Source organism: Mesocricetus auratus, unplaced genomic scaffold (assembly GCF_017639785.1).
Source record: "Mesocricetus auratus isolate SY011 unplaced genomic scaffold, BCM_Maur_2.0 Super-Scaffold_100676, whole genome shotgun sequence".
Classification (NCBI taxonomy): Eukaryota; Metazoa; Chordata; class Mammalia; order Rodentia; family Cricetidae; genus Mesocricetus; species Mesocricetus auratus.
The window spans coordinates 99717670-99789386 of NW_024429266.1; the positions used below are offsets into that span (position 1 = coordinate 99717670).

The window sequence follows — 71717 nt, forward strand, 5'->3', positions numbered from 1 at the left end:
AGGAAATAGAAGCAATCATCAAAAGCCAGGTCCAGATGGCCTCAATGCAGAATTTTACCAGAAATTCAAAGAACAGCTTATACCAATTCTCCTCAAAGTTTTTCACACAATAGAAACAGAAGGGTCTTTGCCAAACTCTTTTTATGAGGCTCCAATTATCTTGATACCCAAACAACACAAAGACACAACTAAGAAAGAGAGCTTCAGACCAATATCACTCATGAACATTAATGCAAAAATACTCAATAAGATACTGGCAAATCGGATCTAAGAACACATCAGAAAACGCATCCACCATGATCAAGTAGGCTTCATTCCAGGGATGCAGGGATGGTTCAACATACAAAAATCCATCATTGTAATCCACCATATAAACAAGCTGAGAAACAAAAATCACATGATCATCTCACTAGATTCTGAAAAAACCTTTGACAAAATCCAGCACCCTTTGATGACAAAGGTCTTAGAGAGATCCAGAATAACAGGAATTTACTTAAACATAATAAAAGCTATATACAGCAAACCAACAGCCAACATCAAACTAAATGGACAGAAACTCAACGTGATTCCTCTAAAATAAGGAACAAGACAAGGCTGTCCACTGTCTCCATATCTTTTCAGTATTGTCCTTGAAGTTCTTGCTAGAGCAATAAGACAACAAAAGGAGATCAAGGGGGATGCAAATTGGAAAGGAAGAGTTCAAACTTTCACTATTTGCAGATGATATGATAGTTTACATAAGTGACCCAAAAACTCCACCAGGGAACTCCTACAGCTGATAAATACCTTCAGCAAAGTTGCAGGACACAAAATCAACTCCAGAAAATCAGTAGCTCTATTATATACAGATGATAAAAGGGCTGAGAAAGAAATCAGAGAAATATCACCCTTTACAATAGCCACAAACAACATAAAGCACCTTGAGATAATGCTAACCAAATAAATCACAAGAACTTTGAGTCTTAACAGACAGAAATTAAAGAAGACACGAGAAAATGGAAAGATCTCCCATGCTCTTGGATAGGTAAGATCAACATAGTAAAAATGGCAATTTTACCGAAAGTAATATACACATTTAACGCAATCCCCATTAAAATCCCAGCACAATTCTTCACAGACTTTGAAAGAACAATTCTCAACTTTATATGGAAAACCAAAAGACCCAGGATAGCCAAAACCACCCTGTTTAAAAAGGCAATGTATGGAGGCATCACCATCCCTGACCTCCAGCTGTATTACAGAACTATAGTCATAAAAAACAGTTTGCTATTGGCACAAAAAAAGAGAGATAGACCAATGGAATTGAATTGAACATCGCGACATTAACCCATACACATATGAACACCTGATCTTTGACAAAGAAGCTAAAATTATACAATGGAAAAAAGAAATCATCTTCAATAAATGGTGCTGACATAACTGGAGGCTGACATGTAGAAGACTGCACATAGATTCATGTCTATTTCCATGCACAAAACTTAAGTCCAAATGGATCAAATAACTCAACATCAATCCAGCCACACTGAACTTCTTAGAAGAGAAAGTGGGAGATACCCTTGAACAAATTGGTACAGAAGACCCCTTCCTGAACATAAGTCCAGTAGCACAGACACTAAGATCAACAATTAATAAATGGGACCTCCTGAAACTGAGAAGCTTCTGTAAGGCAAAGGACACAGTCAGCAAGACAAAAAGGCAATGCACAGAATGGGAAAATGTATTCACTAACCCCACATCTGACAGAGAATTGATCTCTAAAATTTACAAAGAACTCAAGAAGCAAGTCTCCAAAACACCAACGATCCAATTAAAAAGTGGGCTACAGAATTAAATAGAGAATTATCAGAGGAGTCTAAAATGGCTGAGAGACACTTAAGAAAGTTCTCGACATCCCTAGCCATCCGGGAAATACAAATCAAAACAACTCTGAGATTCCATCTCACTCCTGTCAGAATGGCTAAAATCAAAAACACCAATGACAGTTTATGCTGGAGAGGATGTGGTGAAAGGGGGATACTCCTCCATTGCTGGTGGGAGTGCCAACTTGTGCAGCCACTTTGGAAATCAGTATGGAGATTCCTCAGGAAAATGGGAATCAGTCTACCACAAGACCCAGCAATTCCACTCTTAGGCATATATCCAAAAGATGCACATTCATACAATAAAGATGTCTGTTCCACTATGTTCATAGCAGCATTATTAGTAATAGCCAGAACCTGGAAGCAACCTAGATGCCCCACAACTGAAGAGTGGATAGAGAAAATGTGGTACATTGCACAATGGAGTACTAATCAGCAGAAAAAAAAACAATGGAATCTTGAAATTCACAGGCAAATGGATGGCACTAGAAGAAACCATCCTGAGTGAGGTAACCCAGTCACAAAAAGAGAAACATGGTATGTATTCACTCATATATGTATTTTAGACATGAATCAAGGGAGTGCCAGCATACAATCCCACTGCCAGAGAGTCTGGAAAACAGAACCTTCATCCAGCGATTTATGGAAGCAGAGGCAGACACCCACAGCTAAACACTGAACTGAACCCCTGGAATCCAGTGACAGAAAGGAAAAAAACTGATGAGCAAAGGGATTAAGACTGGGCTGGCTTAACCCACAGAAACAGTTGACCTGAACAAGCTCTTGGACACCTGACTAATGGCTGGGTGGACAGCATGGGACTGATCCAGACCCCCTGAATGTGAGTGTCAATGAGAAGGCCTACATAATCTATGGGACCTTGTGTAGTATTTATCTCTGGCATACAAATGGACTTTGGCTGCCCATCTCATAATGAAGGATGCTCTCTCAGCCTGGACTCTTGTGGGAGGGCCTAGGCCCTGCCCTGCATGAAATGACAGACTCTGGAGCTCCTCCATGGGGGGTCTCACCCTTGCTGGGGATTGGAGTGCATATTGGGTGGGTGACTGGGGAGCCTGGTGGGGGTGGCAGGGGAGGAGGGGAGGGAGAGGGAGCTGGGATTGACATGTGAAACAAGCTTGTTTTTAACTTAAATAAAAAAAAAGAAAAAAGAGATATTCAATGGGGAAAAAATCAAATAACATATGAGGGAAGACCTATTAGACTAAGAACTGACTTCTCAATTGAGGCTGTAATAGCCAGAGGGCCTGAACAATTGTTTCTCAGAATCAAAAAGACTAGGGATGCTTTCCAAGACTAGTATCCTTAGGAAAATTTTGAATCACAATAAATGGAGAAAATAACACCTTCAATAATGAACACATCAGAGTTCTCTAGATTAGCAGAATTTGGGAAATGTATCTAAGTTCAACAATGGTGGTTTGAGAAGAAGTATTACATTCAGGAAATGAAAATCCATAAGCAGAATAAATATTTATTCCAGTAAGGACAAAGCATTGTCCTTTCCATGTGTGGTCCTATGTAGTGAAAGTGCCTTGAGTCCCCTGGCTGGTCACCTTAGGTAATGGCACTATATCCATAACTCAGTGTCTATCTTGGCATCTCTGGCACTCAGAAACAGCTATATCAAGGAGAGCATTGATGCGTAGGAGTCTGTGCTGTCAAATCAATGTTTCATCCACATCTCTGCCACCTTGGCCACTTTTTTTTTCATGACCCGTTGGAAAATTACACAAATGGCTAGGGAAAGAGGTTGACTCTTCATATAATGGGCCATCCTGTCTACTTGCCTACTGAACTCTTTCTCAACTTAAGTCATCTACTAAAGAGCATTTATGTAGGACATAATTATCTTCACAGCCTTTGACCATTTGGATATATGTATCCACATAGTTCTTCCCTAAATATCCTTCTTACCAATATTCCAATCATGCTCTTTCCAAGTTTCTGACCATCTAACTAATCCATTGGCTATAGTCAATGAATCATTGAACAAGCTCACACCCAACCATTTCTACTTTCAAACAAAATGGTTATAGATTGGTTTAATATAGCAGATTTTATAATAAATCCAGTGTCTCTTATAAGCCAAAAAATGTAAAGAAGACAAAAACATACAGGGTCCAGACTTGTGTGTATGTCCCATTTTGCATGACTTTTTTTCTTTTGTATCACTTTTATCTCATTTAAGGACTATGGTATTTTAAAACTATATTTTCCTTTTATATAACTATGCTTTTCCGTCCCCCAAAGCCTTGTACATTTTTAAACATCCTGTATCCTTTCTAGATGTTTTGTTCCGTCTGAATCTCTTTCCTGCATATCTGTAATCTTTTTTCTGGTTTCAGCAACCTTTAAACTGTTAAGTGGTGTGGCTGCCGTGTGAACCTGCTTTGCCAGTTGACTCCACTCTGGTTCCCCGAGAGCCTTGCTTCATGATCACAGATACGTGTGATAGTCACATTTACCACCCCGATTCTGGGAATTCCTCGGGTTCAAATTGCACCAAGTAGCATGCTGTCCACTGCTCATAACCCCATTTAAGTGTTCAGTGGCAAGACCTCTTAAAAGAGCCATGCCCATGCTCCTACAACAAACCAGGAATCTGCCCAGTGGTGATGGTGCACACCTTTAATCGCAGCACTCAGGGGGCAGAGGCAGGCCTACCTCCATGAGTTCGAGGCCAGTCTGTTCCTTAAGGGTGAGTTCCAAGACAGGCCTCAAAGTTGCACAGAGAAACCCTGACTACAAAAACAAACAAAAACAAAAACAAAACAAAACAAAACAAAACCAGGAATCCACCTTTTAAAGGAGCTATGCCTCTGCAGCTAGCAAACATCCTATCCCAGAAAAGGCAGTTACCAAGAACTCATGGTTTTTTTTCTGCAGTTTTAGAACCTCCCCCCCAGTTTGTTTTTTATGTTTTTATTTAAATTAGAAACATGCATGCTTCAAATGTCAATCCCAGCTCTCCCCTCCCTTATCCCTCCACCAGCCCCTCCCACCCCCAGCCCAATCCCCACATCTTTCCCCAGGGAGGGTGAGGCCCTCCTTGGGGGATCTCCAGAGTTTGTCATTTCATCCAAGGCAGGAACTAGGCCCTTCCCCATGTGTCCAGGCTGAGAGAGCATCCCTCCATGTGGAATGGGCTCCCAAAGTTCATTTGTATGCCATGGTGAACACTAATCTACTACCCAAGGCCCCAGAGATTTCTGAGGCCTCCTCACTGACACTACATTCATGGAGTCTGTATCAGTCCCCTGTTGGCCTCTGAGCCATCAGTCTGGGGTTCAAGAGCTCCCCCCTTGTCCAGTCAGCTGTCTTTGTGGGTTTCACCAGCATGGTCTTGACCCCTTTGCTCATTTGTCCTCCATCTCTGTCACTGGATTCCAGGGAGTCAGTTCAGTGTTTAGCTGTGGATATCTGTCTCTGCTTCCATCAGTCACTGGATGAAGGTTCTAGGATGTCATATAAGGTAATCATCAACCTTATCATAAGGTAGGGGCTATTAATATAGTCTCTCCGCTATTAGTTTTCCAGTTGGTGTTATCCTTGTACATCTCTGGAAATCTCACTAGTGTCAGCTCTCTCCTCAAAGCTATAATGACTCCAACTATTATGGTATCTCTCATCCTGGTCTCCTCTATTCTTACCCCGACTCAACCTTCCTGCTCCCCCATGTCTTCTTCTACCCTCCTCTTATCCCCCTCTCTTTTTCCTGGTTCCCTCTTCCCTCCCCCCATGTTCCCAATCTGAACAGGAAATCTTGCCTCATTCCACTTCTCTGGGGCATAACGCATATCTCTTGGGAACCTCCCTGTTTCCCATACTTACAGGCTCTGGGATTTAGACACTCCCCTGATCCATGTCTAAAATCCAAATATGAGTGAGTACATACCATGTTTGTCTTTTTGTGGCTGGGTTACCTCACTCAGGATGGTTTCTTCTAGTGCCATCCATTTGCCTGCAAATTTCAAGATTCCATTTTTTTCTGCTGAGTAGTACTCCATTGTTTAAATGTACTACATTTTCTCTATCCACTCTTCAGTTGTGGGGCATCTAGGTTGATCCCAGGATCTAGCTATTACAAATAATGCTGCTATGAACACAGTGGAACAGATGTCCTTGTATGAATGAGCATCTTTTGGGTTATATGCCTAAGAATGAAATTGCTGGGTCGTGTGGTAGACTGTTTCCCATTTTCCTGAGGAATCTCCATACTGATTTCCTAAGTGGCTGTACAAGTTGGGCGAGTGTTCCCCTTTCTCCACATCCTCTCCAGCACAAACTGTCATTGGTATCACTTTTGGTTTTTTGAGGCAGGGTTTCTCCATATAACTTGGAGCCTGTCCTGGAACTCTTCCATAGACCAGGCTGGCCTCTAATACACAGGCTCTACCTCCTGAGTGCTGGGATTAAAGGCGTGTACCAAAACCAGCTGGCACAACTACCTCCCTTTCTTATAGCTTTCTCAGGTTTTAAGTGGAATTTATGGCCCCATGTTGGAATGCCATTTGTAGATGTAATTTTCCTGTATTGCAGACACAGTCCCAAATAACCACAGAGACTTATAAATTTTAAATGTTTTTCTTTGTTGTACTTTGTGTGGTTGGGGTATCAGGGTAACTGTAGCCTCATAAGAAGAACGTGGCATTGTTCTTTCTGTTTCTATTGTGTGAACCAATTTCAGGAGTATTGGTATTAGCTCTTGTTTGAAATCTGGTAGACTACTGTGCTGAAAACATCTGGCCCTGGGCTTTTTGTGTTTGGAAATTTTTAATGACTGCTCCTATTTCCTTCAGAGTAATATGTCTATTTAAATTGTTGGTCTGGTCTTGATTCAATTTTGATATGTGGTGCTTATCCAAAAATTTGTTCATTTCTTTAAGATTTTTCCAGTTTTGTGAAGTACAGGTTTTTGAGGTATGGCCTGATGATTCTATGGACTTCCTCTCTGTCTGAGGTTATGTCCCACTTTTCATTTCTGATACTAATTTGGATATTCTCTCTTTGCCTTTTGATTAGTTTGGATAAGGTATTTATATCTTGTTGCTTTTCTTGAAGAACCAATTCTTTGTTTCATTGATTCTTTATATTTTCTCTTTGTTTCTGTTTTATTGATTTCAGTCCCCACTTTGATTATTTCTTGGCATCTACTCCTTCTGGGTTAGTTTGCTTCTTTTTGTTTTAGATCTTTCAAGTGTGCTTTTAAGTTGATAGTGTGAGGTGTTTCCAACTTTCTTATGTAGGCATTTAGTACCATAGTACTAACTTTACTCTTAGTACTGCTTTCAAAGTATCCCTTACCTTTGGGTATGTTGTACCTTCATTTTCATTGAATTCTAGGAAGTCTTTAATTTCTTTCTTTTTTCCTTGAGCCAATGAGATACAGTTGAGTATTATTCACTTTCCATAACTTTATAGACTTTCTGTAGTTTGTGTTGTTGAATTCTAACTTTAGCTCATGATGATCTGATAAGATACATAGGGTTATTCTGATATTTTTGTATCTGTTGAGATTTGTGATTGAGTATGTGATCAGTTTTAGAGAAGGGTCCATTGGGGTGCTAAGAAAGTACATTCCTTTGTGATTGAGAGAAATGTTCTGTAGATGTTTGTTAAGTCCATTTGAAACATGACATCTGTTACTTTCCTTATTTCTCTTAAGTTTCTGTCTGGCAAACCTGTCATTGGTGAGAGTGGGATGTTGAAGTCTCCCATTATTGATATGTGGGGTTTGATGTGTGATTTAAGCTTTAGCAAAGTTTCTTTTACAAATGTGCATACCCTTGCATTTGGGGCATAAATGTTCATAACTGAGACTTCAACTTGATGAATTTTTACTATGATGAATATGAAATATCCTTCTTAATCTCTTGATTAATTTTGGTTTGAAGCCCATTTTGTTAGATATAAGGATAGCTACTCCATCTTGTTTCTTAGGTCCATTTGATCGGAGGATCTTTTGCCAACTCTTTACTCTCAGGTAATGCTTGTCTGTGAAATTGAGGTGAGTTTCTTGTATGCAACAGAAGAATGGATCCTGTTTTCATATCCATTCTGTTAGCCTATGTCTTTTTTTTTTTTTTTTGGTTTTACGAGACAGGGTTTCTCAGTATTGGTTTGGAGGCTGTCGGTCCAGCCAGGCCTCGAACTCACAGAGATCTGCCTGCCTCTGCCTCCTGAGTGCTGGGATTAAAGGCGTGTGCCACCAACGCCCGGCGCCCATGTCTTTTTATAGGTGCATTGAGCCCATTGATATTGAGAAACATTAAATATCTTGGATATTATGTGTTAGGAATTTATTGGATTTAACATTTTCTCTGAACGATGAATATATTTCCTCTATAATAGCTTCAATGCCTTAAATTCTGTCTTCCATCTTTTGTATTCTGTTGGTGATGCTTGCATCCATAGTTCATGTTCATTTCCCCATATTTTCCATTTTTCCATTACCTGAATTCCCTCAGTTTGTGGTTTCTTAACCGCTGTGACATTTTTCCAGCCCTCGTTTGTGGTTTCCTTATTCCCTCTGTCTCAATATTTCAAGCCTTGAACTGTTTCCATCACTTGTTTGTTCTTGTCTTGGCTTTCATTAAGTGATTTATTGGTTTCTCCCATTTTTTTTATCTTTTCCTCAGTTTCTATAAGGGGACTTTTCATTTCCTCTTTAAAGACTTCTATCTTCATGAAGTTCTTTTTAAGGTAGTTTTCTTTGGCTTCATCTGCGTCATGATGATCAGGTCCTGTTGTCAGACTGGCAGGTTCTGGTGGTGCTATATTGCTCTTTATATTGTTGCGTGTATTCTTACACTGCTATTTACACATCTGTTCTTCCAGCAAATGTAGGTGGGGCTTGTGCCTACAGAGGCTGCTGTTCTTGCAGCTGGAGTTGTGTAGGGGCTGCTGTGGATCTTTGGCCAATGGGAGAATGTTGTGGTTGGTCTGAGTGGCAGGGTTGGTTGTAGAGATTATAGAGTCCAGTGGGTGTGGGGGTGGTCATGCAGCTTTCCCATGGGTCTCACACTGGTCTGCTTCTGGGGACTGCTCTGGAGTGCTGGTGACCCACAACCAAGCACTGGGATGAACTCCAGGATTCTTGCTGAAGAAGAGGAGCGATTCTATGAGCCAGTGGGATCATGATGGGAAACTCACAGAGACAGCTGACCTAAGTTCATGGGAGCTCATAGATTCCAGGCCAACATTTAGGGAGCCTCTATGGGACAGACCTAGGCCCTCTGCAAGTGTGTGACAGTTGTGTAGGTTGGTCTCTTTGTTAAGCTCCTAGCAGTGAGATCAGAACCTGTTCCTGGTGCTTAGCTGGCTTTTGAGAAGCTTCCCCATGCTGTATTACCTCACACAGCCTTTATGCAGGGAGAGCAGCTCAGTCCTACCTCAACCTGATGTGCCATGCTTTGTTCAAGCCCATGGGAGGCTCTTTCTGAATAGAGATGGAGGAGGAGTGGAATGGGGCAGAAGGGGCAGAAGGGAAGCAGGTGGGAACCAGCAGGAGAGGAAGAAGAGGGAAGTGTGGTTGGTATGTAAAAATAAATGAAAAAGGTTATTTAAATAAAAAATAGTAAAAAAAATTGTAAGTGCTCAGCCAACACCTCAGGATTACTATTAACCAGCTCTTAAAACTTAAATTAAGCCGTTATTCTGTGTATTGCCACATGACTCATGCTTTACCTGTCCTCCAGCATGTCATGCTCCCTCTGCATTTCCTGGTGACTCTGATTCTTCCCTTCTTCCCAGTGTCTTTAGTTTGGTTTCCCCAACTGCACTTCCTGCCTGGCTTTTGGTCAATTGGCTTTTCATTAAACGAGTTTGAGTGACAAATCTTCACAGTGTACAAAAGTATTATTTCATGGCATTATAATATATGTAATACTAGATATTATATACATCAATGACAGTATGCATGGTATAAAATTTTTGGTATTTACACAATAGCCACTTCTTAACCATTACCCAACAGCACTGGTATTTTTTCTTCCTTCCTCTCTGGTATAGAGTGTCTTCATTTCATCACAAATTAGAAATCTCTTCTTCCACAGTTTCCTCATCCCCTGCCTTTCAATTCCACTCAGCTATTCTATCTAGCTTCTTCCCCACTTACGAATGGAATACTATTCAGGTACAAATAAATCTATGGTTTGGTTGATGGAATCAGCTAGAAAACAAGTGTGTTAACCCAGACTCAGAAAGTTAAATGTCTTCTCTCTCATTAATGTTCCTAACTCCAAATCATCACTTGTGAGATGATAACCTAGAGTAAACACAGAAACCACATCTTGCCTTCCTAATAAAAATTCTCAAAAGTTCAATAACTTTTTTCAAGCTGTTCATTTTTTACATTTTTGGAATAACTTCAAGAAAGTATTTAATTCATTTTTGAGACAAAATTAAAGTACACGAAAAAGTTTCACAACATTAGTGTCATTTAAAAATCACAACCATTCCTAAAATTTTTGAAAGAACTTCTAGAAAGTATTTAATTTATTTCTGATATAAGACTCAAGTTTATGGAAAGCTTTCACAACAATTGTATCATTCAAAATCACATCCAGAGTTTTCTTAGTCTCACAATGAAAATTTATTTTGACTATATTTGGTTCTTATTAAAGCCCCAAGTTGGTTGTCTGAGTTTATTTTCTATATCTGTGACACAACACGACTTGTAAAGCATCTTTTACAGGTAAGTGTCATATGGGGTTTGGAGTTGCAGAGGGTTGGAGTCTGTGATGGTGGAGCAAAGGCTTGGTGGCAGCAACAACTGAGAACTCACATGATAATCTATAATCAAGAAACAGAGAGAATACTCTAGGAGTGTCAGTGTCTTTGGAAGTCTCAGGCTTAGAATGATAGTCACCAACAGACAATAGCTCTTTTTTTGTTTTTTAATGGCACTTTTTAAATTTATATTAGAAACAAGCTTGTTTTTCATGTTAATCCCAGCTCCCTCCCCCTCACCTCCTCCCCCGCCCCCACCAACATCCCCAATCCACCACCCAATACCCGCTCCACTCTCCAGGGAGGGTGAGGCCCTTCATGAGGATCTCCAAAGTCTGTCATATCATCCGGGACAGGGCATAGGCCCTCCCCCATGTGTCAAGGCTGAGAGAGCATCCCTCAATGTAAACGGGCTCCCAAAGTCCATTTGGATGCCAGGGATACCCAAGGCCGCAAAGATTGCTGAGCCTCCTCACTGACACCCACATTCATGGGGTCTGGATCACTCCCATGCTGGTCTCTCAGCCATTAGTCTTGGGTCCATGAGCTCCCCCTTGTTCAGGTCAGCTGTTTCTGTGGGTTTCTCCCACCCAGTCATGACCCCTACGCTCATCACTCCTCCCTCTCTGCAGCTGGTTTCCTGGAGTTCAGTTCAGTCTTTAGCTGTGGGTGTCTGTCCCTGCTTCCATCAGTCACTGGATGAAGGCTCTAGGATGGCATATAAGGTAGTCGTCAAACTCATTATCAGGGAAGGGTATTTAAGATACCCTCTTCACTATTGCTTAGTTTGCTTATTGGTGTCATCTTTGTAGACCTCTGGAAATCTCACTAGTGCTAGATCTCCCCTCAAACCCATAATGATTCCCTCTATTGTGCTGTCTCTCATGCTGTTGTCCTCTATTCTTCCCCCTACTCAACCTTCCTGCTCCCCCATGTCATCCTCTCCCCTTCTCTTCTCTCCCTTACTTTTCCCCACCTCCCTCTCCTATCCCTCCATACTCCCAGTCTGCTAAGAGATCCTGCCCCATTCCCCTTCTCTGGGGTACCATGCATATCTCTCTTAGGGTCCTCTCTTTTTCCCAGACTCTCTGGCGGTGCTATTGTAGGCTGGCACTCCCCTGCATAAAATCTAAAATCCATATATGAGTGAGTACCTGCTTGTCTTTTTTGTGACTGGGTTACCTCATTCAGGATGGTTTCTTCTAGTACCAAACATTTGCCTGTGAATTTCAAGATTCCTTTTTTTTTCTACTGAGTAGTACTCCATTGTGTAAATGTACCACATTTTCTCTATTCACTCTTCAGTTGAGAGGCATCTAGGTTTCTTCTAGGTTCTGGCTATTACAAATAATGCTGCTGTGAACATAGAAGAACAGATGTCCTTGTATGAATACGCACCTTTTGGTTATATACCTAAGAGAGGAATTGCTGGATCTTGTGGTAGACTGATTCTCATTTTCCTGAAGAATCTCCATACTGATCTCCAAAGTGGCCACGAGTTGGCACTCCCACTAGCAGTGGAGGAGTGTTCCCCTTTTTCCACACCCTCTCCAGCATAAACTGTCATTGGTGTTTTTGATTTTAGCCATTCTGACAGGAGTGAGATGGTATCTCAGAGTGGTTTTGATTTGCATTTCCCGGATGGCTAGGGATGTTGAGTACTTTTTAAAGTCTCTCTCAGTCACTTTAGACTCCTATATTGAGAATTCTGTATTTAGTTCTGTACCCCTCTTTTTAATTGGATCCTTGGGTGTTTTGGAGACTTGCTTCTTGAGTTCTTTGTAAATTTCAGAGATCAATTCTCTGTCAGATGTGGGGTTAGTGAATACATTTTCCCATTCTATGCATTGCCTTTTTGTCTTGTTGACTGTATCCTTTGACTTACAGAAGCTTCTCAGTTTCAGGAGATCCGATTTATTAATGGTCGATCTTAGTGTCAGTGCTACTGGAGTTATGTTCAGTAATTGGTCTCCTGTACCAATTTGTTCAAGGGTACCACTCACTTTCTCTTCTAAGAGGTTCATTGTGGCTGGATTTATGTTGAGGCCTTTGATCCATTTGGACTTATGCATGGCAAAATAGACATGGATCTGTCTGCAGTCTTCTACATGTAAGCCTCCAGTTATGCCAGCACCATTTATTGAAGATGCTTTCTTTTTTTCATTGAATAATTTTAGCTGCTCTGTCAAAGATCAGATGTTCGTAGGTGTGTGGGTTAATGTCAGGGTTTTCAATTCCATTTGTCTACCTATATATTTTTCTGCTAATCCCCAGCGGTTTTCAGGACTATAGCTCTATAATAGAGCTTGAAGTCAGGGATGGTGATGCCTCCAGAAGTTCCTTTATTGTATAGGGTTGTTTTGGTTATCCTGGATTTTTTTGTTTTCTCATATACAGTTGATTATTGTTCTTTCAAGGTTTGTGAAGAATTGTGCCAGTATTTTGATGGGGATTGCATTGAATCTGTAGATTGCTTTTGCCAAGACTGTCATTTTTACTGTGTTGTTTCTACCTATCCGAGAGCATGGAAAATCTTTCCATTTTATGGTATCTTCTTTAATTTCTTTCTTTAAAGACACAAAGTTCTTGTTATACAAACCCTTCACTTGTTGGGTTAGCATTACCCACAAGGTATTTTATATTGTTTGGGGCTATTGTAATGGGTGATGCTTCTCTGATTTCTTTCTCCACCCATTTATCATCGGTAAATAATAGGGCTGTTTTTGTTTTTTTTATTTTTTTTAGTTAATCTTGTATCCTGTCACCCTGCCAAAGGTATTTATCACCTGTAGGAGTTCCCGTGTAGAATTATTCAGGTCACTTATATAAACTATCATATCATCTGCAAATAGTGAACATTTGACTTCTTTCCAATTTGTATCCCCTTGATCTCCTTTTGTTGTCTTATTGCTGTAGCAAGAACTTCAAATACAGTATTGAAGAGGTATGGGGAGAGTGGACAGCCTTGTCTTGTTCCTGATCTTGGAGGAATCACGTTGAGTTTCTGTCCATTTAGTTTGATGTTGGCTGTTGGTTTGCTGTATATTGCTTTTATTATGTTCATGTATGTTCCTGTTATCCCTCATCTCTCCAGGACCTTCATCATGAAGGGGTGTTGGATTTTGTCAAAGGCTTTTTCAACATCTAGTGAGATGATCATGTGGTTTTTCTTTTGCAGTTTGTTTATATGGTGGATTACATTGATAGATTTTCATATGTTGAACCATCCCTGCCTCCCTGGAATGAAGCCTACTTGATCATGGTGGATGATTTTTCTGATGTGTTCTTGGATTTGATTTGCTAGTATTTTATTGAGTATTTTTGCATCAATGTTCATGAGCAATATTCGTCTGTAGTTCTCTTTCTTAATTGTGTCTTTGTGTGGCTTGGGTACCAAGGTAATTGTATCCTCATAAAGAGTTTGGCAATGGACCTTCCGTTTCTATTGTGTGGAACACTTTGAGGAGTATTGGAATTAGCTCTTCTTTGAATTTCTGGTAGAATTCTGCTGAAGCCATCTGAGTTTGGGCTATTTTTGGTTGGGCGACTTTTGATGACTGTTTCTATTTCATTATGGAATATATATATATGTATATATATACACATGTCTGTTTAAATTGCTTAACTGTTCTTGATTTAATTTTGGCAAGTGATATCTACTCAGGAAATTGCCCATTTTCTTTAATTTTTCAAATTTTTGTGGAGTATAGGTTTTCAAAGTATGACTTGAAGTTTCTCTGGATTTCCTCAGTGTCTGTTGTTATGCCCACCCCCACCCCACCCGGATTTTATTAATTTGCATGTTCTCTCTCTGCCTTTTGGTTAGTTTAGATAAAGGTTTGTCAGTCTACCTTGTTGATTTTCTCAGAAAACAGACTCTTTTTTTTTCTTTTTCTTTTTTTTGGGGGGGGGTTTACGAGACAGGGTTTCTCTGTATTGTTTTGGAGGCTATCAGTCCAGCCCGGCCTCAAACTCACAGAGATCCGCCTGCCTCTGCCTCCCGAGTGCTGGGATTAAAGACGCGTGCCACCACCGCCTGGCTAGAAAACCAACTCTTCGTTACATTGATTCTTTGTATTGTTTTCTTTGTTTCCACTTTATTGATGTCAGCCCTCAATTTAATTATTTCCTGGAATGTACTCCTCCAAAGTGAGTTTCTTTTTGTTCTAGAGTTTCAGTTGTGCTGTTAATTCTCTACTATGACTATTCTCCAGTTTCTTCATATATGCACTTAGTGTTATAAACTTTCCTCTTAGCCCTACTTTCAAAGTGTCCCAAAAGTTTGGGTATGTTGTGTCTTCATTTTCATTGAATTCTAGGACGTCTTTAATTTCTTTATTTCTTCCTTGACCCAGGTATGGTGCAATTGCTCATTGTTAAATTTCCATGAGTTTGTAGGGTTTCTGCAATTTGTGTTGTTGAATCCTAACTTTAAAGCATGGTGGTCCAATAAGATACATGGGTTATTCCAATTTTTTGTACCTGTTGAGGTTTGTTATGTTGCCAAGTTTGTGACTGACTTTAGAGAAGGTCCCATGTGATGCTGAGAAGAAGGTATATTCTTTTGTGTTTGGATGGAATGCTCTATTCATGTCTGTTAGACCCAATTGGGTCTTAACTTCTGTTTGTTCCTTTCTTTGTTAAGTTTCTGTCTGGTGGTCCTGTCTAGTGGTGAGAGTGAGGTTTTGAAGTCTCCCACTATCACTGTGTGAGGTCTTATGTGTGATTTGAGTTTTAGTAATGTTTCTTTTACTAATGTGGCTGCCTTTGTATTTGGGGCATAGATGTTCAGAATTGAGACTTCTTCCGGATGGTTTTTTCCTGTGATGAATATGAAGTGACCTTCTTCATCTCTTTTGATTGATCTTAGTTTGAAGTCTAATTTGGTCGATACTAGGGTAGCTATCCCAGCTTGTTTCTTGGGTCCATTTGATTGGAAAATTTTATCCCAACCCTTTACTCTGAGGTAATGTCTGTCTTTGAAGTTGAGGTGTTTCTTGTATGCAGCAGGAGGATGGATTCTGTCTTCGTAACCACTCTGTTAGCCTGTGTCTTTTTATAGGGCAACTAAGGCCATTAATATTGAGGGAGATTAAGGACCACTGAGTTTAGTTCTTGTTTGTTTTTAATTTTCTGTTGGTGGTGTTATTGTTTGTGAATTTACCCCGTTTTTCCTCTTGGCTTTTGGTAAAGTTGGATTATCTATTGTCTATGTTTTTGTGTGTATAGTTACCTTCCTTAGGTTGAAGTTTTCCTTTCAGTATTTTCTGTAGGGCTGGATTAGTGGACATGTGTTGTTTAAATCTGGTTTTATCATGGAATATATTGTTTTCTCCATCTATAGTGATTGAAAGCTTTGCTTGGTATAGCAGTCTGGGCTGGCATCCATGGTCACTTAGTGTTTGTAGAAAGAACATCTATCCAGGACCTTCTGGATTTCAGAGTTTCCATGGAGAAGTCAAGTGTAATTATGATAAGTTTGCCTTTATATGTTACTTAGCCTTTTTCCTTTGCTGCTCTTAATATTCTTTCTTTATTCTGTATGCTTGGGGTCTTGATTATTATGTGGTGAGGGGACTTTTCTATGTCCACTCTATTTTGTGTTCTGTAAGCTTTGTGTACTTTCATTGGCATGTCTTTCTTTAGATTGCAAAAGTCTTCTTCTATTTTTTTGTTGAATGTCTTCTGCATCTTTGAGCGGGTTTCTTCACCTTTTCCTATCCCTTTTATTCTTAGATTTGGCCTTTTAATGGTGTCCCATATTTCCTGGATATTTTGTGTTAGGAATTTGTTGGACTTATGATTTTCTTTGGTTGATGAATCTATTTTTCCTAGTGATTCTTCAATGCCTGAGATTCTCTCTTCTATCTCTTGTATATTGTTTGTTATATTTTTATCTGTAGTTCCTGATCATTTACTCACCTTTTCTAATTCCAGCATTCCTTCAGATTGTGGGTTTTTTTCTTTTTGGTTTTACGAGACAGGGTTTCTCTGTATTGTTTTGGAGGCTGTCGGTCCAGCCTAGCCTCGAACTCACAGAGATCCGCCTGTCTCTGCCTCCCGAGTGCTGGGATTAAAGGGGTGTGCCACCACTGCCCGGCTAGGGTTTTTTTTTATTGTCTCAATTTCAGCTTTCAATCCTTGCACTTTTTGAATTGCTTTTTGCAATTTTTGCTTTGTCTTTTCTTCCATTTCTTTAAAGGATTTTCTCATTTCCTCTGTTAGGGTCTCTATCATCTTCATGAAGTTGTTTTTAAGGTCATTCTCTTCTGCTTCATCTGTGTTGGGATGTTCAGTTCTTTTTTTTTTTTGGTTTTTCGAGACAGGGTTTCTCTGTGGCTTTGGAGGCTGTCCTGGAACTCACTTTGTAGACCAGGCTGGCCTCGAACTCACAGAGATCCGCCTGCCTCTGCCTCCCGAGTGCTGGGATTAAAGCCGTGCGCCACCAACGCCCGGCTGGGATGTTCAGTTCTTGCTGGTGTACAGTCCCTAGACTCCGATATGTCATATTGGTTTTTCTGTTGTTGAATGTGTTCTTATATTGTCATCTTCCCATCCCTCCTTTCAGTGGGTACAGGTGGGGTCTCTTCCTTTCCTGGTGGGTACAGGTCCAAGGTTCCCTTCTGGTGGGTGCAAGCAGGTCCAGTATTCTGATGGTTCTCACAGTGGGTGCAGGCAGGTCTGAGGTACTCCCTCACCTCTGACCTCTTCTCTCTGTCCTGAGTTGGGGCAGGAGTAGACTGGCTCTCTCAGCAGGCTACTGGTTGCTTGGTCCTCCAGGGGCAAGTCTACCTTGCTGGAATCTCCAGGCTGGGAGATCCCAGAGAGGGCAAGAGGAAGAAAGTCAGGCCCTAGCGGGGGTCGGAGCTCACATCTGCCCTGAGTGGTGGCAGCTGTAGACCGGCATTCTCAACAGGTTCCTGATTGCTTGGTCCTCCAGTGGCGAGTTGACCTGGCTGCAGTACTCAATACAGGAGATGCAGGCCATAGCTCTTAATCATCTTCACAGATTCACAAATGAAAACAATGTTTTTAAAAAGCCTATTGGGCCATTTTCAAGTAGCCTACTAGTACAATTGTTCTAAAATCTACCACACTAACCATGGGGGGTTGTGTTGGGGAGACAGGCAATATTCGACTTACAGCATCGTTCTACAGATAGTAAATGTTGAGAGTTAAATTACATTTTTGCAGGTCTCGTGACATTTTTTTCCACCTTAAAATTTTGTATTTGTTAGGTATATCTCCACTCCTATGAATGTTATTGTGTTTTTACTCATTTGTATCTCTCTGTGTGCATTCATTAGTAAGTGTACATGTTATTGTTAGAAGACAGAATCACAAATTGGTTCACGATTTCCACCATGTAAGATCCAGGGAGCCAATGTAGGTAATCATATTTACTGGCAAGAATCATTACTAACTGATGCATCTCATGGTCCACCCACATTCTTCTTTCATACCGCACAATAGAAGCAATTTGACCAATGCAGCATCACAGACTTAATACTGTGAGATCACTATCAGAAATTCTGGAACACACTGCTTAATAGGACAAACATTTTTAAGTTTTATTCATTCTAAACACTTTGAATGTTTTCCCACATTTATTCCAAACATATTCTCACCTGTTAAAAAAGTTATTGAATATAGTAGGAACTGTGGCTGCTAAAAGATTTTCCATATGATTACACATAAAGTATTGAGAACATCATGGCAACAGGAACTGATGAACTCTTTGACAATACTTAAATGCATATATGCATAATTCTTTACAGTGTAAATCTGTTCATGAAGTTACAGAAACTGGACATGGTAAAGACTTTCCCACATTACTGACATTGATAAGGTTCCTTACCAGTGTGAGATCTTTATGCTTGTTAAAATGTCAAGAGCAAAGAAATAGATTCCCAAATGTTTATAAACAAAGGATTTCTATCCAGTGCAAATGTTATTACTCTTGTACCAACTGGATATAATGAAGGCATTAATACAATGTTTACACACATTAGGCTCCTGACTAGTGTCAAGTGTTTCATGTCTGTTATGATCACAAGAACAACTGAAGGTTTTTCCACAATACTTATGCACTTAAGACTTGTGTTTCACATGAACTATTTCATGTATGCTAAGGTCAATAGAATGAATGAACAATTTCCCACACCTTTTGCACACAAAGGGATTCTCTCCAGTGGGATTTTTTCATGCAAGTTAGGACAAGTAGAAGTGTTGAAGATTTTCCCACAATGTTTACATGAATAAGACTTCTCTCCACTGTGAATCCTTTCATGGATGTTCAGCTGACTGGAGGAGGTAAATGCTGTTCCACACAGTTAGATGCTTAAGACTTCTCTTCACTATGCTGTTGTTCATGAGCTTTCTGTGAACTGAAACAGGTGAAGCATTTCCCACAATGTTTACATGCCTAAGGCTTCTCTAAAGGGTGACTGTTATGTCTGTTATGACTATTCGAATCACTGAAACACTGAAAGCTTTTTCTTTTCTTATTTGTTTTTTTCAACACAGGGTTTCTCTGTATTGTTTTGGAGGCTATCCTGGAACTTGCTCTGTAGACCAGGCTGGCCTTGTATTCACAGAGATCCACCTGTCCCTGCCTCCCGAGTGCTGGGATTAAAGGCATACACCACCAACACCCAGCTGAAAGCTTTTTTAAGATGCTTACATGCTTGAGTGATAGGGAAAGTCCTTCTGTGTATATGTTTGTCTTATTGGTTGATCAATAGAGCACTGTTGGCCAATAGGGAGGCAAGGCAGGTGGGACTAGGAGTCGAAGAGGATTCTGGGAAATGTAGTAAAGAGTGGGGAGTCACCTTGTGATCCCAGGAAGACAGGATACATCAGGATGGTGTCCTTGGAAAGATAAGTTCTTATATAAGTTCATGGGTTAATACTTAAGACAGAACTAGCCAATGAGAAGCCCTGGACATTGGCTGGCAGCATTGTAACTAATAGAGTCTCTGTGTATTAATTGGGGTTGACGTGGTTCTGGGACCAGGCTAGCAGGAAGAATATTGTTACATTTAAGTCTTTTCTTCTGTATGAATCTTTTCATGAATATTTGGTAACTGGAGCAGGTTTTTCAAATGTTTAAATGCATAAGACTTCTCTCTAATGTGAACTCTTTTCATGAGCCTAACAGGAACTAAAGTTGGTAAGGGCTTTTCCACAATGTTTACATGACTAAGACTTCTCTGTAGTGTGATACCTTTCATGTCTGTTACAACTACTGGGGCTGTTGAAGGCTTTTCCACAACGCTTACTTACATGCATAAGTCTTTTTTTTTTTTTTTTTTTTGGTTTTTCGAGACAGGGTTTCTCTGTGGCTTTGGAGGCTGTCCTGGAACTCGCTTGGTAGTCCAGGCTGGTCTCGAACTCACAGAGATCCGCCTGCCTCTGCCTCCCGAGTGCTGGGATTAAAGGCGTGTGCCACCAACACCCGGCTTGCATAAATGTTCTTTTTAATGTGAATTATTTCATGGATGTTCAGATTACTGGAGCAGAAAAAGGTTTCACTACAATACTTGCATGTATAAGGTTTCTCTGCAGTGTGACTCCTTTCATGTCTGTTACAGCTACTGGAGTTGTTGAAGGCTTTTCCACAATGCTTGCATGCAAAAGGCTTTTTTCCAGTGTGAATTATTTCATGGATGTTGCGGTGACTGGAGTGGAAAAAGGCTTTTCCACAATGCTTGCATGTATAAGGTTTCTCTTTTGTGTGAATTCTTTCCTGTATTTTGTGAGTACTGGAAATGGTGAAGGCTTTTCCAACATGTGTATGAGAATACGGCTTTTCTCCTTTGTGAGTTACTTTATGTTTCTCAAAATATTTTGCATATTTAAATGTTTTGTCACATTGCCTACAAATGTACTTTTTCTCTTCAATATGACTTTTTTCATGGTTGATGAGGTCACTAGAATCAATGAAGGATTCTTCACAGAGTTTACATACAAAATGTCTCACCTCTTCATGGGTTCCTGCATTATTTTGGCCATATGTGTCTTTCATAGAGTCATTCTCATTGAGCTTGTCTCCAGTGTAACTTCTCTCCTGAGGATGATCAGAAGAGAGACTCCTACAGACTTCATTACATTGTTGATTTTTGCAGGGTTTCTCTTTAGAAGTTTCAAGTACCTGAAGTGATTCAGAATGACTGATATCTTTCCAATGTTTCTGATGTGTAAAAGCTTTTGTCACAGCTCCATTGTGTATTGGAGGTTTCCCTCTAGTTTGTTCTCTGAGATACCTATATGAGGGTGAATGACCAACGATGTTTCTTGCATGCAAAGAACTCTCATGAACTCTTACTCTGGAAGGCATGCCTTCATTGACCATATACTCTGGAACAGGTTGCTGGTTTTTACCACCCACAGTATGACATTCATATCTATGGTTTTGCACAATCATCTGAGTTCTGAAAAAAATGAGAAATGCATTAATGCAGCCAAGAGAAATGCTGGAAGTGGGCCTGTGTAGAACACAAGTATACAATCTCAGAGGCAAGAGAAGAATGATACCAATATCAAAGAAAATATGTACCACACGTAAAGACCTTGTCATGTGTAAAGAGGTAGTGTTGACTTTGATGCTCTAAGAAATACGGAGGAGCTGTATCCCAAGCTTGGAGGTTAAGAATAATTCTTGCTTTTCCAGCAGACCAGATTTGATGACCAGCACTCATGTAACAAGTTCCTGTTACACTTGAAGGTTCTCTTGCCATTTTCTGCTTCCCACAAATGGTTTTGGCACTGGTGTTGTACAAGATCATAAGTGTACATACACAGACACATGAAACAATTAAGAGATAAGAAAGGAGTGAACATGAAGGAAAAAGTCCTGGTGTTTGTAGACAGCAATAAGAATCATATAAAGTTGTGAAACACTATGGCATGTTGCCATTCTAAATACTCAGCCGGTGTTGGTTAGTTAGTTATCAACTAACTAATCCCATCTATGGTCATTGAAAAATAGGATCCCTCAGTTGAGAAAATGATCCAATCAGATTGGACTGGAAACAAGTCTGTGCAAGCATTGTCACATTACTGATTGATGAAGGAGGGCTTAGACTATGTTAGGTAGTGTGCTCATGGTCAGGAGGTCATGCTCTGTGTATGAAAGGCTTTTGTAGTTAGTTTTGGTCTGCTTGACACAAACTAGGACACACGTTTGGGAAAAGAGAACTAGAAAATAGAAAATGGCTTTACCAGATTGACATTTAGGCATGTTTCTGGTGGCTTTGTCTTGAACAATGTATGAGGTGGAATGGCCTGGCCCACTGTGGGTGGTGTCTCCCTAGAGATGTGGGCCAGGGTTGAATAAGTCAGGTAATTAATGGAAGAAGATTATATTAGTGAACAGCATTTCTCCATCACCTCTGCTTCAGTTCCTGCTTCCAGATTCCTGCATGCTTCAATTTCTGCTCTGGCTTCCCTTTATGATGGCACTGTAACAAGGAAGTCTAAGCTACAGGGCTCCACCCCAGAGTTGTCTTTTTGTTGTCACAGCAAAACAAAATAAACAAAGCGCAGTACTTATGCTCAAAGCCTCATAAGTATATACAGAAAGTAAAACCGTTTGCATATGAAGGGATGTTTTTGTATAATAATCCACTGGAAACCCTCTTTCCTGGCTCAATCTCATATGGCATATTTGTAATATTAACAGATTACACATGACATACTCAAATATTGAATGATACAATTAAATGCTCAATTATAGGAACTCATGTAGAATCATTTTTCACTGAGGTACATTTGGAACATTTGGCAGGTTCTCAGTTGCCGCATGAGTCCCAAATATATTATATAAATTAGTTTCTACTGAATATAAATTACCCCATATTCTTGCTGATGTCTTTATAGTCCCCTTCAATATTTTCTTCTAGTGCTTTTTCTAGAAAAGAATCCAGAGAATACACATCCATATTCAACATAAGAAATTATTACAACCTAGTTCTTATGATATGGGTAAACAAATTCACCACATTCTTTCTTAAATAATTCAAATACAAGCACTACACACATAAACAGCAATGGGAACGTGTGGAATTTTTTACCTATGGAGATCAGGTTCAAAAACGTTTCCTTCATCACATTTCTGTAGAGCTTTTTTGACTGGAATCCAACAAAGCCCACTCTCCCGAGGTGAAGTTCACAGTCACATCATCAAAGGTCACTGTCTCCTATGAGTGCATATATTAGGAAGGTTAATTTTAATTGACAGACATACAGGATACAGAATCATTTAGCATATATGTTTCTTAAGAAACCTCTAAATTACTATGTAAATAGGATTTATTGAAGAATATCTGTGGGATGCTATTTTCATCACTTGATGTAATAAAGGAAGAACCACCATGTCAGTTACTATTTATTAAGTGTGTCATCTGACTAGCAGCTTCATACTTCTGCATTTTGTGAACTGGACTCTTCAGTTGTGATAAACTACATCTGCGTTAAACTCATTTTTCTCAAAATAATTTGTGACAACCAGAGGAAAAGCCTGATAAAAGGAATATATTAAAGGGCTGTAGAAGTGGCTCAGTGGTTAAGAGCACTGGCTGCTCTTCTAGAGGTCCTGAGTTCAATTCCCAGTGAGCATAGAGTGGTTCATAATCACCTATAATGGGATCTGAAAGAAACAATTGAACCCACTGAATCAAAGCTGAATCAGTTGTTAAGTAGATGCTCCACAGTCAGAAATGCTAATGTCTACAGAGGAGACATAGATCAGCAAGGTTCACTGGGAACAAGGACTCTGCCAATAACTAGAGTAAGGGTCATTCCTATGGTATTATAGTCAAGAACATAACTTCATTCTGCCCTACATCAGAGAACTTGAAGTGAACTTGAATGTAAAAATTGTAGAATACTTTGGTAGAGGAAAAGTATGTGAACAAGCTAAAATTTTAAACAAAGGGATTAGTTGAAATTGACAACAAGTTTCGTACTATCACTGTGACAATAATGGAGCAGATAACACAGGGAAAAAACTTTGCAACCTTGAGCTCTAAACCAGAGCCAGTGAAAAAAATAAATCCTGACCCTGAAACCTGGGCCAGTGAAAGAAATACATTTTGGCCCAGAAACCAACTAAACAAACACATTCTGACCCTGAAACCAGAGCCAAAGAAGCACACTTTGTCCCTGGAACCAGAGCCACTGAAAGAAACACACTTTGGCCCTGAAACTAGAGGCAAATCTGCCTGGACCAACTGAACATGAAACCCACCAATCCTTGAGCAAGAAACCAACCAAACCCTGATCATTAAATCTAGTCATTCTGAGCTTGTCTGAGTTCAAGAGACTTGAAATCTGACCAAGTCCCACCCTTAAAATCTTCTCCATGGGAAAACTCCACCCCTAGGAAGCTCTATATAAGCCATGTATGTCTTCAGTTGGCAGCTGCCCTTCTCTGCCCTGGCAGAAGCAGCCAATCTCCTGGATTTCTCCTTCCAAAATAAATCTCTTCAAAGCATTTTGGGTGAGGATCTCTGCTGGGAAGGGAAACTGCCCAGTGGAGTGGAGCAGAGAAGCCACAGATGCCTCCTCTGGGAAACTTTCTGAGGGTAATGGAGCAGAGCTCAGATGTAATAACTCTCAAAGAGGAGCAGGATTGCTGCATAATCGGGAAGATCAGCCCCCACGAGAAACCAGCTTCAGGTATTGCCTGGCTTCCTGACAAGCCAGGATACCTTTCTCATCACAACTATAGTTATCCCCTGGCTTTCAGACAAGTCAGGGTACCTTTCCCTCCAGAGCTATAGGTATCCAAGATACCGCCCCTTCACAGCTTTAGGTATCGCCCAACATCTTGACAAGTCACAGCTGTAGGTATCCAGCATACCTTTCCTTCATAGTTGTAGGTATTGCCTGACTTCCTGATAAGTCAGTGTACCTTTCCCTCCAGAGCTGTAACACTTGCAGGTATAGCCAGACTTCTCAACAGTCGGGTATCCTTCCCTCCAGAGCTGTAACACTTGCAGGTAGCAAAGGGAAAACTTTGCAGCCTTGAATTCTAGTTGAATTGGGATCTTTATACAGCTCTCTCTGAACAATGAACCTAGCAACTTGTGGGTATCCTTCTTGGAACAGTCATCCTTAGTGAGCTATAACTATTTACTTTACAAATTGCAACAAGGGTCATCCAGATAGAAACTAACAAAGAAATAAAGGAACAGATGTTATGACTCAAATGAATCTAGCAGATATCTATAAAATATTTCACACAAACACAAATTTTACCTTCTTATCAACACCTCATGGAACCTTCTCTAAAATTGACTATGCACTTGACCATCTCAACAGACACAAAAAAGTTGAAATCACCCCCTGTGTCTTATCAGATAACCAAGGATTGAAGCTGGATTTCAGCAACAACAGAAAGCCTATAAACTCATGGAAATTGAGCAATTTTGTCAAGGAAGAAAAAAAGTTAAAGAATTCCTAGAATTCCATGAAAATAAATGCTCAACATAACCCAAATTATGGGACACAATGTAAGTAAGTAGTGCTACATGGAAAGTTCATAGCATTAAGTTCCTTAATGTATTATTTGGAGATACCTCATACTAGAGATTAATAGCATACCAGATTTAACAGCACAAATCTTCAAAACAAAAGGAAACATATACACCCAAAAAGAGTAGACAGCAGGCAATAATCAAACTGAGGGGCTGAAATCAATAAAATAGAGGCAAAGAGAACAATACAAAGACCCAATGAAACAAAGAGATGGTTCATCAAGAAAATCAACAGAATAGATAAACCCCTCTCTGAAGTAACTAAAGGCAGGCAACAAATCAACAAAATCAGAAGCAAAAAGGGGATATAACAACACACTCTGAGGAAATCTATAGAATCATTATGTCATATTTCAAAAACCTGTACCACTTAAATTGGAAAAACTAAAACAAATGGACAAATTTCTTGACAGATACCACTCACCAAGTTAAAACAATATCAGATAAAAAAAATCTAATAACCCCTAAAGAAATAGGAGCAGTCATTAAAAGTCTCCCAAACAAAAAGAGTCCAGGAACAGATGGTTTTAAGGTTGAATTCTATCAGAGCTAATACCAATACTCTTCAAATTATTCCATAAACTAGAAACAGAAGGAACACTGCCAAATTCTCTATGAGCCCACATTCACCTTGACACGCAAACCACACAATGCCTCAACAAAGAAAGAGAATAACATACCATTTTGATTCATGGATATTGCTGCAAAAATACTCAATAAAACACTGGCAAAAAAATCAAAAATATCATCCACCATGATCAAGTACTCTTGATTCTAGAGATGCAGGGATGGTTCAACATACTAAAATCTGCCCATATAATCCACCACATAAACAAAATAACTAAAAGAAGAAAAAAACACCTGATCATCTCATTAAATGGTGAAAAGTCTTTGGAAAAATCCAGCACCCCTTCATGATAAAAATCTTGGTGAGATCAGGGATAACAGGGATATACCTAAACATTATGAAAGGAATACACAGCAAGTGAATGCCAACATCAAGTTAAATGGAGAGAATGTCAAAAGCAATTCCAGTAACATCAAGAAAAAGACAAGACTATCTCTCCATACCTATTCAATATAGTACTTGAAATTCTAGCTACAGCAATAAGAAAACTAAAGAAAATCAAGGGGATACAAATTAGAAAGGAAGAAGTAAAAGTACCATAATTTGCAGATACTATGATAGCATACACAGTGTTGTTTGTTGAAGTCGGACTGGATTCTTTTCAGCTTTTTGTGTACTCATTCTGCAATCAGAAATCTGACGTTATTGAAAATACTAATTTTTTTCCTTCAAAGAAGTTCATGCATGCAATTTCTCATGCCATTTTTTTCTTCTTAGAGAAGCAGTGTAGAGTAAACCAACCAAACAACAATCCAATACCAAGTTCATGATTCCCATCACAGGGATCAACAAGACAAGTCTGACACAGCTTTTCAAATACCCCAACTTTTACATCAGAAATGGTCAGTGCAAAAGAAAACCCTAATTTAAAGTTCTTGTTCTCCATGACTGAAAATTCTGACCCACTCTTATAGAAGAAAAATTGACTCCTTTCTCATAATGACCTAACAAAAGAAAACACACACACACACACACACACACACACACACACAGTGAGGAGTTTTGAATTGGTATGTAGCCTAATGACAGATATTTGTTTATCTTTTGCCAGGTCTGAATTGGGGTTCATTGGCAGTACTAAGAAAAATGTAAAACCACAAAGGCAATGACAGGAAAAATCTAAAGCAACACAGCTATGTCTTTAAGGGACATCAGCAAGACAGGGCTCCACCCAGGTCCCTTGACACCACAAACTGGACTCAGTGTCACCAACCTGACTGGACTGCAAGTTCTGAGGAGGTGCAGGTTCCAGGTGCCTCTTCAGCCCAATAAGAATGTGACCTGGGACGAAGTAGTTCCCCTGGGACAGAACAGTGCAGGAGGCTTTGTGATTTAGGAAGGATTGAGTTAGTGCAGGACACAAGTCAGAGCACACAGCATATCACCAGGGGAACATCACGGCCACAATGACACCGCCTCAAGAGTGTAACAAATGCACAACCACAATACTAGGAGACCAGAGCAACTTCACTATTCCTGATATATCAAAGCATGCTCCTTCTGGGCCTAAAATCAGTAGAAGGGAATGTCATACAGGACCAAAGCCACAAGCCCCAGAATGTAAACACAATACTAGGAGACCAGGGCAACTTCACTATTCCTGATATATCAAAGCATGCTCCTTCTGGGCCTAAAATCAGTAGAAGGGAATGTTATATAGGACCAAAGCCACAAGCCCCAGAATGTAAACACAATTCAAAGACAATGAATTGTGGCAATGTGAGGCTTCGTGAATATCCATGCACCTCAATAGACATTTGATGAATGAAAGTATTAAAGAGACAAAAGGCCTGGATATTCCTCCCTCAAGGTACTAAGGCCAAATCCAACAAAGGTGAATGGAAGGAATTCCTAGGTCTGTCTAGACATAGGAATGAAACATAGGGTCTGATTTGTAAACACAAGAGTTTGGAATGATGTAAAGACAATTGAGGCTTTTCCACACCTCATGCTTCAACGAATTCATTTTCTAAAGTTTTTTAATTAAAATATAATTTAGCAGTTGTATAACACTTTGCTAAATCTTTACAGTGTAAAATTTTTAAATAAACTTGATTGAAGACTTGATTTGTCAATTAGCAAGCTGATGTATTTAGTGGAAAGTAGGAGCAAATATTTTAATGAAACATAATATTTGGGGTGTATTTTAAGGATGTTAATTACTTAAGGGAGTCTGAAATGACATAGCTAAGTTATTTTCTGAATCTTTAAATTTATGGATTGCAGAGGCTAAAGGATCATCTCAGAGATGAGGACCTTGTTCACAATAATGAAATTGTACCCTTGTATCAAGCTATTGTGTCCTGAGACCAACAGGGACTCCTTATAGAAGTTTCAGAGCTGAGACAACAATTAATCAAAAACATGACTAATGGTTTATCTAACTTTTATAAAAGAAGTTTTAGTTACACTATTAACTAGGAGAAATTTAGACCAACCTGGAAATGTTAATTAACACAACCACTTAATTATAAGCCAAAAAGTACAATGGAACCAATCAGAAAACAAAAGCACATGTAAACAATACATATTTTTACAATAGGTAAAGCAAAGATCATTCTCAAAACACTGATACTTTATCAGTTTTCCACTTTAGAGTAGGCTGTTGATTCGCTCTTAGATCATATTTGCCAGCATTGACAATCCTGAATCTAACTCCTGTCCTTTTGAAATTATGAGTGTAATCTAAGGAGGAAACTTTGGATGGAAAAGACACAGAGCCTAAGTTGATTATTGGGAAGACTTTAAGCAGGCTGAACAGACACCACTAGCTTGGTATTTCAATTACCTTTTTCCTCTTAGTTTAAATTGGACAAGACCAGAACTTGGAAAAACCTGTTAATGAAGAGGAGAGCATGCATAGACAGGCAATCAGTCTTACTTTTTAATGTGATAAGTTGAAATTTATCCTAGAAATGTTCATTATTGTTGTTTTAATAGAGCATTGCTAATTGTATTCAGTTGGAAACATCGAATTTCTTCTTGAATGAATACCCCATAAGTTACACAAATAATAACTGTCTATGCCAAATATGAACACGGCAGTTTTGTAGAGGGTCAACGGACAAGGACACAGGGGGAAAAAGTACCCTTATTGAGAATGAGCGCAATTTCACAAGATATTCTGAAATCTGTATATTAAATTCCAAAATGTCTCAAACACTTCAGATCCTGTCAGTCAAAAATTTGAGTAGAAAGCCACCCTTAGCTAAGAAGGTATTAGCACCTGATGCCTTAGGGAGTGGGGGTTGTCGGGGTAGAGAGTCAGTTTTTCCTAAGGAGTGAGGCCACAAATATGTTGCCCATGGTCCTGTGGATGGCTACACACATTTGGACAGCATAAACTGAACTCAGTTATAAAAAAAGAAAGAAGGAAGGAAACAAAACAGCAAAAGAAAAAGACCTGAAATTACGAGTCAGGTGTGCTGGGAATGTAAGGACTTAAATATAAAATAAGTCATTTATATTTAAGATATTTATATTATATCCTATAAAACATATAATTAAGAAGTTTTGTTGGGTTTTTAAATAACAAAACAATAAAGCAGAAGTCTACAAGGCTAGGTACGCAGCTACAAATTTGCCATGCCACCCTGAAGACCTCACTCCACGGAGAGGAGAGGAAAGTGAATACTGACTCACCGTTGGTGGGAGGTTAGACTGTTGCAATTAGGAAGCAAATCACTGTGCACTTGCCTCACAAGTAGGAAACAGACACACTGATATGCAAGCTACACATCTCTCCACAAATAGTGGAAAGAATCCACACACGACACCATAAACACGCACGCATGGTCACTGCTGCTCTAGCCCGATAGTTAAAAGAATCAGCCTGGATGCTCCTCGGCTGATGTCCGGATGATGGAGATGTGGCAAATGTGCGCATGAGAGTCCACGCAGCAATGAAGAAAACTGAAAGAAAATCTGCAGGCAAATTGATGTAATTACACAGAGCTAGCTAATTCAAGGGCACAATGTCAAGCATGGTGGTGCAATACTTTAATCCCAGAATTCCTGAGGCAGAGGAGGGTGAGCTGTGAGTTCAAGGCTATCCTGGTCAACACAATGATTTCAAGGGCTACAGAGTGAAAACTGTCACCAAAAACAAACAAACAAAAAAATCAAGAAAAGAAATAATGATATCTTAACTATAAATTAAAAATAAAGTAAAAATTAATATAACTACACACAAGACTAATAAATATATAAAAATATACTCCACACTCAAGTCAACTTTCAAATATAATAGTCTTCCATCAGGTAGGAAGCACACTTGTCTTTCAGATAAACAATCTGAAGTTTGGGAATTGACAGAAATTACATTCGATACAAAAACCAACCTCTCTGTGGCTAAAGGAAGGATATGAAATGTAAGTGTTTTCCCAGATATGCAACACTGCAAATTACTTCTTACAGAATCGACACTCTCAATCCCTTTGTTTAAAGCAGCCTAGAGCTAAACAGTGACAAAAATACAATGCCAATTCCATGATGCTCTTGGCCAGTTGCACCAGCATTTTAAGCATTCTGCAAGTTTTCAAAATTCTAATTGGGGTTTTAAAAAAATCGCTGCAAACAAGTAAATGTGAATCAAATTTAAATTTCTAATTTTGAACAACTGCAGTCAGAAGAACAAGAAAAGAATTCTTCCACAATATCATCAAAAAATGCAAAAAACGTACAAGATACGATTATAGGAAGTTAGACACAGCTTTGGGGTAAATGTCTCTCATACCAGGAGACATGCGGACCAGTTCTGAGGAGAGCAGATGACGAAAGGGAATGAAAGAGGAAAGAACTCCAAGGTGATATTGCAAAAAAAAAAAAAAAAACAAAACAAAAACGCATGAGTCTATACAGAACTCACCATCACCAACTCGGCAAAATCTGTGTGGGAAGAGGGTGCACTTTCACAGCAAGGCTGCCTGTGGGCTGCGCAATTCAAGAGCATGTTGGACTAGGCATTGCTGGGCCAGTCTCCACCTTTAACTGGACCAGGGGAAAGTTCATTTGCTGTTGCCACAAACAAGCTAATGTCCCAAAGCAGCCACCCAGGATTCCAGGAGCCCAAGGCACACTCACCATTTCGTGCTTCTGATTAGTCCAGGAGTCTCCCAAAGAGGCCTGCAGTCAGCAGAAAACACAGTCGCCCAAACAACTCCTCACGAGAATTCCCTCTGCTACGACAAACTGTAAAAAGGGTTTCTGACAAGCACCGTATGAATATCCCTGCTATTAATTGGTAATGTCTCTGATTGGCCAACACCACTTACTCCGCCCCCTCAGACTAAAGGATTCAATACCTTTAGAAAATATCAGGTCGAAGCCTTGGGTGCCAAGCATTCTTAAGGAAGGCCGAGTCCTGTAAATGTAAAGCCATTTTGGGATACATGGTGAGACCCTGACTCAGAACCAAGCAAACATTACAGACATGGTGGCAGACACTCTGAAATCCAGGAATCCCAAAGCCTAATCAAGAAAGTCGCTAAACTGGAGACTAACTTAGTCCAGAACCCTAGTTCCAGGACAGCCAATAACACTCAAAAAAACCTTGTTTCAAAACAAAACCAAACACAAACAAAAACAACCAAGTGAAATAAACAAAAACAAGGAATAAATTAAAAACAAGCAACAAACACTTTACCATGTTTAACTGTGAGATAAACTTAGCCATTTTGGGATTTCATTGCATGGCAAGAACATGCTTTAGGATTTGGGGTGTACTCACTCACTTCTTCACACACCTATCTTTCCTTACCTACATTCTCCTTCGAGTTAGACCTCGAAATTTGTTCTGTATACTCCAATCTCTTGCCCCCAAAGAAAGCAACAGGACTTCAAGATACAGAAGGGTAGATTCAAGGACAGAAACCACATATAGAGTTGGTAGGAAATCTCAAAGATTAGACAAAGCAAAAGACCATGATTGCCTCACAACTTATGTTCCAGTAGATCCATTTTCTATGTAGTTAAAACACACCAACGAGTGAACACAAATTTCAAAGCATATATAAAATAGGCATATGTACCGGGAATACTCCACTATGGATTCAGTGTTATGAAAAGTCACCCTTGAACTTCAGGAAAGGTTGTTTTTTGTTTTTGTTTTTGTTTTGTCCATGATCCATGAAGAAAGCCTCCGTTCACTAGAGTAAGTACTCCCAATAACCAGGATCACTCTGACTGCTAAGACAGAACCCACAATGGTCATTCAAGTGATGATGCAGAGACAGGAAATGATTAACCTTGGGACTTCATCATGCCCACTATTACTTCCAGGGTCATGAAATAATTCCTTCAACACCATAATATTCACTAGAGTAATAATGTCTCTTAAATTCACATGAACTTTTATTTGGTTTCATGAGAATGCTATTTTTCTTGTACACACATCAGGGTGCCCCCTGTGTGCCTGTTGCCCTGGGAGGCCAGAAGATGATATTGCATGCCCTGGAACTGGCCTCCCAGACTGCTTTGAGTCTGCACACAGATGCTAGAAGTCAGCCATGGTCTTCCGGTAGAGAGTCGGTTCTATTATCTGCTGAGCCACACATCCACCTTGGATTCACATTAAGATTTTAACAGGAGTAAACTAATATTCAACAATACTTTCTTCAGGAAGCTACCCTGGGCCATTGAGATGATACCGCCATCAAAGGCTAGGCCCACAACCAAACTACATCTCTGAACACGACCATCACAGGTATTCTTCATATGACGGTAACTGTTTTAACTAATCCTAGCCATGATGTGACTGACTGTCCTCATAGCTGTAGATGGTTGGGAGCCACCAAGTGGTTTCACTTAAGTCTTTTCAGAGAAAATTGTTTCTGTATCCCCTTGAAGAAATCCTGAACATACCCCCTGCTTTCAGGGAAATGACCTTAGTTGACCCTACTTGGAATTCTTCTCTGTGTCTCGGAGATTGTTGTCTGCCCCTATGCAGACTTCAGAAGAGACTGATAAGGTTCAGCAGGATAGAGCACTTTTTCCATTGGCAGCACAGAGGTCCTTTTCTGGTACATTTACAATTTCTTACAAACATAACTTACAAGAGAGAGGACTATATTAAGCCTCTGAAAAGAATTCATCAATAAGAACCAGAATGACTAGAACAACAGGACTGTATAAATGGTTTAAGAATGACACAGAAGAATATAAAAAGAGTAAGGTATTAAGATTTGTCATTCCTGATTAGGCGGCGGCTGGCGTGGGGCTCCTTAGATGCGCCATGGCTTCGGTAGCGACCGGCTCTCCTTAGCTGCCTGAGCGGTGCCAGCACCTTCCTCGGGAGCTCGCAGCAGCTGGCTGGCTCCTGCTCCACGGCAACCATGTGCGACCGGAAGGCGGTGATCAAAAATGCAGACATGTCGGAGGAGATGCAACAGGACTCGGTGGAGTGCGCTACTCAGGCGTTGGAGAAGTACAACATAGAAAAGGATATTGCGGCCCATATCAAGAAGGAGTTTGACAAGAAGTACAACCCCACTTGGCACTGCATTGTGGGGCGGAACTTCGGTAGTTATGTGACACATGAAACCAAACACTTCATCTACTTCTACCTGGGTCAGGTGGCCATTCTTCTGTTCAAATCTGGTTAAAAGCATGGACTGTGCCAAACACCCAGTGATCCATCCAAAAACAAGGACTGCATCCTAAATTCCAAATACCAGAGACTGACTCTTCAGCCTTGCTACAGGAACACCTCGTTTGAATCTGTTGTGTTTTGTACAGGGCATCACCCTCTGTACGAGTTTGTGGTTATAAAATAATTAGTAAAACAAAAACAAAACAAAACAAAAAAAAAGATTTGTCATTCCTAAAAAGTTTGATTTACATCAGGTAGTATGATGTTACCTAATTTAGAAACAAGAGAATTCTTTCATTTAACGAATTCTTATTAGGTTATAAATACAAATATTGCAAAGGTTGAATAACAGCTACAATTGTTCCTAAGCCTGAGAAAAAGGCTTAGGCTAATTTACAAGTAATGTGATTGACTATCAAAATTAATAATATTCTGCTCAAAGCTTGGTGATTTGCCTGGACTAAGATATCATCTAAAATAACTCAAAACCACAAACTGCTGCCAGTCTGAGAGCAGGCTGCTATTTTAGCATTGCTTACACTGAAATGACCTGTAGAATTCTAGGAATAGGGATATGGGGTTGATAATAATATCTATTTTGTGTGGGCTTAACCTGTAACCCTGGGCATGCTAGTGGATTATGGCCAAAACAAATTAATTGTACCTGTATCTGTTGAGAAATCATGAATATTTCTAAAGTCTGTATATATAAAGAAATTTCCTGATTGCTATTCAGTCAGATTTACAAATTCTCCCCATCTGGGTGTCTGACTCAACCCTCCCCTCTCCTGATCCTTACAACCTCTCTGAAGCCTGTTCACTGCTGGGGCTGGCCCCCAGCAGAAGCCTCTACAGAGGCAAGGGAAGAAGGAATGTTCTTTCTTTGCCTGCTTGTCCTGGCCTTGCCAGCACATCCATTCCTTCGCCGGCACCGGAGGCTGCTTCTTCAGGATTCCAACGTGTATCTCAGAAGACCAGCGGAGACACCCAGGCTCATGGGTATGAGTAGCTACTAGATTTTTGTACCTTCCATTCACAAATAGTCATTGTTGAACTGTGTAAGTCATTTCAATACATTCCCATATATATGTTTATATACAAGTACGTATATATACACACAGAACTGGCATAGTGGTCCTGGAAAGCCTTACCCAAGGATAAATCATTTGCTGTGTCTGCTACATTACTAGAGAAAGACCCTCGTGGGGCTGTTCGTTAGCTGTCTGTGAGGTCCTGAGGTTTGTGGGTATTGACTCTAAGTGAAGAGACTTTCTTCATGACCATGGGCAAAGAAAACCTTTTCCGAAGCTTAAGGGTTGCTTTTCGTGACTATGAATTCTTGGTGGAGTACTCATGGCATGCCTGTCTATTTTATCTATCCATTGAGTAATTGTATTCCCTTATTTGTGTGTTGTAATTATATTGTCAGAATATGGATACACTTAAACATGAAGTGTGAAAGTCATAGACTTTTACCTCATCTGTAATCTTGAGGTTTTCTAGCAAGCACTACATGTGTTTCCTGTGCTTGAACCTACTTGGGGCCTGTTTCTACCCCGAAGTCCTGTCTGCCCCCGCCCCCGCCCGCCCCTTTGGGGAAAGAGATGTAATGTACACAGCAGATGGCGAATGCACGGTGCAGATGGCGAGGCAGTGCGTGCGTGCACCCCAACTCCCAAAGCACGTTGTCTTACAAGGCAGTGAAATGCCAAGACGGAAACATTCCAGGGTACGGAGAATATATTGGAGTTTTTGTTTTTAAATCTGTTGTTGTTTATTTTCCTGCCTTGTTTGTTTGTCTTGGTTTTTCGAGACAGGTTTTCTTTGGGTACTATGGTCCGTGTTGGAACTCGTTCTCTGGACCAGAATCTACTTAATGATCCCGATTAAAAATGCCTGCCACCATGCCGGGCTTCTTTGTTTCGTTTTGGGTCAGGGTCTTACCGTGTAGTCCTAAACGTCTTTGAATTCGCACAAGTTGGTCTTCTAGAGTGGCGGCAGACAAAGTTTGTACCTGAGCTTTGCTAAACTGTTTTGATACTTTTCGCTGAGTGGGTACGGTTCGCCAATCCGGGATCATATTACTAAAAGGAATGAACTGTCCAATCAGGAGCACGGATGGTCGCAGCGTGCGTCCCGGAAGAATTCTTATGGTTTGTCAGGATCTGCTTGGGGACGACTTTGTGTTCGGCTGACTCCGGTGCTCTTTGGGAGGACACCGAGACAGGTCAAAAGCACGAAATGGTAAGTGCGCCTTGGACGACTGGAATCTTGAGTGACCGATTTGGGATAGGTGAGTTTGCGTTGCCAGCGGCCGGAGTTTTCCTCTGGAGCTGTGCAGTCCAGTGGAAGGTGGAGTCTGGCCCAGCAATGCCTATGCCGGTTGTGCTTAAGTGTGCACCCCACAGGCAGCCCTGAGCCCCGAGCCCGCCACTCTTCTGTCTGGTGAAGCTGCTTCCCCGCAGTCCCCAGCACTTTGGGTTGAGTCCTTGCGGTGACTTGCACTCCACAGCCTTGCAGCTCTGTCGCGTTGGAGATGCCGAGTCCAGACTGTACTGTGTGGGGACCAGGGTGCTCTGTGCAGTTTACCCTCTCCTGTGCTTGCTTCTGATTGGTTTGATTTAGGTTTTATCCGTTATCACCAGGGATTCAATTTCTGTCTCCTTCCCTCCCTGCCCTCATCTGGCCGACCTCAGAATTCCTTCCTACTTGTCCTCCCCTCCTTGTCCACTCCCTTTCTGCATCTCATTAAGAAAGAACAGGCCTCCAAGGGATCGTAGCCAAACATGGCAAAACAAAATATAATGAGATAAAGCAAAAAGCATCACAGCAGTGCACTCCCACGGAAGGAAAAGAGCCCCAAGAACAGGTACAGCAATCGGAGACACACACCCTCAGCTGGCCCATAGAAGTACTGAGCCAAAGGCTGTAATACATACACAGAGTTCCTGGTCCAGACCCATGCAGGCCCTGTGCTTGCTGCGTCAGATTCTGTTCACATGAGCTTTACTTAGTTACTTCCAAGGGCCTTTTTCTCTGGGTGCCTTCTGTCCCCTCTCTATCTTACAGTCCTTCCACCTTCCCTTCCGTGGGGTTCCCTGTCTGAGGGGAGGGATTTGATGGAGACCTCCCATTTGGACTTTCTCTCCAGGTAATACAGGGCTGTGGGTCTCTGCACCTGTTCACATCTGCTGTAGGAGGCAGCATCTGTGATGATGCTCTGATTTGAGCAGAATGTCGTTAGCAGTCATTTTATTGATGCTTTTATTTTTAGACCAGTAGTATTTGGTTTTACCCCGGGTCTCTAGACCATCTAGTCTCTTGGTTACCCAAGCAGTGTCTGGTGTGACTTCTGTTTCGAGAAGTGGGCCTTAAGTCAAATCAGACACTCCCACAAGCTTTGCCCTAGCATATTTTGTAGGCAGGACAGTTGTAGGTCAAAGGGCTTGTGACTGGGTTGGTGTTTACGTTTCTCTTTTGGTGGTCTGCAGAATACCTTCCTGTGTGAAAGACACTGGAATGTAGGGGTGTAGGATCCATGTGGGCACCAGCTCTGTTTCTCCATGTTCAGTGAGTTGTATGGGTGTTGTTTCCAGCAATGGGAACTGTTCCTCACTGTCAAATTGGCTAACAACTGAATTGAATGTAACCCAGTTCCCCTACTGGAAGCCTCCTTTGGTGACAAGAGCTGGCCAGTTGTGATTCTGTATGCCCCATTATTAGGAGACCTCATTGGGATCACCTTCATATATTTTAGGAAGTTTTCATACCATCCCTCAAACAACCCTCAATTCCAGCTGTTGCTCCCCAAATTTTCTCCCTCAGTCATATCACTGCTCTCCCTCCCCACCTGATCTTCCCATTTCTCTCCCCATCTGCCCCAGTTCACTTTAAAGTCTATCCCATTTCCCCCTTACAGAAAGATCCATGTGTCCCCATTGACCCTTCCTCTTTTGCTAGCCTCTCTGGGTCTACGCATTATAGCTTGGTTATCATTTACTAACTGCTAATAACCACATATAAGGGAATATATACCATATTTATCTTTCTGGTTCTGGTTACATATTCAGGATGATTTTTTTTCTAGTTCCATCCATTTGGCTTCAAATTTCATGATTTTTTTAAACAACTGGATAATACTCCATTGTGTAACCATACCACATTTTCTTTGTTCATTCTTTTGTTGAAGGACATCTAAGCTATTTCCAGTTTCTGGCTATTATCACTAGAGCAGCAATGAATATGGTTGAACAAGTGTCCTTGTGTTGTGATGGAGCATCCTTTGGGCTGTTTTTATTATGTTAAGTTCCATCTTCTGATATCTTCTTCAGTTTCTTTCTTTAAAGACTTGAAGTTTTTATCATACACATCTTTCACTTGTTTGGTTAGAATTACCTCAATATATTTTATATTATTTGAGACAATTATGAAAGTGTTGTTCCCCTGATTTCTTTCTCAGTTCACTAATCATTTGTATTAGGAAAGCTACTGATTATTTTGAGTTAATCTAGTATTCAGCTGCTTTTCTTAAAGCATTTATCAGTTGTAGGAGTTCTCCAGTGGAATTTTATGGTCACTTATGTATACTATGATATCATCTACAAATAAAGATACTTTGACTTCTTCCTTTTCAATTTGTAAGCCTTTGATCTCCTTCAGTTGTCTTATATTTTTTCCCTTTCATTCTCTTTATATGATAGAATACATTTATTTTGTATGTTGGATCATCCATGCATCTCTGGGATGAAGCCTGCTTGTTCATGATAGATGATCTTTTTTTATGTGTTCTTGGATTCAATTTGCAATTATTTTGTTGAGTATTTTTGTATTCATATATTAGTAAAATTGGTCTGTAATTCTTTTCTCTGTTGGGTCTTTATGTGGTCTGTCTATCAGGGAAACTGTGGCCTAATAAAATGAATCGGGCAGAGTTCCTTCTGTTTCTCTTTGTGGAGTAATTTGAGTAGTATAGTCATTAGCTCTTCCTTGAAAGTCTGGTAGAATTCTGCACTAAAACCATTTGGCTTAGGTTTATTTTGGGTTAGGGGATATTTAATGACTCTTTTTTCACAATGGATTATAGGTCTACATACATTGTTTATCTGATCCTGGTTTAACTTTGGTGAAGTATCTACTGAGAAAATTATCTTTATCTTTTAGATTTTCCAATTTGGTGTAGTACAGGTTTTTAAAATATGTCCTTATGAGTCTCTGGATTTCCTTGATGTCTGTTGTTGTGTCCCACTTTTCATTTCTGGGTATTCTGTCTCCATCTTTTAGTTAGTTTAGATAATGGTTTGTCTTTTTATATTTAAAAAATTTTTAAAGATTTTTTTTTACTTATTTTTATGTGTATGAGTGCCCTATCTGCATGGGAAACTTTATGCCCAAAGAGGGCATCAGATCCCACTATAGATCGTTGTGAGCTCAATGTGGTTGCATTGAACTCAGGACCTCTGAAAGAACAAGCAGCCTTCTTAACCTTTGAACCATCTCTCCAGCCCCCATTTTGTTGATTTTCTAAAAGAACCCACTCTGTGTTTCATTGATTCTTTGTGTTGTTCTCTTTGTTTCTATTTTGTTGATTTCATACCTCATTTTGATTATTTCTTGATGTCTAGAGCTTTCATGTGTGTTGTTAAATTGGTTGTATGAGATCTCTTCAGTATTTTTATGTAGGCACTTAGTGCTACGAACTTGTCTCTTAGAAGTGCTTTCATTGTGCCCTATAAGTTTGGGTATACCATATATTCGTTTTCATTGAATTCTAGAAAGTCTTTCTCTGTTTGTCTTGACCCGTTTTTTCGTTGAATAGAGTGTTGTTCAGTTTTCATTAGTTTGCAAGCTTTCTATTGTTTTGGTGACATCCAGCGTTAAGCTGTGGTGGTCTGATAGCATTTGAGGAGTAATTTCTTTTTTCTTTTTTTTAATCTCTTGAGACTTGGTTTGTGTCCAAGTATGTGGTCAGTTTCAGGGAACATCTCATGAGGTGTGGAGAAGAAGCTTTATTCTTTTGTGATTGGGTGAAATGTCTTGTAAATATTTGTTAGATCTATTTGGTTTATAATATCTGTTAACTCCAGTATTTGCCTGGGTGACATGTTTGTTGGTAGAGTGGGGTATTGAAGTCTCCCACTATTAGGGTGTGAGAGTCAATGTTATTTAAGCTGTAGAAGTGTTTCTTTTACAAACTTTGGTACCCTTGTGTTTGGGATATAGACATTAAGAAATGAAATGTCATTTTGTCCTCTGATGAGTATGATGTATTCTTATGTCTTTTGATTGGGTTTGAAGTCTGTTTTGTTATATACTAAAATGGCTACACCATCTTGCTTCTTAGGTCCATTAACTTGGAATATTTTTCCATCCCTTTACCCTGAGATGATGTCTATGCCTTTTTGTTGTTGTTTGTTTTTTGTTTTTAGAGACAAGGTTTCTCTGTATTGTTTCAGCGGCTGTCCTGGAACTTTCTCTGTCAACCAGGCTGGCCTTGAACTCACAGAGATCTGCCTGCCCTTGCCTCCCGAGTGCTAGGATTAAAGGCGTGCGCCACCAATGCTGGCTTGAGGTGTGTTTCTTGGATGCAACACAAGGATGAATTCTGTTTTTGCATCCATTGTGTTGTCTGTGTCTTTATTAGGCTCCTGAGAAGATTGATATTGAGAGATATCAATGACCAATGATTGTTGATTCTTGTTATTTTGTTGGTGGTGATGGTGTGTGTGTGGTGTGTGTGTGTGTGTGTGTGTGTGTGTGTGTGCGCGCGTGTGCGTGTACGTGTGTGTGCATGCTTCCCTTTTGATTTTGCTTGTCTGAAATTATTTATTCCTTGTTTTCATAAATGTAGTTAATCTCTGTAGGTTGGAGTTTTCCTTCTAGACCTTCTGTGTGACTGGGTTTATAGACCAATATTGTTAAAACTTGACTTTATCAAGTAATATCTTGTTTTCTCCACCTACGATTTTAAAAGTTTTGCTGGGTAACTGTCACCTGTGGTCTCTTAGAGACTACAACACATCTGGCCCAGCTTTTCTATCTTTAGAGTCTCCATTGAGAAGTCAGTCATCTGCCTTTATATGTTACTTGGTCTTTGCCCTTGCAACTTTTAATAGTCTTTCTGTGTTCTGTATGTTTGGTGTTTTGATTGTCAGATGGTGAGGAGACTTTCTTTTCTGGCCCAGTCTATTTTGTGTTCTGTATGCTTCTTGTGCCTTTATAGGCATGTCCTTGTTTAGGATAATTTTTCTCTATGAATTTTTTGAAAATGTTTTCTGGGCTTTTGAGGTGGAATTATTCTTCTTCCTCTGTTTTTATTATTCTTAAGTTTGATTTTTTTTCTAGTGTCCCATATTTCCTGGATGTTTTGTGTCAGGAGATTTTTAGATTTAACATTTTCTTTGACAGATGTATCTATTTCCTCTATCATATCTTCAAAGTCTGAGATTCTCTCTTCCACCTCTTGTATTGTCTTGGTTAAGCTTGCCTCTGTAGTTCCTGTTCAAATTCCTAAATTTTTCATTTGCAGAATTCCCTTAGTTTGTGTTTTCTTTATTGCTTCAATTTTTATTTTTAGGTCTTGTACAGTCTAATCCATTTCCTTCCACTGTGTGTTTTCTTGACTTTCTCTAAAATATTTATTCATTTCCATTTTAAGGACCTCTATCATCTTCATATACTCAGTTTTACAGTCCTTTCCTTGTGCTTCAGCTATGTTGTGATATTCAGGGCCTGCTGTGGTAGGATGGCTGGTTGTAGTGGAGACTTATTGTCCGGGCTCTTATTGATGGTGTTTTTATGCTGGTATCTAGGCATCTGGATTTGGGGTGAATTGTATGTGAAGGACTGATTTTGGATTTCTCTTTGTTGGATGGACATTTTATTCCTTGGTGTCTGGTTTCCCTCTGGATCTTCATAGAGTCTGATGGCTGTGCATTGCCTGGTAGAAGATTTTCTTTGGACCAGATAGTTGTGGCCACTGGGGGTTCAAGGTAAAATGTGTTTCTGAGTGTTGGAGCTGACACTTAGGGAGGGATGGGGATGAGCCAGGGTCCTATGGGGTTCCCAGGAGGGAGCAGAGCATCGCAGTCAAGCAGGATTCGCTTATTTCATCCCATTGTAACGGAGGAGACAGTGAAGAGAGGTCAGCCCAGAAGCTCTGCTACATACAGTGCTGGGGATGAGACCTGGGGGTTGGATCTCGAGGAACTGAAGGAGAGGGAAGATCTACAGACAGCCCACCTGCTTCCCAGACAGGAGAGGTCTGTAGTGATGAGCAGAGAGGGCCTGCTGGAGTGGGGGTTGGGTAAAGCAACAAGTGGGGAGAGGGAAGTTAGGAGGGGAAGGTCTGTGGGGTCCCCAGGAGATGTGGAGAGAGTGGGAAGGAAAGCTGCAGTAAGTGTCCTGTTGCAGAGATGGGGTGAGTCTGGGGGCTTGGATTGGAGGAGAGGAGGGAGCGGTGAAGGCATTATTAGTTTACCTGATCTGGCCTGCTCGGCCGGTGTATTCCCAGGGAATGCCTGCTGATGGTGGAGGCTGAAAAAAAAATGGGATGAGATGATGGAAGGAATGCTGGAGGAGATCCTTGTGATCTGTTGGTGATGGGGTCAGAGAGGGAAGGGAGACCATGGCAGGTTTTCTGTTATAGATCTGGAGGAGAGACTTGGGATTGGATCTCAGGAGCAGAAGGAGAGATGTGGAACTGCCTTCATCCTACCAAACCCTGGAAGGATGGGCCAGGAGTGATCATTTCTCAAATTAAAACTAGAATTTTGAAAAGTTTTCCAAACTTTGCCAAATGTGAAAAAGGCCAGGCAGTTTGGCAAAGAGTTTCATGGAATTGGAACTGAATTTTGTTGCTGCTTATTGTTTTCCTGTATTCTGTTTAAACCAGAAGGGAGAGTGAATTCTGTAATCAGTGATTTTCAAGATTGCAGGCCTTCCTTAGCCTTCAGATAGCTGGGTTTGTGGGTAATGTAATTTCTGATTAATACAAAAACTTCAGAATGTTCATCTGAGAGAAAGACAAGCATGTTGTTTACCTGCTGGAGACAATGTGTTATACCTGAACATTGACTTGAGTGAGTTGTACATTTTTAATACATTTATTACACTTGTATGTATAGCTCCTTTGATTTGCATTTTATTTTTAGTTTTTATTTAGTATTTAATACATTATTATTATTTCTTTTGTTGTTTTGTTTTCTTTGTGTAGCCCTGAAACTAGCTGTGTTGACCAGGCTAGCTTTGAATTGGCAGATCGCCCTCTTCTGCCTCATGCATTCTCGGATTAAAATGCAGAACTTTGAAACTGCTGTTCAAATCAAACACAATTAGGAATAAAGTATAGTTGTCTGTCAGCTCCGTCCTTCCACTAAGATAATCCCTGTACAGAACAAAGCACTGCCTCTCAAGGCCCTGTGTCGTCTTGAATGTGACTGAGCTCCACGGGCTCACATATTTGAAATCTTCTTCATCAGTTCGTGGAACTGTTTGGAACAGTTTTAGGAAATGTGGCCATATCGTAGGAGGCATGTCAAAGGCCACGGCAGGCATAGTATCCATCTTTTTATCTGCTACCTTTGAATAAGGACTTAAATAGTCAGCTACCTTTCCAACTCTATGTCTTTCTGCTTTCCACTATGATAATCATTGACTAACACTCTAATAGGTTTTCTATAATCTGATAATAGGGTTATCTGCCAACACAGTAAGCCAGAGCGAGCTGAGTTAAAAGTAAAACACAAGGTTTATTTGGGTTAAGTGCTCCTGGGTGATGCTCAGGGGAAGGGGACAGGAGAGAAATCACATGACTGCCCTAAAGCAGAGGCCTTAAATACCCTGTAGGAAAGAGGTGATGACGTGTTTTCTACAAGCAGGGTTCATGCCCAATTATAACGTTTTGGGTGGGCTCTTGGGGAGCTGACAGCCTCTGGCTGATGTGGTCACCAGGAATGTGCAAGTGGACCTTTTGGAGGTCTTTCTGAGAGGGCGGGGTTAGTAGAGGGAGGAATGGGGCCCAGGTGGAGATTCCAGCTGTACACCCGCTAAAAGTGTACATAAGGCCCCATTAAATGCTTTCTTTTATAATAGTTGCTTGATGATAATGTTTCTCCTAGCAGGTGAGTAGTGACTGAGACAGTGGGTCTTCTTGTATTACATCAAGTAATCAAGATCGCATCCCACAGAGTCATTTAGGGGTGTTTTCAGAAGCATATATACTAGATGATTCTGTATCCTGTCTGTCTGTCAGTTACAAGTAACCATCCTACTATATGGACTCTTAGGAGCCAGTGACCTTTGACGATGTGGCCGTGGACTTCACTGTAGGAGAGTGGGCTTTGTTGGATCCTACTCAAAAGAAGCTCTACAGTACTGTGATGGAGGAAACATTTTTGAACCTGATCTCCATAGGTAAAAAAAAATAAAAAATAAAAAAAGTTCTCATTGTTTATTCAGTCAGAGAGCAACTGTTTTCTGATTACGTGTATAGTGTTGTGATTTGGATTCTTGCAGGCACTGTGGTGAATTTCATGTGGATACACATGTCATAAGACCTAGGTTGTAACAGTTTTTTTTATGTTCAATGTGAATGTCATAAAGTGTTCTGGGTTTTCTTCTAGAGGAAGCACTAGGAGAAAATATTGAAGAGGACTACAAAGAACTCAGCAGAAATATGGGGTAATTTATATTCAATAGAACAGAATTTATGTGAAACATTTGGGAATCTTGAGACACCTGGGATCCTGCCACATGCTCCAAACACACCTAAGTGAAAAACGGTTCTCCACAAATCCTTGTGATGGAGCAGTGATTTATCATTCAGCATGTGAGCACCCTGTGTGTGCAGTCTATTAATATCACTAATATTCCATGGAACATTAAGCTCTGAAAGGTTTTCCCATAGCTTTTGACACCCAACTTCCCTTCATATCCAAAAGTATTTACTGCCTGTCTATATGTTATCCTGAGGTTTTTAAGATTAGAGCTATAATCCATTTGCTCGATTTTTCTGTCACAAAAAACAACCCTCTGGGGTGGAGCTCATTTTTACTTACACTTTCTTGTCACAGTCCCATAGAGGGATGCCAGGGCAGACATGGGAGGAATCTGGAGGTACAAACTGGAGCAGAAGTGATGGAGAAAAATTCTGTTTACTGGTGTGCTCCTTATCCATTACTTAGCTCCTGGGTTCTTCAAGCCTGGCCCGCCCACATCTCCAGGGAGACACCACCCACAGTGGACTCAGTCAGTGACCAGGAACATGCTTCCACATAGAGGCCTAAATGTCAATCTGATAAAGAATTTTCTCCTTTCTGGTTGCCTCTTCTGAGATGTGTATCCTGGTTTATGTCAAGTTGAACAAAACTCACTAGCAGATATCTTTCCTACACAGCTTGTGCACTCCTGCCCTTGGGCACACTACCCAACATTGCTGAATCCCTCCTTTATCAATGAGGAATGGGAAAATGCTCCCCCAGACTTGTTTACAAGCTAATCGGAGTCATTTTCTCAATTGAGGTCCCTATTCTGACCCTAGATGAATTAGTTGATAACTAACTAGCCGACACTGGCTGAGTCATAGAATGCCCGAAGGCACTCACCACTGTCAGTGATTGTTACGATTGCCTCCGAACAACAGGACTTTTGCTTCCATGTGCACTTTTATGCCACTCATATGTGTTTGTATTCTTGTATCCACCGCTTGTGATAAGAACTTGTGTGGAAGGCAGAAGAGATCAAGAGTAAAAGTAACTTGTGAGCCCTCCACATGAATGCTGGTCATCAAAATCTGTCCGCTGGAAGACTAAGACTTGTTCTTAGTATCAAAGCCTGTGATACAGTTCTTTCACAATTCTTATACGAGTCCACAGTCTGCTTCTTTACACATGTCAGGGTCTATATGTTTTTTGCCTGCACTTCAATATTTTTCTCGGCTACAATAATGCTTTTCTTATTTTTTTTTTTTTTTTTGCAGAGCTCAGGTGATTGAGAAAGCCTGTGAATACAAATGTGCTAGTAGGTGTGATACAAATCAGGAACCTATTACAGAGAATAGCATCAATAAAGGCATGCCTCCTGCAATAAGAGTTCATGAAAGCCCATTGCATATAAGAAACACCATTAGTCATTCATCCTTACATGAGTATCTCAGAGAACAATCTAGAGGGATACGCTCTGTTTATAAGGAAGCTATGGCAAAAGCTTTTACACATCAGAAACATTGGAAAGATATCCACCATTCTGAATCAGTTCTAGTATTGGAAACTTCTCCCAAGAAGAAAACCTTTAAAAGTAGACAATGTAATGAAGCCTATGGGAGTCTCCCCTTTGAGCAGCCTCAGGAGAGAACTCACACTGGAGAAAAAGTCGATAAGAATACATTAATGAGATTCACATATGGCCAGAATGATGGACTCCATAAAGAAGTTAAACAATTTGTGTGTAAGCTCTATGAAGAATCTGTCATTGATTCCACTGGCATTATAAACCACGAAAAGAGTCAGATTGGAGAGAAAAGGTACGTTTGTAGGCAATGTGGCAAAACATTTAATTATGCAAAATGTTTAGAAAACCATGAAGCAACTCACAAAGGAGAGAAGCCTTATGCTTGTAAACATTTTAGAAAAGCCTTCACACAATACAGTTATCATAATAGTAATGAAAGCAGTCACATGGGACAGAATCCTTATGCATGTAAATATTGTGGAAAAGGCTTCACCAGTTCTGCTTATCGAAACACTCATGAAAGAACTCACATTGGAGAAAAGCCTTATGCATGTAAGTACTGTGGAAAAGCCTTCACCAGTTCTGCTTACTGTAATATTCATGAAAGAACTCACACTGGAGAAAAGCCTTATGCATGCAAGTATTGTGGGAAAGCCTTCACCAGTTCTGCTTACTGTAATATTCATGAAAGAACTCACACTGGAGAAAAGCCTTATGCCTGTACACATTGTGGAAAAGCCTTTGGTGACTTAAGTCGTCGTAACAGACATGAACGGAGTCACACTGGAGAGAATCCTTATGCATGTAGGTATTGTGGGAAAGCCTTCAGTGACTCTAGTCGTCGTAACAGACATGAAAGGATTCACACTGGAGAGAAGCCTTATACATGTAAGCATTGTGGGAAAACCTTCACCAATTTCAGTTCGTGTAAAGCTCATGAAAGAGTTCACACTGGAGAGAAGCCTTATGCATGCAAGATTTGTGGAAAAGCATTTACCCGCTCCAATCAACTGAGTATTCATGAAAGAGTTCATAGTGGACAGAAGCCTTATGCATGTAAACATTGTGGGAAAACCTTCAAAACTTCTACTTGTCGAAACTTACATGAAAAAATTCACACTGGAGAGAAATCCTTTGTCTGTAAAACATGTGGGAAACTGTTCATTCAGTCTAGTGATCTTAACAAACATGAAAGAGTTCACTCCAAAGACAAGCCTTATGCATGTAAACACTGTGGAAAATTCTTCAGTGACTCAAGTAGTCGTTACAGACATGAAAGGCGTCACACTGGTGAGAAGCCTTATGCATATAAGCATTGTTGACAGACCAATTTCAGTTTGTGTAAGGGTTACAAAATAGTTCACACTGGAGTGAAGCATTATGCATGTAATCATTGTGGAAAAGCATTTACCTGCTCCAGCCATCTGAACATTCATGAAAAGACTCACTACAGAAAAACCCAATTCATGTAGAAAAACCTCCAACACTTCTACTTGGTGTAACTTGCATGAAAACAACAACAACAAAAAACATATTGGTGAGAAACCCTTTGAGAGACTTCATAAAACTCTAGTGATTATAAAAGACATGGAAGAGTTCACTCAAAAGACAGGCCTTATGCATGTGAAAATTGTGAGAAAGCCTTCAGCTGTTCTAGTGCTCTTAACAGACATGAAATGCTTCACACTAGTTGGTAGCATAATTGTGGTAAACATTTTGGATAACCTTTAGTATTTCCACTTAGCACAAGAGTAATAAGCATTCACATTGGAGAAAAACCCTCTGTAAACATTTGGTAAACTCTTTGTTCTTGTTATTTTCTCAAACATAAAAGCTCTCACCCTAGTGAGGAATTTTATCAACATTACCAATGTGGTTTATCCTTCACCATTTCCAGTTTCTGTATTCCTCATGCAAGAATTTACGCTTAAAAGAGGCCTAATGCATGTATGCATTTAAGTACTGTGCAAAAGCCTTCATCAGACTGGGTTGTAGTGGTGCACGCCTTTAATCCCAGCTCTCAGCAGGTGAAGGCAGGCGATATCTGTGAGTTCGAGACCAGCCTGGTCTACAAGAGCTAGTTCCAGGAAAACCTCCAAAGCCACAGAGAAACCCTGTCTCACCCCCACCCCCCAGAAAAAAAGCCTTCATCCATTCCTTTTGCCATGATGTTCTTAAGAATTTACCCTGGAGACAGGCCTTATCTACATAGCTGTGGAAAACCTTTTAGCATCACTTTTCCTAGTCTACTCAAAATTGTTTTCCACTGGAGAAATATTCACAGTTTTAAAAACCTTGTCCTCTTAATTAATCCGTCCCTGAATTTCTGTGTTTCAAATCTATGCTCAAACTCAAAATGATCTCACAGTGAAAACTGCAGTGTGTAACCAGAATTAACTCTCTGACACTGTGTTGCTGACGGTTGGTTTTCTCGTCCTGCCAAGTCCCGCTGCTGCTTCAGCCCCAAATGAACACACAGAGACTTATATTAATTATAAAACTGTTGGCCGATGGCTAGGGTTCTTATTAGCTAGCTCTGTCTTAATTATTAACTCATAACTACTAATCTACATATTTCTACATGACCTTATCTTACCAGAGAACACCTGGTTCGTCCTATCCTCCCAGTTCCTCCATGGTGTCCCTTTCTGCCTACCTTTCCCAGAATTCTCCTCATCTCCTAGCCCCGCCTATCTTCTTGCCTCTACTGGCTATTGGCCAGTGTTTTATTTATCAGCCAATAAGAGAAACATATATACAGAAGGGTATCCTCCATCAACACTGCATTGCTCAAGTTGCTTCTGTTGTGAGGTGTGAAAGAAGAATGTGGTTAGAACTATTAATGGTTCTTGCCAGAAAGATGTTATTATCTCAGTTACCTCCTTGGATCTTACATGGTGGAAATAGAGACACAATTCTGGAAAGTTGTCTTCTGAGAATCAAGTATATTTTGTAATGAACACAGAGAGTAAAAAAAAGAGAGATACAAATGAGTAAAGAAATAATGACATGTTTATATGAGAGTGGAGACATAGCTAGCAAATACAGTATTTTAATGCTGGAAGATACAGATTAGGAGACCCACAAAAGTGTAATTTTAAGGCCCAGTATTTTACTGTATGTAGCATGAAAACCATTTGCACTATGAACAATAGCATCTGTATTTTGCTGTGTGCGTGGTTTTTTGTTTGTTTGTTTGTTTGTTTAACCATGGCTATGGCAGTAGCTTTGAAAGCAGGTATAGCAGTGGTGTGCTTGAGGATGGCCAATACACAAGTAAGTGTGAAGCTTTGTCCCCGTTGATGGATCTGTTTGAGGATGATCAGAAAGTATGGCCTGTGGTAAATATCTGTCACTCTAGGCAAGATTGAGATTTCTAAAAGCCCCGACACTCCTAGTGTAGTCTCTCTGCCTCCTGATTGAAGATGATCCTATGAGCTGTAGTTGTTCCTGACCCAATGCCTTTGCTCCACCAGAACAGATTCTAACTCTGCAATTTCAAGCCCAATATAACAAAACTTGATTTACTTTTTAAAAATAAAAAGCAAGTGTGATTTGTCACAGTTCTAGAAAAGAAACTCTGATATCCATCCACCTTGGTGCTTTAAGAAGAATCAAAACCCATCAAGAGAAATTTTCATGGCAAAACTGAAAAGTCTAGTTGTCATTTAAATGAACTAAAAATTGTAAAACTTTTTCATATACTTGAATAAAAAATCAGCAATGAATTAAATTCTTCCTGGAAGTTAGTCCAAAAGTTTTAGAATCAGCTTGAAAAAAGTACATTCACATTTTCAGCATTTTATTAATGGCCTCTTCCTAAACAGGAGATTTACTTTGCATTATCTTTTTTTAGGAAGGCAGGGTATGATTTCTGTGGTTACTGCAGGTAATCTCACATCTGAAGTTTTGGAGCTAGGAAGCACAAACAAGAGATTTATCTTTCTGAATACGAGTTAGCACATATGTTTTGTAGTTGATTCCATCTACCAAAACATTTTCTGACTTAGCTTTTTGTTTTGTGCCTGAGTAGTTTTCCATTGGTAATTGGTGAAGATACTAGAGAGGGTAATAGCTTAATGTGACTGATAGGGGGGAAGTGTGAAAACTGACAGGAGACTTCTAATTAGGGGTGAAATGAAGATAGTATGGTAGAGGGATAAGGAACAAAACTAATGTTGTTTGGTAATGGTTAAGAAGTAGTTCTTTTGTATATACCTAAAATGTTATACCATGTATAGTTTGAATAATATACAGTATCTATTATTATATATAATAGTGGTATATTATACTCACCTAATATATAATGCAGGTGTGAATAAAAGTATGTACACACTCATGAATATACAAACACAAATATATTAAATGAAATTATGTCATTTGCCAAGACTCTCCCGCCCTCAAGAACCTTACATTAATAAAAACCGGGCATGAAAAATCTCCATTTGCATTGTTCACGATTGTCTATGTAATCCCCCAAGTAATTTAAGGTATTACTCTTTCTTTTGGTCATTTTTGAGAGATTGAGTCTAAATTGTATTTGCTTAACCATTCCACAATTTGGATGTAGGACTGGGAAGGGCTGAACTGGGTCTAACACCAAAACTGTCTTCATTAGTCTAAGTCGTAGTAATATACACAGTGCAATTTGCCAAGTAAGAGAAACAGTCAATAGCCCTCCCCAACTGTGACTTCTGTTGTGGCTTCTATGGGAATGTCCCCCATAGGGACATTGTTTTACCAGTTGGTAAAACTGGTGGGAAGTATTAGATGTAATCTACTTGCAGAGGGTTAGTCACTGGGACAGCTTTCATGCTTCAGTGCTAACATTGTTGCAAGTTAGTTCTTTCTGCCTGCAAATTACAGATCATGATGTAAGCTCTTAGCTAATATCCATTGCTACGCTTGCCTGCCTGTTGCCATATTACCTGTACTGATAACCCATGGGCTCTAACCTCTGGAACCATGAGTGTCCAGAAATGTTTTCTTTCTTAAGTTGCTTTGGTCATGAAATAGGGAAGTAACAATAGGAAAATAGCAAAGAACCCTATGAATCCAAACAGTGACCAGCCTGGTTAGCTTTTAATACGGGTGTGATAGTTTCATCCATGTCTTGTTGGTAACCAGCTGCTGTATAATTATATTTAAGGTCTGCCCAACAGGAGAGAATCATGCCTGGTACTAGAAATATAACCAGTAAGTCAGGATAGTGATATCATGGATTTTAGAGAATCTGCTTCTGCCACTTTACTAGGACAGCCTAACTCCGGTCTTAAAACATACTTTTATGCTCACAGCAACATAGCTCATGCCTTGCTGTAAATAATCTCTGTAGAGAAAACAGACAACTCCAGCCTTGCTTCATTCTTTCCTCTTGCGTTTTAAAGAAGGGGGGATGAAGATTTGGTTATTTTCTGTTTTTACAGTGATACAGTTAGCGAATAAAAGTCGCATATACCCTCCTCAGTATTAGTTCCCTTCCAATTACTTCTCACCTATTTTCTCTAACTTTGTTGACTAGATCTTAATTTTTAATTCTGTTTGTTAAAAGAATGGATTAATTTACTGTAATACCAGATCACAAAACAAGGAAAACATGCATATTAATACCTCTATTGTGATATGGATGGCTGGCAATTCCATCTTCTGGCCTAAACTGTTAATAAATGTTGTCATGTGACCAAGGAATACTGTAAGCACAATAGCAATAAGGTCTGGGAGGATCACCTTTAGGAGTTGCACTGACTATGACATCTCTCTCTTGAGAATCATCAAATCGTCAAATAGCAACCACTTAGTGATATGTGTTTAAAAGAATTATCTCTCACATCTAAATAGTAACCCTTATGATTATATTAGTCTTTTAGATTACCTGTCAGTCACTTAATGATAATGTCCCCATACAATAGATCAAAGAAGGGAACACTAGACCTCCAGAGTGGGTTCTTTTGTTGTACAAACATTTCATATTACATAGCCATTGGCTTCTAAAGACAACTTAGTTTACCCTGTCTCCAAATATTATGGTCACATGTTTACATTTCCCCCAATCATTCCAGATTCAATAAAATATTAATGACCTATCTGCTAGAACAAATTACATTTTGTCTTAGAAAAAGAAGTCAAGTTTAAACCCTGACAGTGATGTCTACTTGTAGATCCTGACTCTGACTGGGAAGCTTCATCCTGGATGACTAATATAAATCAACTTCAGTGGAATTCATGCTACCCCAATTCTGAGAAACCTTTTGGCCTTTGTTCTAGCCAAATTAGCTGGAGACAACCAATGCAATAATTCAATTGCATTGTACTCCATCAGTAATATTCAAACTGCCTCAGCTACTGGTAAGTTTAGCAGGTCTCAAGTAACCAGGGGACACTAGTCTCCAACTTTTGCAGCTATTCATACCTATCAGTATGATATTTAGTGTGCCATTAAGTGTTTCATAATATCTTAAAATGCTACCTATTTCTATAAAACATAGTACCTTGATCATGAAAAATAAGTTTCATTCAAGTATAAGAGTTAAACACTGTTACAGAAATTTCAGAAATAATTTATGTTGAGAAATTTTTAATTTTAATTCATTTATGGTAATTCTTATGAATAACCAAATAGTCATAAATTTGTTGTATGTCATTTTGGATGACTCTGGATAATATATGTAGTAAGTCTATGTTGGATGAATTGCTATGAATTACCTTTCAGACATACTTTTGTAAATTTTAATCATATTTTTCATGTGTATGAATATTTGGTCTGCATGTCTATCAGTGCCTCATGTGCATACTTTGTGCCCAGGAGGTCAACTTTGCTCTTTCTCTATGAAATATCATTTTCTTATGGGTATGATACAAAATACAATACCAAACAAGAGTCACATTCAAAATCTTAAGTATGCTTAGTTTATACAAATAAAATTGTTCATTTTGGTAAGTATTAATAATAATTAATAGCTCATATTTTAAAAATAGCTTATCTTAGAAGTTACAATATTTAACTGAACTTATAACAGTAAAAGGTATGACTGATGCTCTCCTCTTTACTAACAGGTTTTCCCAACTTTGGTTGTGTCCAGTTTAAAAAACTTAATTTTAATACCAGGATAGTGGTATCTGTTTGGCCTCCTTAACGTCTTACCAATAATCAGTTTAGACTCTACATCATTGACATACAGGATTTTTTAACTTAAATTACAGCCATATCTTTAAAAGGACAACGTTTAGATTAAGGACTGTAAATGCTAGCAAACTATCTAAAATCTAATCAACAGCCTAATCTAAAAGTGAAAATTGATATATCTTTGTCTTTAAAATGATCTTCATAATTCCAATGTATTATGATGTATTTACATGTTCTTGTACTTCCATTGTACAACTTGGCTTGTAGTTAAGTGGTATTTTGATTAAAACTTCCAATTGCTCTAATTTTTTTATTTTATAGTGTAATTAGAGCCTTTTTAGTAAAAGTTAAACGAAACATTACTCAATATGATATTTGGTTAATTAATTTATCTGAGTTTATAAGAAGTCTAAAATGTCTTGTATCTCTGAGGACAGTATATATCAGTTCTATATCAGAACATAACTTCATTATTATGAACAATGCTTTCATCTTGGGAATGGTTCTTTAGACTCTACCATTCTTAAAATTCAAGCAATGAGAAAATAAATTAGCCCCTTAATTTCCCTAAGTAATTAATATGTTAAAAATATTCTGTTTCTTCAAAATAATTGCTTTTGTTTTCAACTAAATATGTCATAATGCTAATTAACAAACACCTGCATATCACTTTATTTAAAAGTTTTCTCCCTGTAATGCCCCAGCCAAGTGTTATATATTAGACAAATAATATTTTGCTTTAAAAAAACTTTAGATGTATGCATTTTATTTTATGTGTAAGAATGTTTTGTCTATGTGTGTGTCTGTTCATTATGCTTCACTCCTATGGAAGTCAGAAGACAGTACCAGATCCTTGGAACTGAAGTTAGTGAGCCACCAAGTGGTTGCTGGAAATTGAACCTTGTCCTCTGTAAGAACAATAAGTTCTCAGCCGCTCAGTGGTGGCGCACGCCTTTAACCCAGCACTCGGGAGGCAGAGGCAGACAGATCTCTGTGAGCTCGAAACCAGGCTGGTCTACAAGAACTAGTTCCAGGACAGCCTCAAAGAAACCCTGCCTCGAAAAACTAAAAAAACAAAAAACAAAAAACAAAAAACAAAAAACAATAAGTTCTCTTAACCCTGCACCATCACTATAGCACCAACAGTTGAACTCTCAAACAGGGTTTCTTTAATACTTGATCAACCGTCCTTCTGGGTGATCAATATCCATACTTGGAAACTTATACAAATATGAAAAAGGACCAGAAGAATAGGTTTTTGGTCCCTATATCTAGTTTTTTAAGTCCCATGGGAATACAGAACATCTTTAATTTTTATCTAACTCAGTCTTATCTCCTGACTCAGGTTCAAAGAGGGTGTGAGAAGGAAGAACTGGAGGTTGGATCTAAATAGTGTACCCCCCACACTGTGGAGAGTCAATTTGGAATGTAAATGCCATCAATGTTTGCAAGAGAAGTAATACAGTCCACAATTTCCCTGACTTTTCTCAAGGCAAAAGCACAGTTAATAGTCAAAGGAGCTGGGCGTTGATGGCGCACGCCTTTAATCCCAGCACTCGGGAGGCAGAGGCAGGCGGATCTCTGTGAGTTCGAGGCCAGGCTGGACCGACAGCCTCCAAAACAGAGAAACCCTGTCTCATAAAATCACAAAAAAAAAATTAGTCAAAGGAGCTAGGGGATGCACCCAAATACCCAAGACTCAAGGACTGAAATCTAATTAGGCCTTAACATCACCTGCTATCATAATAACAATCTTTTTATAACATTAAGAAAAACAATTATAATGGCAGTAGTTAATTTTTGGCCAAGGTATGCCATGGATAGGGATCGACTTCCCGCACCATGAGCTACCTTAACTTCCCCCAGTCCTTAGGTTATTTTGTGTTATTCTTTGTTTCTTTTCTTGCTTGCTCGGTTCCCATAGATTTTTTTCCTCTCATAGTGGAAATATCAAATTGTAAATTGTCTGTGCTCCCTTCATTAGAAAAATTCTAAAATTCCCAACCTCTAGTAGAGGAATAATTACAATTAGACCATAAAACAGTTAAGTCAACTCAAATAAAATTTCCAGAGTTCTTGGTCATTCACGATATGGATGTCATTTTCTTTTCCTTCATGTATAATCAGTATGTAAATGAATGCTTAACTTTCATAGTAAACAAACTAGAAGAGCAAACCATATAATTTTGCGATAGGTCAATTGGATATTCACTTATCTGATTATCAGTATTAAGGTTATGTCTCTGCTCTGTAAGTTGCTCTCTAGAGAGCATATATAGTTAAATTGTGAAAAACATGCACCACCTGAAGCTAAGGGGGTTACTAGCTTATCAAATAATGTTGTTACTAAAGTGATATCTCATAAGTTAATCCCCTATTGCTAAAGACCCTGTAGATTTAATAATATTGCCATTGTTCTTGTTTGGGCAGCCATATTGTTGGGGTATTATATGTGTATCATCTCTGTTTTGGTTTGTTTGTTTTTAAGAGAATCAATCTCACCCAGGATATCTTGGTAGCTTGTTTCTTGTGATCATTCTACTTTTTGAAGCTATCCCCTGAGGCTCGGGTGCAGAGGTTGTCCTGCAGATGTATGAAGTCGTCCTGAGATCTTGGCCATTAGTTGATCTCTACATTATGAATGACAACATTTCTTGGCACTCATGGTTCTAGAAGTAAGCCCATGGTTATCAGGGCAGACAGCATGACAGTAGGCAAACTTACATCATGATCTGAATGCTGGAGGCAGAGAGAAAGCGCTTACTTGGAAGAATATAAAGGTTAACTTAAGCCATCTCCAACTAAGCTACATCTTCTCATCCTTCCCACAGTCCCACCAACTGATAACCAGGCATTCAAATATAGGGGTCTAGGTGGGACATTCTCATTAAAACCACTATGGAAATCACAGATGGGGGGTGCTATTGGATGCTTCCTTTCCTCATCACCAAGCACTTTTTCTCAAAAGACTAAATGAAGGTGTTCTTGTCATTAGATTTAGTTCAGCCCTTTGAAGTCCTGAATCCAAAGTGTGCAATGGTTCTAGCATAAAGGACTTCAAACTCTGAGAGATGACCAAAGAAAATAGCATAGCCAAGATTACTTTGGGAATTACGTAGACTGTCATAAACAACTCAAATGGAGATTTCTCATGCCTGGTACTGGTGTTTTCATTAACGTAGGGTTCCTGTGGGGAAGTACTGTCAAGACAGGTAATATAATACCACTATTATGAAGACCAGTCTCTGGCAGCTCAGGGTTTGAGGGGGAGCTTATAGAGTCAGCAAACTATCAATCAAGTAGACTTTTCTCTTTTTTCCCATTTATATGTAAATGTATTAACAACAGATTTTCAGATCTTAAGAAAATTAACTTGAGGGATCTTACACACGCATGTTTGTGACAAGTACAGATCTGTGAGAAGATTGTAGAGGAACTAGGACTCTGCTAGTTTGCAAATCTGCTTCCATGGAGGAGGTAAAATCAGATGAGGTAAGCTCACTGAATGGTAAGGTCAACAATAAGCATGTTTCCACACAAGGACTCCTGCTCCCCATGCTCAGCAAGGAAAGCAGGACAGGAACTCAAGTAGGGCAGGAACCAGAAGGAGGAGCTGATATATAAGGCCATGGAAGATGCAGCTTACAGCCTTAACCCCGTGGCTTACTCAGCCTGCTTTCTTTTTTTATTTAAAAAATACGTTTTCCATTTTATATACCAACCAGATCCCCATTCCACCCCTTCTCCCACCCCCATCCACTCCTCAGAGGGGGTAAAGTCCACAAAGAACATACCAAGTTGAGGCAGGATCAGGCCCTTCCCCCTGTATCAAGGCTGAGCAAAGTATCCCACCATAGGGAATGTGCTCCAAAAAGCCAGTTAATGCCCCTGGGTTAGGTCCTGGTGCCACTGCCAGCCCCCACCCCCAACAGATCAGATCAGATAACTGTCACCCACATTCAGACAGTCTCTTTTGGTCCCATGCAGGATTTCCAACTGTCCGGCCATAGTCCATGAGGTCTCACTAGCTCTGGTCAGCTGTCTCTGTGGTTTTCCCCCATCATGGTCTTGACCCTCCTTGTTTGGATGACCCCTCCTCCCTCTCTTCAACTTCACTCCAGGAGCTCAGCCCAGTGCTTGGCTGTGGATCACTGCATCTGCTCCCATCAGTTACTGGATGTAGGTTCCTGTTTGTCTTTCTGGGTCTGGGTTCCCTCACTCAGGATGTTTTTTGTTTTTTCTAGTTCCATCCATTTGCCATGGTGGCTTCTGAGCTAGCCGACTCTCTTCACAGCTCCTGGTAGTGTGTCACAGTGCAGCAGAGGAACACGAGAATCTCCCTCAGCCCTAGAGCCTGCCTCAACTAGACTTTTCTATATGCAAGAGTAAGACTTAATTATTGTAGCCAGTGAGGGGGGCTAAACATAACTCTCTGAGACTGATGAAAAAAATGGAAAGACACACACCCTTAGGGACTTTTTCTGCTCTGTCTATCTATGTTCCTTATTTCTTTTCTTACCTCTATCTGGAGGTATCCCTCATATCTCTCTTGATGTCTTCTTTCTAACATTCCTTCTACATAATTCCCAGTGTTCCCCTTCTCTCAATCTTGGTGTTTTCCTTCTAAAGAACTTTATTTTTTCCCTTACAGCTTGTATATCCCAGCAAAATCTTTCAAGCAATATCAAAATTACAATGCCATTACAATCTATTTTTCAAATGAGTGATTGCATTGGACACAAGTAAAAAACAGCATCTTTTCCATATCCTGCGCATGATTAATATTTTTCATATTATAGGCAAAAACTAAAGTTGTCACAAGAACTCACATATGTTCATATGCAAGCAACTTGCTATAGATTAACAAAGTGTAAGCAAGCAAAGGTATTGTTCTTTTCCTGGCAGGCTCCGTTTTGTAGTTACAAAGGAAGGTCCACTTATTTTATTATTAATATCAAAATAATCCTATAAAAATCTTAAAAGATCATAAATGTAAACTTGTATATGTGAAAAAACAGCTCTGTTTTAAATCCTCAGGCTGCATATTCACTCATTGGCAGTGTTACGTTAAATGATATCAGGAAGCTGAGGACAGTAAAGGGTAAAAGGAACTATTGCTCACCAGTCCATCCTAGCAAGAAAGGCACATCAGCTAATAGTAAATGGGCTGCTTTGCTCTTGTTCTGTCCTTAACAGTCCCTCACTCAACGATGTGCCCTTCTAGTTAGGAATTGAGGGATGATGCCTAAAGCCATTGTTTAATGTAAGGCCTGGCTTGTAGTTCAATACTAAGAAAAATATAAACTTACAAAATGTGATTGTAGTGATTTATTTTTATGATTTAATAAAACCACTGGGATTAAAGGTATGGGGTATAATTCTCTTTTAGAATGATTCAATATTGTGTAGATCTGGGTGGCCTTTGACTCCCAGAGATTTGTCTGCCTCTTAATCCTGAGTCCTAGGATTAAAAGTGTGTACCACCGTCTCCTAGGTTCTGGCTGCTGGGATTAAAAGTGTATGACCAGCTTTAATGGCTTGTGACTGACTTTGCTTTTTGAATCCTCAGGCAAGCTTTAATAATCCATAAATAATATATCACTGTAGCCTGAACCCAGCAGAACACACAGACACCCAAAAGTGGCTCTTGGGGGCTCTGCTAAGCAAAGCTAAAAAGGCTTCAGGAAGCACATGTGACTCATCGGAGAGGTAATTTCTTTTAGTAATATTGTCCCTGATTGGTTAGCTTACTCATCCAACCCCTCAGCCTAGAATATCAAGACATTTTAGGACAGTTCAGGTCCTAGCCCATAATGCCACCATTCTCAAGGAGAATGGGTACACGATGAGACCCTGACTCAAAACTAATTACAGAAGTCAGGCATGGTGGCAACCGTTTTTTTAAGCCCTGCATTCCTGAGACAGAATCAGGATAGTCACTAAATTGGAGGCTAGCCTGTTCCAGAGAATTAGTTTGGGGGCAGGCAGTCAATAATACCCAAAGAAAACTTGTCTAGAAAAATCAAAACAAATAAAAAGAAAGGAAGAAGAGATGGAAGGAAGGAAAAGAGAAGGAAAGAAGCAAAATATAAACAAAACTTTTAAATCTAAACCAAAACCTTAAAGCTTTGAAGTTGACCTATTCAATCTAGGGATGTCATTGCATTGTGAGACAACATTCTCTAGGATTTTAAGTGCATTAACTCTCTTTTCGAATACCTAGAATTCACCATGTCCTTTTTCCATTATGTAATGCCTTACGCTTGCTCTTGACCCAAAGGAAAAACACCAGAACTTCAGGGTACATGCAGGCCTCAGGTGAATTCAAGCACAAGAAGTACATATACTGACTGGATGGCTTTGTTTGTCAACTTGACACAAGCGAGTCATCAGAAAGGAAAGAACCACAGTTGAGGAAATTCCTCCATGAGATTCAGCCATAAGGTATTTTCTTAATTAGTAATCAATGGGGGATGGCACAGCCTTTGGGAAGTCATGCCATCCACGGGTTGTTAGTTTTTGGGTTCTATAAGAAAGCAGGCTGAGGAAGACAGGAGCAAACCAGTAAGCAGCACCCTCCATGGCCTCTGCATAAGTTCCTGCCTCCAAGATCCTGCCTGCTTGAATTCCTGTCCTGACTTCCTTCGGTGATGAAGAGCAGTGTGGAAGCATGAGCCAAACAAGGCCGTTCCTCCCCAATCTACTCTTTTGTCATGGTGTTTCATTGCAGCAATAGAAACCCTAAGTCCTATTTGTACCAGCAAGTGTAACAGACTTGACCATGTTTTGGGGAAGGCTTGTGGAAGGACTTTGGAACTCTGAGCTAGAAAAGTCACTGATTGTTAAGAGCACTGTGGGATGTTCTGTGGGAATTGGAAGATGAAGATGTTGAGAGCAGAGGTTGGACACCTTGATTGCAAAGTTTCAGAAGGAAGCTTTAAAGACTCTATCAGGGCCAATTGCTATTTTGAATTAAGATTCCATGGTTCTGATTAGCTGGGACTGAAGAGTCAGCTGTGATTAACATGTAACCAGAGCTAGTTGCTTCCTACCCGTCTCCTTCCTGCACCCAAGAGGGCTTGTCTCCACCCCACCTTATCATTTCCTGTGTCTATCTCCCAAATGCTAGGAATAAAGGCATGAGCCATGAGTGCTGGGATTAAAGGTGTGTGCCACCACTGCCCAGATTCTATATAGTTAACTAGTGGCTAGCTCCACCCTCTGATCTCCAGGTGAGTTTTATTTGTCAGCTTTATTTGTCAGAACACAAACAAAATATCACACAACAGAACAGGCCAATTCTGCTCTCAGGTCCTCAGATCCAGGTCACTCACACATCACCGAGTCCAGCTCTACTGTTTTGCCCAGGCAAGATGCAAGGCCATTTTTGTCAATTGTTGTAAGGGGCATATGAAGGAGGTGGGGATCAGTTCTCCTGCTATCTTGTCCTCAGGGCTGGCTCACCTACACCCCTAACTAGTGTCAGCTTTAGTGTCCAGGTCGGGTGCAAGGTTAGGGGCAGGGTTGGTTCTCTCTCTCATGATCCAGAGGCCAGCTCTTTGACGTGCCACAGGAGATAATGATGGGGGTACAGGCCGGCATCTTTCTCTCATCCAGCTCTCCTGCTGTCACACCCTCAGAATTGTCTTATCTGCATCCCCAAATAGATCTAGTTAGTGTGCTGCTATGGTGAGGGGTGGGAGTTATCTTTCCAGAGGACAGGGGCCAGCTCCTCTAACGGGGTGGGGCCAGCTCTGCTGCTGCAGTATCCAGTGAGGGTGGGACCAGACATCTCAGGAACAGTGAAGGGTGGGTTTGGCTGAACAGGCTTGGCACCAATGAGCCCCTGTGCTAACAAGGGTCATGGAGATCATCACAGATGACAGCTGTGGCAGGACCAGGGATGCAGACATGGCCACTGGCAGCAGCTCAGACCTAGATGTCATCAAGGCAGCACAGACCTCCCTGATCAATATGGCCCTAGTGGCAGCATGACTCTCAGGCACCAACTCGGTCTTGGGTTGGCTGACCAGACTCTGGGCATCTGCAGAGCTCTCAGAGGTAACATGAGCCATGGACATCAATTCAGACTCTGGCTGCTATAGGGTCACTGACGCAGACATGGTCCTTGGCAGGAGACCTGTCCCAGATAATACCATGTCTTTGGGTGACAGTGTAGGCCACTCAGATCAGCATGTCCCTGGTAGCTGCATGGTCCTCAGATATTGTCATGGCCACAGGTGGCAACTGTGTAGAGCCTGGCTGTGGTAGGACCACAGACCCAGACATGGCCGTAGGCAGCAGCCAGGGCCCAGATGTCACCTCTGTCCCAGTTGACAGCACAGCCACTCAGACCAGTATGGCCCCCGGGGCAGCATGGCTCTCAGACATCAACATGAACCCAAGTGGTGGCCCAGATTCCTGGCATTCTGTCTCTGATAGTCTGAGGAGGTACACACATCAACACAGACCTGCCTGTGACAGGGCCATGGACCAACATAGCCCTTGGCCACAGCCCTGGTCTGGATGAGTTGACACTACTGGCTGCCCAAATGGCCTGGTCCCAGCAGTGTAGCAAGCCCGTGGACACCAATTTGGGCAAGGAATGTCAACACAAACCCAGATATGGTCCTCAGCAGCAGCCTGGGCCAGTATGTCACTATCTTCCCAGGTGGTCCCTGCATTAGCATGGCCCTCAGATAACAACAGGACCCCAGACACAGGACCTTGTAGACCCCATCAGCGATGGAGTCACAGATATCAGCACATACCCCTTCAGCCGTTTGAGGGCCCTAGACCAAAACCAGGCCCTTGCCCATAGCCAAGGTCCCGACATCACCAGGTCATTCATGAGAGCCCATTGCTCAACCACTCGCTTCTCCAGATTCACCTCTCCCCAGCCCTGCCCTCCACCTCCCTACCCTGTCCTCTCATAATGGTGCTGCATTATCCAGCACTGGGGTTCTAGGTAGGGTGGCAATTCGTTGGGTCCTGTGTGTCCAAGTCACAAGGCATGGCTCAGAGCTGTTGCCTTTCTTCTCTCCCATGCCCAGCCCTAGAAACCTCAGTCAGCACTTGGTATGAGGGTAACCAGCCAGTTTCCTGGTTAATTGTGCCCAGTGGACCAAGAAGTCTGGGGGAAGCCATCTGTGTCCTCCACCAACTCAGGTCAGGTTGGGCCAAGCTGATGCTGGTTGATCGTGAACCCAGCAAACCAAGAAGACTGGGGGCAGCAATCCGTGTCTTTTGCCAATTCGGGCCTGAATCAAGATTGGACATTGGAAAGACACTGAAATTTTAATGGGTTTGAATTTGTTAAGACTGTGAAACTTTTAAAATTATTTGTGATTTAATGTGAGATCTTAGAGATGAGTATGAAAGGAATAGTTATGGCTTAATATTGAAGTGTTTGAGTGTCAAGATGACAAGGGCCAGTTGTTCTGGCTGCTTTTGTGTCAAACTAACACAAGCTAGAGTCATCAGAGATGAAGGCGCCTCGGTTAAGGAAATGCCTCCATGAGACCCAGCTGTAAGGTATTTTCTCAATTGGTGATCAATGGGGACAGGACCCAGCCCACAGTGTGTTATGCCATCCCTCAGAAAGTGGTCCCGGGTTCTGTAAGAAAGCAGCTGTGCAAGTCAGGACAAGAAAACCAGTGAGCAGCACCCTCCTTGGCCTCTGCATCAGTTCTAGCCTCCAAAATCCTACCCTGTTTGAGTTCCTGTCCTATGAAAAGCAACTCTTAAACTTCAGGAAAGGTTTTTGTTTACTAAGGTCATGAACAAAGTCTCCAGTCACTACAGGAAATACTTTCAAGCATCCAGATCACACAGGCTGCTAAGAAAGAGACCAACAATGTTCATTCTCTAGTGGAGATCGAGATAGACCAAAGGATTTAACATGGGGACCCATCATGCCTGCTATTGCTTCCAGGGTTTTGAAATGATTCCTTCAACACCATGATATTCTCCAAAGTAATAAATTCACTCCCACACACATTAATATTTATTTCATTTGTTGTGTATGGATGTTTTTCTTGCATGTACATATGTGACTGGCACACTGGAAAGCCAGAAGATGGTACTATATCCCCTAGAACTGGAGAAACAGACTGTTGTGAGACACCATGTGCATGCTGTCATCCTCAGAAGGAGAGTCTGTGCTCTTAAACACTGAGCTGTCTTTCCCAGCCCTTATTCACACTGTCCACTTAACAGAAGTAAACAGCAAAATTCACGAATATCTTATTCACAAGTATATCAAATTTGGTCTCTAAACATGACCATCAAAGATGTTTTTCATATTAGAGGGACTGTTTTGACTAACCTTAGTCATGTTTCAAATGACCATCCTTCTAGCCAAGCAACTTCCCTCCTGAGGAATTCCAAAGTGTAATGAAAAAGATTATCACAGCTGGGTGTGTTGACCATTTAAAACCCACAAGAGGGATGGAGGAAGGTGTGAAATTTTCAACCATTAACCAGACAGAGAGAAAAATCTGCTGAGAAAGGCTGTTTCCCAAGACAGCCTTTCTCCTTTCAGAAAATGATTTCAAAAAGGAGAGACTGCATGGCAGGTCTTAGTACAGGAAGCCGATTCAACTTCCGCATCTCCAATCCACGCCTGTAAAGGTGTTGGGCTCATTTCTTCCACGGCACAGCAGGAAATGTGTTGCCACTTGCTATATGTGTTAATGACCAGTGTTGTCTGCTGTGGTCAGATTATGGTATCTTTGCAATATTCTGTACCCTAAAATCTAACAAAATGAAAATACTATTTTTTTGCCTCCAAAGAAGTTCATCCTGGAAAATGATTAATGACTGATCAAGTACTCCTCCATGCAATTTCCTCTACTTGGAGAAGCCAAGAGCAAAACAGACAACAATCTAAACCCAAACCCTTTGCTGCAGAAATGCTTAGTGAAAAAAACAAAGCAAAACAAACAAACAAACAAACAAAAACCAACCTAATTAAAAATTCTCTTCCTCAGCAACCAGGGATTTTGGCCCACTCACACAGAGGGAAATAGACAATACTCCCAGATCATCATTTTATTTATTTATTTATTCATTCATTTATGTTTGGTTTTTTGAGACAGGGTTTCTCTGTGGCTTTGGAGGCTGTCCTGGAACTAGCTCTTGTAGACAAGGCTAGTCTCAAACTCAGAGATCTGCCTGCCTCTGCCTCACCAGTGCTGGGATTAAAGGTGTGTGCCACCACCAACTAGCTCCATATCATTATTTTAAAAACACCGCGTTTGAATACAACACACACCCAATGAGGAGTTTTGCTTGGGGAATGCCGCCTAATGCCAAGGCCTGTGTTTACTTCGTTAGGCATGGCTTAGGGTTCAGTACTAAGCAAAAGATAAGATCAAAAGGTGATGACAGGCCGGGCGTTGGTGGCGCACGCCTTTAATCCCAGCACTTGGGAGGCAGAGGCAGGCGGATCTCTGTGAGTTCGAGGCCAGCCTGGTCTACAAGAGCTAGTTCCAGGACAGCCTCCAAAGCCACAGAGAAACCCCGTCTCGGAAAAAAAAAAAAAAAAAAAAAAAAAAAAGGTGATGACAGGAACACTAAGGCAGTACAGACATAGGTCTAAGGAAGTCTATCATAAGAGCACACCGCCCATGACCTTCTTCACGTGACACTCTGAACTCAGTGTTGCAACCCTGGCAGCTCTCCAAGTTCTGGAAAGGTGTAGGTTCCAGGTTCCTTTACACCACAGCAAGAAAGCGGCCTGGGACACAGTAGTGCCCCGGGGACAGAACAGGTCTAGAGGCCGTGTGCACAGGAGCCTGCCTTGCACACAGTTCCAGTGCACGACTGCGTAGCACTCCTGTCTGCACACTGCCAGGGGAACGTCAAAGCATGAACAATAAGAACTCAAGATTCTGGGAGCCCTGGACACACCCACTCTTCCCTGCTTGTGGATAAAGGTGTCCTCCTTATGGGCCTAAAATCAGTACAAGTGACTGTTGAATGGGCCCAACACCATACACCTCAGCGTCTACACTGAATTCAAGCCCAGTGGCAATGGTGAGGCTTTCCTAATGTCCATTCACCTCAGTGGACATTTGATGAAAGGAAGTAACAGCATCCCCGATGAAGAATTTTCCACAAATCTTACATGCATAAGGCTTCCCTCCAGTGTAAATTCTTTCATAAGAGTTACACCAACTGAAATGGGCAAAGGTTTCGCTACGATGTTTACACGATCAAGGCTTCTCTCCAGCGTGACCCCTTTCATGCTTGTTACGATAACCAGAACTCGTGAAGGCTTTTCCACAGTGCTTACATGCATAAGGCTTCTCTCCAGTGTGAAGCTTTTCATGAGTGTTACGTGAACTCAAAATGGCAAACATTTTCCCACAGTGCTTACACGCATAAGGTTTCTCCCCAGTGTGACCCCGTTCATGGGCATTACACCAAATAGAACTGATGAAGGCTTTTCCACAATGCTTACATGCATAAGGCTTCTCTCCAGTGTGAAGTTTCTCATGCGTGTTACGAGAACTCGAAATGGCAAAGGTTTTGCCACAGTACTTACATTCATAAGGTTGCTCTCCAGTGTGAATTCTTTCATGAATGTTCCGGTAACTGGCTTGTGAGAAGGATTTTCCACAATGCTTACATGTGTAAGGCTTCTCTCCAGTGTGACTTCTTTCATGAGTGACAAGAGAACCCAAAATGACAAATGTTTTGCCACAGTGCTTACATGCATAAGGTTTCTCTCCAGTATGAATTCTTTCATGAACATTACGATAACTGGAATTGTTGAAGGCTTTCCCACAATGCTTACATGTGTAAGGCTTCTCTCCAGTGTGATTTCTTTCATGAGTGATACACCCAGTCAAACTGGCAAAGGTTTTGCCACAGTGCTTACATGTATAAGGTTTCTCTCCAGTGTGAATTCTTTCATGAATGCTACAGGATGTGGGGCTGGTGAAGTTTTTTCCACAACACTTACATGCATATATCTTCTCTCCAGTGTGAATTTTCTCATGGCTGTTACGAGACCTCAAAATGGCAAAGGTTTTGCCACAGTGTTTACATGCATAAGGTTTTTCTCCAGTATGACTTCTTTCATGGATGTTACAATAACTGGAACTTCTGAAGGTTTTCCCACAGTGCTTACACATGTAAGGCTTTTCTCCATTATGACCCCTCTCATGAGTGCTGCACCAACTAGAACTGGTGAAGCTTTTTCCACAATGCTTACATGCATAGGGCTTCTCTCCAGTATGCGTTATTTTATGTTTCTCAAAAGAGGAAGCATATTTAAATGTTTTCCCACATTGCTTACAAATGTGTTTTTTCTCTCCAGTATGACTTTTTTCAGCAATGATAAGGTCACTGGAATCACTGAAGGCTTCTTCACTGTGGTTATGAACAAATGATTTCACTTCTGTATGGATTCTGTCACCTTTTGGGCTATATGTATATCTACATATTTTCTCATTGAGTTCATCTCCACATTGTGTTCTCTTGTGAGGCTGATTAGAAGGGGCACTCCTAGAGTCTTCCTTACATTGCTGAGTCTTATAAGGTTTCTCTCCAGGAGAAGTTTCAAACACCTGAAGTGATTCAGAATGATTGATAGTTTCCGAATGTTTCTGATGTATAAAAGCTTCTTTACATTGTGATGGTTTCCCTCTAGTTTGGTTTCTGAGATATACAAGTGAGGATGAATGATCAATGATGTTTCTTACATGCAAATGGCTTTCATATCCTATTGCAGGAGGCATGTCTTCATTAACAATACTCTTTGGAATTGTTTGAAGGTTGTCATCCCACTGCCTATTATATTCATATCCCCAGTCTTTCTCAACCAACTGAGTTCTGCAAGAAATTAGAAGACAATTACTGTAAACAAGGGAAATGTTGAAGCCTGGTTCATGTGGTCCATTACAGCTTTACTATTAGGGAGGTCCTAGAAGAATGCCTCCAATATTGAGGATAATGTAACCACTTGTAAAACCCATCATGTGGAAAGAAACAGAGTGTTGACTATGCTTCATTAAGAACTTTGAAGGTGGCAGGATGGTGGTGGCACATGCCTTTAATCCCAGCACTTGGGAGAGGCAGGCAGATCTCTGTGGGTTCAATGCCAACCTGGCCTACAGAGCTAATCCCAGGGCAGCTAGGGCTACAAAGAGAAACCCTGTCTCTAGAAACCAAAACCAAAATGCAAAAACCAAACAAACAAATTATGAAGGAACAGTATCACAGTCTTGTAGGTTAAGAAAAATTCTTGCTCTTCCAGTAGACCAGAATTTTATGATCAGTGTGCATATGGAGGACTCACAAATTCCCGTTAGTCTTGAGTTGAAGGATCTATTACAGACTTCCACAAATCTCTTTCACATAGGCAGTTTACAAAGTATACATATGCATACACTTAAAAATAATGTATGGATATAAAAGGAATAGACACTCAGGCACAGGACTTGGCATGAAGAGACAATCATAATAATCACAAAAGGTGCGGAACACTGGCATTTTGGCATTCTAATTACTCAACCTGTGTTGGCTAGTTTGTAATCAACTAGAAACATCTAGGGTCATCAGAGCATAGGAACCTTTAATTGAGAAAATTACTCAAAAAACACTGGCCTATAAAGAAATCTTTGGGAGAATTTTCCCATTCCTGATTTATGAGGGAGGACTTAGCCCACTCTGGAAGGTCCTTAGACAGGTGGGTAAGTTTTATAAGAAAAGTACCTCAGTAATCCATGAGGAGCAAACTAATAAGCAGCATTCTCCATGGTTTCCAGTTCAATTACAGCCTCCAGGTTCCTACCTATTCTGAGCTCCTGCCCTAACTTTCCTTGCTGGATTGTAACATGGAAGTTTAAGCCAATAAATGTACCCAAAGATGACTTTGGTCATGGTGATTATCACAGGAATGGAATGCACTCTCACCCAGAAGTCAGTTACCAAGTTCTGTGACAGAGATGACCCTGTGATTTTTATGAGGACTGTGAAAATGTCTGGAAACTTAGACAAGAGGACCTTAGTCTGAGTTCAGAGGATAATGAACTGTCCAGGAGCTCAGAGGGCAGGAACACTGACAATAATGTAAATGATGAAGCCCGACTTCTACATTTTTAGGGATGGTAGAAGGTACCTCAAAGGCTCTACTGGGGGAGTTCCTGTGATATTTTATATTGGCAGGGCCCAGAGAGATGGCTCTGCTTCATCTTGGCTTAAGGTTATAGAGTTCAAAACTATCCTTACTCTTCCAAGGTTAAAGTCATAAGACCTAAAGGCCTAAGGTGTGACTACTGTAAGATGTTAGGTCTTGGTCATGGATGTCTTCTCTAAATAACAAGAGACTTGCTTTGAGGGGTGGTTACTCTTAACCCTCAAGGCCAGATAATAAGAAATTTAGCCTAAAGTGTGGTTACCAAATGTTTGGGGAATTAAGGAAGGTTTGTTTTTTCCTTGTATCTTGGTAAAGATGTCTTTTTGCCATGTCCCTCTTTTTGGTTGGGGCATTTAAGAATGTCGAAGAATAAACTGGACTGCCCTATGAACACACTCACTCTCTCTCTTCCTTAGTATCGTTACCCACAATTTCTCAATCCATACTTAGTATCTTTACCCACAATTTCTCAATCCATACTCCCCCTCTCAGGCACAAACATGGGTTAACATAGACTCGCCACCACGAAGTAGGGCTACAGCATTATAGTAAGAACTTATGTTTTCTAATGTTATGTTATGATTTATATTGTGAGATTAAGAGTATTTAGGGGTTGTCAGATGGTGGTGGCACAAGCCTTTAATATCAGCACTTAGGAGGCAGACGCAGGTGACTATCTGTGAGTTCGAGGCCAGTCTGGTCTACAGAACTAGTTTCAGGACAGCCGGAGCTGTTACACTGAGAAACCCTGTTTCAAAAAACAAACAAAACAACAAACCAAACAAACAAATAAACACCACAAAGAGTATTTAGGGGGAAACATGCCATGAAAGGTTCTGGATTAATAGTGTGGGATTTATGTGTATTGTTGACAAGAGGTCAAGGGTTTTGGTTAGTTTTCATCAACTTGACTCAAGCACGTTCACACATCTTAGAAGAAGGAAGAGCAAAGGAGAAAATGGTTCTACCAAACTGACATTTAGATACTTCTGTGGAGACCTTCCCTGATTCCTATGGGTGTTATCCCCTAAAGAGGTGGGCCAGGGTTGAAGATGGAAGGTTGCTGAGTAAGGACTAAGAATACACCTGTGCTTCAGTTCCTACCAGGCTGGAGCTCCTGCCCTGCTTCCCTTTCTGACAGGAATGTGACAAGGAAGTGTAAGTAAAAATGAGCTCTACCTGAGCTGCTTTCTCTCACAGCAAAGGAAAGGGAACAAACACAGTCTTTATATTCACAGCCTTAGAAGAGTATATAGAAAGATATTAAGTAATTTGAAACATTAAGGGAAGGTTTTGTGTAGGAAAGCACTGGAAAAGCTCTGTCGGAAATTAAAGTTCCATCACACCTGGTGATATTCATGGGTTACACAGATGATTACACGAATACTGAAAAATAATTCAATGCTCTGTTACAGGAATTTGTGGTTAGATTCAATTTGCAATTAGATAGATTTAGACCATTTACTAGGTTCTCAGTTGTCCTTTCAATCTCAAATGTTTGATATAAATTGCTTTCTATTGAATATAATTACCTCAGATTTCTGCAGAAATCTTTGTAGTGCTCTTCAATATTTGGTTCTAGTCCTTTTTCTAGAATAAACCCAAAGAATTCATTATAACATCTTCAAGGTTAAAAAAACTGTTGCAATCTGACTCTGATGATATGGGTATGCTCACTAAATTCACCACATTCCACTCAAGACTTCAAATCCCACCACTGCACACATAAACAGGAAACGGTTGTTCTCTGAATAAGCAACGGGAGCAGGTTGTGTTATTACCTATGGAGATCAGGTTCAAAAATGTCTCCTTCATCACATCTCTGTAGAGCTTCTTCTGACTGGAATCCAACAAAGCCCACTCTCCTGAGGTGAAGTTCACAGCCACATCCTCAAAGGTCACTGTCTCCTAAAACAGTGCACATATTATATGGTTACCTTTAAATGAGAGGATGATGATATACGGAATCATTGAGGACTCAAGATTCTAAATAAACTTCTAAGTGACTATGCAGACAAAGATTAATCCTAAATTATTAATATTTGGGTTATTAATAATATTTGGGAATATTAATAGTTAGAATGCTATCTTGAGTTCTTATAAGAAAGCCAGATGCCCAGTCTCAGTTACTATTCTACTGCTGAGATGAGAGTTCATGACCAAGGCAGCAATTACAAAAGAAAGCATCTAATCAAGGCTTGTTTTACACTTTTAGAGGATTAGTCAATGATTATAATGATGGGAAGCAGACAGGCATGGAACAGTAGCTGTATGCTTTACTCCTGACAAAAGCAGTAGACAAAAAGATGGACAGTGCCGGGAATACGCTTTTCAAACCTCAAAGACCACCCCAGTGACATACCTCCTACACCAAGGCCACATCTTCTAATATTTTTTAATGAGTTCCACTAACTAGGAACTAAACTTTCAAATACATGAGCCTATGGGGCAAGTCACAACCAAAACAACACACACACACACACACACACACACACACACACACACACACACACACACACGAGGCGAAACACTTTGTGAATACACAGGGATTACATTAGTGGGCAGCAGGCAACTGAGACACAGATAACTACACATCACTCCATTTCTGACTGTGTGTGATTTGACCAGCCCCTTCACATCGTGCATTTAATGGACGGTACCCTTCAATTGTGAGATGAAATAAATTCTTTCTGCGTTAAGTTACATTACTCAGAGTCATTGATGACAGCCAGATGAGGAGCCTACTTCAAGAATTAGAGTTTTAAAAAAGTTGAACCTTTGTTGTAAGTAAAACTAACCAGATCCAGATCCTCTGTTGGAATTTTGAACATGTTTTGGAAAAAACATGGAAAAATAGGCAAAAAGTTCTCTTTAGAAAATAAAAACAATCTAGAGCACATTAAATGCAAAGCTGAATGAATCATTTATGTAGACATTTAAAAGACAAAACTGCAGAATAAATACCTACAGAGGAGGCATGTATCAGGAAGGTTCAGCAGGGATCAAGGGTTTAGTCAGGAACTAGAGTTCCTGTGCTATTAGATTCAAGACTGTAACTTCATTCTTCTCCACATTAGAGAACTTGAAAGTAAAGATTGTTGAGTACTTGGTAGAAGAAAAAATGTAAGCAATTTAAAAGTTCAAACAAGGAGAGCTGCTGGAAGTGATAAGATTAATACTAAGCATTGAGACAAGAGTGAAGCAGGCAACACAGGGAACACTTAGCACCCTGGAACTCTAGTTGGTATGGTCTCTGCACACAGACGTCTCTGAACAATGAACTTAGGAACCCGTGGGTACAATTCTTAGAAAAATTACCTTCCTTGTGTCGTATGTATCTACGCTTTAAAAATAGCAACAAGTTAGTTCTTTTAATTATGCCTCAGTAACTCCTTATTGTATTCAAATACCTTTTGGAAAACATATGGGACATATGGGAAACTGGGAAATGAAGTCGTTTGTGGTACACGTGCAATAGGGCAAACTGTTCACAAAGGAATGTTCAAGGAGAATTTTTCTCTTAATGTTTTCACTCTTCTAAAAAATTGGGCGCACCCAATTCTAAAATCAGATGGCTTTGGGAAATGTCATGTGTAGTTAGCAGGGTTTACCAAATACAATCCTGTCAGTTCAAACATTCAATCTTCTGTTCATGCTGTGTCTCTTAGCAACCAAATCCTTTCTTTCAAAGTCCCCCATATAACTGATACCTTTGAGTACCCTCGCTCGTGAGTCCTGCTTACTCTCTTATTTCTGTCCTTTAGTATACCTCAGCATTGAAGTTACCTTTCTCTAAACTGCCCAGACCCCCAAACCAATTATGAATTGGGCAAATAGTCACATGGGGGGAGG

At 40.4% G+C, this 71717-nt stretch overlaps 4 protein-coding genes across 10 annotated transcripts in view; 2 read left to right on the top strand and 2 right to left on the bottom strand.

Moving 5' to 3' along the window:
• Positions 1–19480: 19480 nt before the first annotated feature.
• On the bottom strand, positions 19481–35448 carry LOC110342971 (zinc finger protein 14-like). Of its 6 annotated transcripts, none has more exons than XM_040738122.1 (5): positions 35314–35446; positions 31085–31143; positions 30864–30971; positions 22688–22813; positions 19481–21046 (listed from the first exon to the last, which is right to left on the bottom strand). In XM_040738122.1, the coding sequence occupies exon 5, from the start codon at positions 21037–21039 to the stop codon at positions 20008–20010; it is 1032 nt and encodes a 343-aa protein (XP_040594056.1). In that variant the 5' UTR covers positions 21040–21046; positions 22688–22813; positions 30864–30971; positions 31085–31143; positions 35314–35446; the 3' UTR covers positions 19481–20007. The 6 variants fall into 6 exon arrangements, 5 of the variants coding, with proteins under 5 accessions (XP_040594056.1, XP_040594057.1, XP_040594054.1 ...); XM_040738123.1 differs by lacking the exons at positions 30864–30971; positions 31085–31143; positions 35314–35446 and adding exons at positions 26319–26403; positions 26995–27081; positions 28570–29823; XM_040738120.1 differs by having other exon boundaries at positions 19481–22813; positions 30864–30905.
• On the top strand, positions 33064–33568 carry LOC101836744 (dynein light chain 1, cytoplasmic). The gene has a single exon (XM_005081396.4). It carries the CDS (start codon positions 33113–33115, stop codon positions 33380–33382), a length of 270 nt encoding a protein of 89 aa, XP_005081453.1. The 5' UTR covers positions 33064–33112; the 3' UTR covers positions 33383–33568.
• Positions 35449–35469: 21 nt separating the features above from the next.
• On the top strand, positions 35470–47458 carry LOC106022065 (zinc finger protein OZF-like). 2 transcript variants are annotated; one of them, XM_013121505.3, is made up of 4 exons: positions 35470–35613; positions 43653–43779; positions 43989–44046; positions 45344–47458. In XM_013121505.3, exons 1-4 carry the CDS (start codon positions 35488–35490, stop codon positions 46914–46916), a joined length of 1884 nt encoding a protein of 627 aa, XP_012976959.2. In that variant the 5' UTR covers positions 35470–35487; the 3' UTR covers positions 46917–47458. The 2 variants fall into 2 exon arrangements, with proteins under 2 accessions (XP_012976959.2, XP_040594052.1); XM_040738118.1 differs by lacking the exon at positions 43653–43779 and having other exon boundaries at positions 35504–35613.
• Positions 47459–64268: 16810 nt separating this feature from the next.
• The window catches only part of LOC101830094 (zinc finger protein 2 homolog), a 22118-nt gene continuing 14669 nt past the window's right edge, over positions 64269–71717 (bottom strand). The window contains exons 4-6 of the mRNA XM_040738416.1: positions 69647–69773; positions 69398–69455; positions 64269–66559 (exon numbers count right to left, since the gene is read on the bottom strand). Coding sequence (XP_040594350.1) covers positions 64936–66559; positions 69398–69455; positions 69647–69773 — 1809 coding nt within the window. The 3' untranslated portion in view covers positions 64269–64935. The remainder of the gene's footprint in view (positions 66560–69397; positions 69456–69646; positions 69774–71717) is intronic.

Excerpts from the sequence above, each read along its gene's own strand:
- LOC110342971 (XM_040738120.1), bottom strand. The coding sequence starts at position 21,192 with ATGACAAGGTCTTTACGTGTGGTACATATTTTCTTTGATATTGGTATC.
- LOC101836744 (XM_005081396.4), top strand. The coding sequence starts at position 33,113 with ATGTGCGACCGGAAGGCGGTGATCAAAAATGCAGACATGTCGGAGGAG.
- LOC106022065 (XM_013121505.3), top strand. The coding sequence starts at position 35,488 with ATGGTCGCAGCGTGCGTCCCGGAAGAATTCTTATGGTTTGTCAGGATC. Across the intron at positions 35,614-43,652 it reads CAGGTCAAAAGCACGAAATG|GAGCCAGTGACCTTTGACGA; the intron begins GTAAGTGCGCCT and ends ATGGACTCTTAG. Across the intron at positions 44,047-45,343 it reads GAACTCAGCAGAAATATGGG|AGCTCAGGTGATTGAGAAAG; the intron begins GTAATTTATATT and ends TTTTTTTTGCAG.